Source organism: Lepisma saccharinum, chromosome 17 (assembly GCF_977018435.1).
Source record: "Lepisma saccharinum chromosome 17, izLepSacc3.1, whole genome shotgun sequence".
In the NCBI taxonomy this organism is placed as follows: Eukaryota; Metazoa; Arthropoda; class Insecta; order Zygentoma; family Lepismatidae; genus Lepisma; species Lepisma saccharinum.
In genome coordinates this window covers 39,150,969-39,223,057 of record NC_139245.1, presented here as the reverse complement: position 1 = coordinate 39,223,057, position 72,089 = coordinate 39,150,969, and the positions used below count along the sequence as shown (strand labels likewise).

Genomic DNA, 72,089 nt, shown 5'->3' with positions numbered 1-72,089 from the left:
ACTTTAGTGTTTTTAATATGGAAACAAGGCTTAATTATACAGGGGTATTACAAATGATTGGAGCGGTTTCATGACTTTGCTGTAGCTATAATATTTGACATATTGCCATGGAATTTTACAGTAATGTAGAAAAACAACAAATTTTCTTCTCTTGCAGGCGTGTTTCGGATTTCTGTCTGGAGAGAGCAGCACTGAGCAGTGAGTAAAGATGGCGACAGGCTCTGAGAAAGCTTATGCTGTGCTGGAGTTTCATGAATATCAGTCGGTCAAAATAGGGCAACGACACTTTAGAGAAAGTTGTAGAAAGATGCACCGAGTGCCAACTCCATTCGGCGATAGTATGCACAGTTGACAACTACCGAATGCCTCTGTAAGGGTCAACATCTAGTGAGTGAAGAAACTGTTGAGCGCGTGCGAGCGAGTTACGCACGTAGCAAGCAAAGAGCTGAACATTCCACACCCAACAGTTTAGAAGATCCTACGAACGATTGCAACAGAAGCCTTACCGCTTACAAATGGTACAAGCCCTCACGCCCCATGATGAAGTGGTTCGCAAAGGAGTTTGCTACACGCATGCAACAACTGATGAAAGAGGATGTTTTTTGTGAAAAACTTGTTTATAGTGATGATGCACTCGGTGCATCTTTCTTGAACTTTGTTCTAAAGTGTCGTTGCACTGTTTTGACCGACTGATATGCATGAAATTCCAGCACAGCATAAGCTTTCTCAGCGCCTGTCGCCAACTTTACTCACTGCTCAGTGCTGCGCTCTCCCGGCAGAAATCCGAAACACGCCTGCAAGGGAAGAAACTTTCATGACAATATGTCAAATATTATAGCTACAGCAAAGTCATGAAACCTCTCCAATCATTTGTAATAATCCTGTATCAAAAATGTAAATTGCTTGTAACAGGCAGTCCAGCAGTAAGAGTGTGTGAATTTCAACTCCTGGAAACGAAATGAAATGTACCAGGTGGTTATAATTAAAGTGACGGTGTTCAGAGTGGTACAGCACGGGCTGTAATGAGAGTAGCAGTTTGAAACTTCGTAGATATGATAATGAAGCAATGCGCTCGCGAATTATGCAAAAAAAAAAAAAAAAAAAAAAAAAATAGTTCCAATTCTCGCCACCAGGGTAAAAAATGGCGCTGTAAGCAGTCAAAACGTGGAATTTTCCGTAACTCTGACGTCAAAGTTGGTGACATTGCCTAACCATTGTGTGAGCTCCCTGGTTGTTGTTGGTGACGCTTGTTGCTTTTTTTTTCCTTTAGTGATGTGAATGTTCGCCGAACATTAAAAGTTTGATTTTTCCCGTGTATGTACATCTTGCAACATTGGCGCGGCCTTTTTCCCACACAAGAAGGAATAAGGGTTGTTTTTCTCCCTCATCCCGAGTCACGTGCGTTTTCAGAAATTTATTTCCTTTCATAGGCCAATAATGGATCATGGGTAAGTCGAAATTGTATATTCCGTGAATTATTTCAGTTGCATTGCTCATCCAAACTGAAATTTCAACAGTGTGACTCAAGAATGATGTAAATTTCTCTTTTCAGGTTGCAGTATTTTGTTGAAGCGGAGATGTATTTGCAAGTTACTGCTGCAAAGGTAATTTGTGTATTTATAAAATTTTGCTTCGAAAAATACATCTTTACGTTGTTCGAAATTATTTTTGTATTCTCAGTGTATGTAAACTAGTATAAACCAGTACTAAAGTAGGAACTGCTTGAATTACATGCAGTGATTGTGACGGGTACGTGCGATGAGAAATATCGTGCCTACAGTATGCCCCAAAAGTCTTTGAATAACGGCAGAGAAGGGGTGAAATCGAGTGGACAGCGAAGCAGTGCGTGCTGTTGGAAACGGCTGGTCTCTGCAACCGCGTTTCAATTCCATGTAGCCCCATTCCTCCTCACACGTTTATTGGTCGAACACTCTCGCGTCACTACTTGCGCGGAGGACTTATTTCCGTTCGTTTGCGTGAGAGAATTTTTGGACAGAGTCTAGCAGTTAGACACACTTAATCCTGCATGTCTAAATATCCCAAAATCGCTGTATCAAATGTCTTGTGGCTGAATTTTATAGGCGACACTACTTCTCACGCTTTTTCATTCCCTAAAGCGTACTTTAGTATTTTCTCTTATTGCAGTGAAAACCCGAATGAAATGCCTTCGTTCCATGTGGTTACCAGCTTTGGCTTCACCATTTCACCCTTCCGTCTCTGACTCGCGAACGACCCGACGTTAAAACTTCAAATTATGAAGCAACCAACCCCTCGGATTGACTGTTTGATTCATCGCCACCACTGGAGCGAAAGCCCGAACGAAAGGCCACCCAGTGGTTACCAACTTAACAATATTGGTTGGAGCCATAGTCTCACCTCTTTCCTTCTCGCCCTTTCAGCATTGCGTTTGAAGGAAGATAAAATGCTTCAAAGTGTAAATTTGAATCATATTATATATCTATACTGTACAGAGACACATACGTATGCATATATACGAATAAACTTATGACAAAATTCTCAGCCACCATTTTTTAAGATGGCGGATTTTCCAAAAACATTTCTCTGGAGGATTTTTAATATACAGCGTGTCCACAAATACATTCCGTGATTATAAACGACCCCAAAATTTTAATTATGTATATTAGGAAATTTATATCGAAACCATTCGAAAGAACAGCTCAAAGAATTTTAGCGGATATTAATTGTTGGCAGTAGTATAAATTTGTGACTCCCACCCCAACTCTGATTTCTTGACCAAACGACCACAAAAAGTTAAAAAACTCACTTTCTCTCCCCGTTCCGCGCCTCATTTATTACGCTGACGATGTTTCACGGGGGCAAAAAGGCAGTGATGAGTGAAAGATGAGCTCTCATCCTCTCATCCTCTCATCTTCTCATCTTCTTATTCTCTCATTCTCTCATCTTCTCATCTTCTCATCTTCTCATCCTCTAAAATGTTTGTAGATCGTGACCTTTGTAAACCTCTCTCTCGGGAACGACGTGGGACACACACACACACACACACACACACACACACACACACACACACATACACACATACTCCTCTCATCTTCTTATTTTCTCATTCTCTCATTCTCTCATTCTCTCATCTTCTCATCTTCTCATCTTCTCATCCTCTAAAATGTTTGTAGATCGTGACCTTTGTAAACCTCTCTCTCGGGAACGACGTGGGACACACACACATACATACACACACACATACACACACACACACACATACACTCCTCTCATCTTCTTATTTTCTCATTCTCTCATTCTCTCATTCTCTCATCTTCTCATCTTCTCATCTTCTCATCCTCTAAAATGTTTGTAGATCGTGACCTTTGTAAACCTCTCTCTCGAGAACGATGTGCCACACACACATACACACACACACATACACATACATACATACACTCATTTTCTCTCCACGTTCCGTGCCTCATTTATTACGCTGGCAATGTTTCAGGGCGCAGAAAAGCAGTGATGAGTGAAAGATGAGCTCTCATCTTCTTATTCTCTTATTCTCTTATTTTTGAAGGACCAAATGTTTGTAGATCGTGACCTTTGTAAACCTCTCTCTCGGGAACGATGTGGCACACATATACACACGCGTGCGCGTGTATCATTTTCTCTTTCTGTTCTGTGCCTCATTATTGCGCTGACGATGTTTCACGGGCGCAGAAAAGCAGTGATGAGTGAAAGATGAGCTCTCATCCTCTCATCCTCTCATCTTCTCATTTTCTCATTTTCTCATCTTCTCATCTTCTCATCTTCTCATCCTCCAAAATGTTTGTAGATCGTGACCTTTGTAAACCTCTCTCGGGGGAACGATGTGTTACACACACACACACACATACACACACACACACACACACACACACACACGCGCGCGCGCGCGTATGTATTGTAACACAAACAAACAAACAAAATATTAATAATTGTTGTTTTTAGGATTCCTGGCTCTCTGGCGTGGTGCCCAACCAAAAAAGTAAAGGTTTTCCCGTACGGCCTTCGAACGTAAAATTGATTGACGTGCAGGCGAATCTCTTCCGGAATGTTTTTCAATTCGTACATCTGACCATACATGCTATTCATCATCAATTTAGCTGTGTTCTGTTTGGCGTCTATTTCGAGCAGTTTGCCCGGCGGTAAAGTCTTATTGTTTTTAAATTTTTTGATTTTTTACGCAAGGCCATGATCTTGCGTATGCACGTGGCGTTTAGCGTGTCTCGTGAAAAATACACGTGAAGATCAGCTTCCGTACAACCGGCTGGATTTGTAACGCTGCGATAAACATCAACTTCCGTGCCGGGCAGAACGCCTGTTCCGGCGTGGAATTTGCGCCACTCCCAAGTTCACGTTGAAAGGGGAGAGGCCAGCTGCTACTTTGGCCATGCACATGCCCCCTTAACTTGCCCCGTAGGACATGTTCTGTTCTCTTACGAGAATTAATATAGTTTGTCATAGAATCCTCCAATTCATGACTTAGCAAAAAATCTGTTTGCGGATTCATCACGTACACCTATATGTGAGAAAAAGTATGAATAGAACCTATGCTCGGAAATCCAAAATGGCGACCAGAAGTGGGGTTATCTTGGAAACAGTAAGACTTAGCAAGAATCTGTTTGCGGATTCGTCACGTACGCCTATACGTGAGAAAAAGTATGAATAGAACCTATGTTCGGAAATCCAAAATGGCGACCGGAAGTGGCGTTATCTTGGAAACGGTAAGACTTAGGAAAAATCTGTTTGGAGATTCATCATGTACACCTATATGTGAGAAAAAGTATGAATAGAACCTATGTTCGGAAATCCAAAATGGCGACCGGAAGTGGCGTTATCTTGGAAACGGTAAGACTTAGGAGAAATCTGTTTGCGGATTCATCACGTACGCCTATATGTGAGAAAAAGTATGAATAGAACCTATGTTCGGAAATCCAAAATGACGACCGGAAGTGGCGTTATCTTGGAAACGGTAAGACTTAGGAGAAATCTGTTTGCGGATTCATCACGTACGCCTATATGTGAGAAAAAGTATGAATAGAACCTATGTTCGGAAATCCAAAATGGCGACCGGAAGTGGGGTTATCTAGGAAACAGTAAAACTTAGGAAAAATCTGTTTGCGGATTCATCACGTACACCTATACGTGAGAAAAAGTATGAATAGAACCTATGTTCGGAAATCCAAAATGGCGACCGGAAGTGGGGTTATCTAGGAAACAGTAAAACTTAGGAGAAATCTGTTTGCGGATTCATCACGTACACCTATGCATGAGTAAAAGTATGAATAGAATCTATGTTCGGAAATCGAAAATGGCGACCGGAAGTGGGATTATCTTGGAAACGGTAAGACTTAGGAAAATTCTGTTTGCGGATTCATCACGTACACCTATACGTGAGAAAAAATATGAATAGAACCTATGTTCGGAAATCGAAAATAGCGATCGGAAGTGGGGTTATCTTGAAAACGGCAAGACTTAGGAAAAATCTGTTTGGTGATTCGTCACGTACGCCTATACGTGAGTAAAAATATAAATAGAACCTATGCTCGGAAATCGAAAATGGCGAGCGGAAATAAGGTTATTTTGGAAACGGCAAGACTTAGAAAAAATATGTTTGCTGATTCATCATGTACGTCTATACGTGAGTAAAAATATGAATAGAACCTATGTTCGGAAATTTGAACGAAGCGAACAGAGAGATCGAATACGACGTGGACGTAGGGGACGGGTTCGTTCATCCTCACAGAGCGGACCTCTACCTTGAATTCGACGTGGTGAAGAAGAAAAGCGGAGACGCGTTTCCCGCAGCAGCAAACTTGATACTCGTGGACAACTTCGTGCCTCACCTGTTCTCGCAGGTGGAGGCGAGGAAACACAACACCGTCATCGACAGAATAGATTATCCAGGCATCACGTCGACGGCAGTAGGAACTTTGAAATTATCCAAAACAGACGCAGCGTACTATCAGGTAGGAGGATTTGAAGCAGAAACCAAAATATCGAGGAGAAGTCACACGGTGCTCTTTCCCACGCGTTTGCTTCCGGGATTCTTCTCGGACTACAAGGAGATTATGTGGAAGGGAGGACTGCGCGTTACGTTTCGAAGAGCTGCCAACAACAACGACGCACTGATGCACTGATGCGACGCAGTTCAACAACATACAGTTCGACATGCCAGATTTCATCGTAGTGCTTTTTCAGACCGGGAGGGACAAAAATCAGGAAAAAGATTCCAGCAAGTTTGACGACTGCAAGATCAAGAATGTTTATCTGAAGAACAGTAGAAACGAAGTGTTTCCGCACGAGAATTACAACCTCGACGTGACCAAAAACGATTACCTCAAACTTTACGAAGCGTTCTCGGCTTACAAACGCGTGACCGAGGGAAGCGTGGACATGTACTACACACCCAGCGAATTCAAAGCACGGAGACCCATGACCGTCATCAACACATCTAAGAGAAAGAAGGTTGTGGTTAACGATCGAACCAACATCAAGATCGTCTGCGAGTTTCACGATGCCTTGCCCGAGGATATCCTATGTAGTGGAACGTGGAGAGAAACCTTGGTGATTTTTTCGAGTAAGATGTTGGCAACACTGCGAGAAAATAAGGCTTATGCCTTACAAGAGCAAACTATTAAGGCGAGCCTCACCGAGCCTCATTTTCGGTCGCAGAATTCTCCATTTGGGTCTACTAATGTTGCCAACTCACTAGGCCGTATCAATATTGCGCGCTCAAGCATGATTTAATTTTATTATATTTTCAGATTCACCACAAAACAAGGTGTTGACAGGCAGTGCGTATATATATATTGTAAGAAGATGTTTTATTATCAACCTCTACTTCTTGCAGTACATCCTGGACACAGCGTTGCAGGTTAACAAAGGATTTTTGGTTAGTATATATTTTTTTTCTTAAAACTGTTCGGTTACTCGCTCGTTCCTGGCATCATACACAAAAGTTTTCTCCGCGATGAGGATGACGCTACACAGAGTGTCGGCAGGCAAGGCATCGTGGAACTCGCACACAATCTTGATGTTGGTGCGATCGTTAACAACCACCTGCTTTCTTTTAGATGTGTTGATGAGGAACATGGGTCTGCGAGCTATGAACTCGTTTGGATTGTAGTACACGTCCACGTTACCGGAAGTCACTCGTTTGTAAGCTGTGTACGCCTCGTACAGTTTCAGGTAGTCCTCTTCTGCGATGTTTAGGTTGTAGTTCTCACGTGGGAAAACTTCGTTCCTGCCATTTTTGAGGTAAATGTTCTTAATCTTGCAGTTGTCGAACTGGCTTGAATTTTTCTCCTGATTGTTACCTCTTCCTGTCTGGAAGAGTACGACTGCAAACTCGGGCATGTCGTACCGAATGTTGTTGAATTGCGTGGTTACGTCAAATTCGAAATGATTGCCGGAAGCAGGTTTTTGCACACACTGGTAGCCATAAAACTGAATGGACACTTGAGGATTCTTCAGGATGTCGGCTTTGTACTTGAGAGCATAGTTTGATTCGTATTCTACCACTGGCACGCGCAGCTCCATGGATCTTACAATACACTTGGCAGCGTCGGGTAGTGTGTTGGGAAGCAAGGTAGTCCCGTCCGGGCCCAAAGTGCTGTTTCGCATCAGTGCGTCGTTGTCGTTGGCAGCTCTGCGAAAAGTAACACGCAAACCACCCTTCCACATGATCTCCTTGTAGTCCGAGAAGAATCCGGGCAGCAGACGCATGGGAAACAGTACTGTGTGACTTTGAGTTTTGATTTTTGTGCCTGCTTCGAATCCCCCTGCCTGGTAGTATGCTGCATCGGTCTTGGAGAGTTTCAGTGTTCCCACGGCAGTCGAGGTAATCCCGGGGTAGTCAACCCTATCGATGACGGTGCCGTGCTTTCTAACTTCCACCTGCGAGAATAGGTACGGCACAAAATTATCTACGAGTCTTAGGTTTGCGTTGGCAAGAAATGCTTCGCCGTTGTCTCTCTTCACTACATCAAACTTGACGTACAAATCAGCTCTGTGAGGGTGAATGAATCCATCCCCGACGTCCACATCGTATTCTATCTCTCGATTCGCCTCGTTAAGGTTGGCAAACGTGCGACGGTTGGGAGGGAAGGACTGCAACTCGTAACTTTCGATTTGTTCCATGATGGCTATTTATTATATGTTAATCTCCACGACGGCAGTGGTCGCGGCTCCTGCAAAATCAACCACCTCCCTCTTTTTGTTTGTCACTGCTAATTCTATGTTGTCTATGCGATTACGATATACAGGAAAGTATATCGGTGGGGAGGGTGTGTAGATAATTGGCTCCATGAACTCAGAGTTTGGTTTGAACGTAACGATAATACCTGTCTGCTTGTGACTCCCTGGGATGCCGTCAGAGGATTTGGTGATCATATCTTGATTATTTTTTACAGAGCAGTTCGGGTAGGTTGTTATTTATAGACCCCACCCCAATTTTTTTTTTTGTTTTGTGTTCATGGCGATGGTCGTACCTAATGCGGCGACCCGTTCGCCCAGCGAGACGTCTCTGCTGGCGAGTCTCCCGAAAGCTGCGTGCTCTAACTTTCTGTCAGAATCATGACGTACATCGAGATCGGTATTGGTATTGTAGGCAATATCGTGATTCTTGCATGCAGCATCCAGGGGATTCACACCCTTGTCGCCTCTCTTTAGTCGCTGTTTGAGTTTGGTACCGGGACCGCGGTACTGGTAACCTGGCAAGTGCATCTTGAAGGGTAGCTTGTTGATGATGTCGTTCACGAGACCTCGACCTTCGGCCACGTTCCAAAATTTCGGAGGTAGGGTGTTGATGATTTTGATGAGGTACCCTATGCTTTTGTCGTCATTCACAATGAAGTTGGCAAGCTTGGAGCTAACCATGTCCACAATTCCTACCTTCTCGTTGCGAAAGTTGCTGTTGCCTGCATTCTCCTCCTGCAATAACCAACAACCTGTCTATGAGCTTGCGCACGTCGTCAACCCACACAAACTCTTTGGGCAGGTTGTTGTAGAGTTTGACGCCGCTGTCTGTTTTGACCTGGTTCCATATCGGCTTGATGAGGTTCTTGTATTTTTCGCTGCTGCTAGATTTGACGCGATTCTGCGTAGCGTCGTTGTTTTGGTACAAGGCATCCGTCATGATCAAAATTTTCTTGTAACTTTGGTAATCTTCGTCTGTGTAATCTCTTGGCTGCTTTTTTGGTGATGAGTTCCCACAGTCCAACCGTGCCGGGATACCTGTTCCAGCTGTTTTTCTCATCCAAATTGACTTTCATGTTGTCACCCTCGAACGTGACTTTCGATTTTTCGATTTTCCAAACCACGTCCTCGTTGAGTTCCATGGTTGGGTACAATCCGAAAACCTCGTTTTTTTCGAACTAAACTCAACGGCCTGTTGATCAATCAATTTTCGGAACGTTGCTTTTCTTGTTGGAACAGTGACGATTTCGGATTCGCGACGATCGACATGACGAGGAAACCCAACGACGGAAAATACAAAAACAAAATTAACGACTTTCTAAACGTTGCAACGTTGTGAGAAACGTTTCTCACAACGTTGCAACGTTTAGAAAGTCGTTAATTTTGTTTTTGTATTTTCCGTCGTTGGGTTTCCTCGTCATGTCGATCGTCGCGAATCCGAAATCGTCACTGTTCCAACAAGAAAAGCAACGTTCCGAAAATTGATTGATCAACAGGCCGTTGAGTTTAGTTCGAAAAAAACGAGGTTTTCGGATTGTACCCAACCATGGAACTCAACGAGGACGTGGTTTGGAAAATCGAAAAATCGAAAGTCACGTTCGAGGGTGACAACATGAAAGTCAATTTGGATGAGAAAAACAGCTGGAACAGGTATCCCGGCACGGTTGGACTGTGGGAACTCATCACCAAAAAAGCAGCCAAGAGATTACACAGACGAAGATTACCAAAGTTACAAGAAAATTTTGATCATGACGGATGCCTTGTACCAAAACAACGACGCTACGCAGAATCGCGTCAAATCTAGCAGCAGCGAAAAATACAAGAACCTCATCAAGCCGATATGGAACCAGGTCAAAACAGACAGCGGCGTCAAACTCTACAACAACCTGCCCAAAGAGTTTGTGTGGGTTGACGACGTGCGCAAGCTCATAGACAGGTTGTTGGTTATTGCAGGAGGAGAATGCAGGCAACAGCAACTTTCGCAACGAGAAGGTAGGAATTGTGGACATGGTTAGCTCCAAGCTTGCCAACTTCATTGTGAATGACGACAAAAGCATAGGGTACCTCATCAAAATCATCAACACCCTACCTCCGAAATTTTGGAACGTGGCCGAAGGTCGAGGTCTCGTGAACGACATCATCAACAAGCTACCCTTCAAGATGCACTTGCCAGGTTACCAGTACCGCGGTCCCGGTACCAAACTCAAACAGCGACTAAAGAGAGGCGACAAGGGTGTGAATCCCCTGGATGCTGCATGCAAGAATCACGATATTGCCTACAATACCAATACCGATCTCGATGTACGTCATGATGCTGACAGAAAGTTAGAGCACGCAGCTTTCGGGAGACTCGCCAGCAGAGACGTCTCGCTGGGCGAACGGGTCGCCGCATTAGGTACGACCATCGCCATGAACACAAAACAAAAAAAAAATTGGGGTGGGGTCTATAAATAACAACCTACCCGAACTGCTCTGTAAAAAATAATCAAGATATGATCACCAAATCCTCTGACGGCATCCCAGGGAGTCACAAGCAGACAGGTATTATCGTTACGTTCAAACCAAACTCTGAGTTCATGGAGCCAATTATCTACACACCCTCCCCACCGATATACTTTCCTGTATATCGTAATCGCATAGACAACATAGAATTAGCAGTGACAAACAAAAAGAGGGAGGTGGTTGATTTTGCAGGAGCCGCGACCACTGCCGTCGTGGAGATTAACATATAATAAATAGCCATCATGGAACAAATCGAAAGTTACGAGTTGCAGTCCTTCCCTCCCAACCGTCGCACGTTTGCCAACCTTAACGAGGCGAATCGAGAGATAGAATACGATGTGGACGTCGGGGATGGATTCATTCACCCTCACAGAGCTGATTTGTACGTCAAGTTTGATGTAGTGAAGAGAGACAACGGCGAAGCATTTCTTGCCAACGCAAACCTAAGACTCGTAGATAATTTTGTGCCGTACCTATTCTCGCAGGTGGAAGTTAGAAAGCACGGCACCGTCATCGATAGGGTTGACTACCCCGGGATTACCTCGACTGCCGTGGGAACACTGAAACTCTCCAAGACCGATGCAGCATACTACCAGGCAGGGGGATTCGAAGCAGGCACAAAAATCAAAACTCAAAGTCACACAGTACTGTTTCCCATGCGTCTGCTGCCCGGATTCTTCTCGGACTACAAGGAGATCATGTGGAAGGGTGGTTTGCGTGTTACTTTTCGCAGAGCTGCCAACGACAACGACGCACTGATGCGAAACAGCACTTTGGGCCCGGACGGGACTACCTTGCTTCCCAACACACTACCCGACGCTGCCAAGTGTATTGTAAGATCCATGGAGCTGCGCGTGCCAGTGGTAGAATACGAATCAAACTATGCTCTCAAGTACAAAGCCGACATCCTGAAGAATCCTCAAGTGTCCATTCAGTTTTATGGCTACCAGTGTGTGCAAAAACCTGCTTCCGGCAATCATTTCGAATTTGACGTAACCACGCAATTCAACAACATTCGGTACGACATGCCCGAGTTTGCAGTCGTACTCTTCCAGACAGGAAGAGGTAACAATCAGGAGAAAAATTCAAGCCAGTTCGACAACTGCAAGATTAAGAACATTTACCTCAAAAATGGCAGGAACGAAGTTTTCCCACGTGAGAACTACAACCTAAACATCGCAGAAGAGGACTACCTGAAACTGTACGAGGCGTACACAGCTTACAAACGAGTGACTTCCGGTAACGTGGACGTGTACTACAATCCAAACGAGTTCATAGCTCGCAGACCCATGTTCCTCATCAACACATCTAAAAGAAAGCAGGTGGTTGTTAACGATCGCACCAACATCAAGATTGTGTGCGAGTTCCACGATGCCTTGCCTGCCGACACTCTGTGTAGCGTCATCCTCATCGCGGAGAAAACTTTTGTGTATGATGCCAGGAACGAGCGAGTAACCGAACAGTTTTAAGAAAAAAAATATATACTAACCAAAAATCCTTTGTTAACCTGCAACGCTGTGTCCAGGATGTACTGCAAGAAGTAGAGGTTGATAATAAAACATCTTCTTACAATATATATATACGCACTGCCTGTCAACACCTTGTTTTGTGGTGAATCTGAAAATATAATAAAATTAAATCATGCTTGAGCGCGCAATATTGATACGGCCTAGTGAGTTGGCAACATTAGTAGACCCAAATGGAGAATTCTGCGACCGAAAATGAGGCTCGGTGAGGCTCGCCTTAATAGTTTGCTCTTGTAAGGCATAAGCCTTATTTTCTCGCAGTGTTGCCAACATCTTACTCGAAAAAATCACCAAGGTTTCTCTCCACGTTCCACTACATAGGATATCCTCGGGCAAGGCATCGTGAAACTCGCAGACGATCTTGATGTTGGTTCGATCGTTAACCACAACCTTCTTTCTCTTAGATGTGTTGATGACGGTCATGGGTCTCCGTGCTTTGAATTCGCTGGGTGTGTAGTACATGTCCACGCTTCCCTCGGTCACGCGTTTGTAAGCCGAGAACGCTTCGTAAAGTTTGAGGTAATCGTTTTTGGTCACGTCGAGGTTGTAATTCTCGTGCGGAAACACTTCGTTTCTACTGTTCTTCAGATAAACATTCTTGATCTTGCAGTCGTCAAACTTGCTGGAATCTTTTTCCTGATTTTTGTCCCTCCCGGTCTGAAAAAGCACTACGATGAAATCTGGCATGTCGAACTGTATGTTGTTGAACTGCGTCGCATCAGTGCATCAGTGCGTCGTTGTTGTTGGCAGCTCTTCGAAACGTAACGCGCAGTCCTCCCTTCCACATAATCTCCTTGTAGTCCGAGAAGAATCCCGGAAGCAAACGCGTGGGAAAGAGCACCGTGTGACTTCTCCTCGATATTTTGGTTTCTGCTTCAAATCCTCCTACCTGATAGTACGCTGCGTCTGTTTTGGATAATTTCAAAGTTCCTACTGCCGTCGACGTGATGCCTGGATAATCTATTCTGTCGATGACGGTGTTGTGTTTCCTCGCCTCCACCTGCGAGAACAGGTGAGGCACGAAGTTGTCCACGAGTATCAAGTTTGCTGCTGCGGGAAACGCGTCTCCGCTTTTCTTCTTCACCACGTCGAATTCAAGGTAGAGGTCCGCTCTGTGAGGATGAACGAACCCGTCCCCTACGTCCACGTCGTATTCGATCTCTCTGTTCGCTTCGTTCAAATTTCCGAACATAGGTTCTATTCATATTTTTACTCACGTATAGACGTACATGATGAATCAGCAAACATATTTTTTCTAAGTCTTGCCGTTTCCAAAATAACCTTATTTCCGCTCGCCATTTTCGATTTCCGAGCATAGGTTCTATTTATATTTTTACTCACGTATAGGCGTACGTGACGAATCACCAAACAGATTTTTCCTAAGTCTTGCCGTTTTCAAGATAACCCCACTTCCGATCGCTATTTTCGATTTCCGAACATAGGTTCTATTCATATTTTTTCTCACGTATAGGTGTACGTGATGAATCCGCAAACAGAATTTTCCTAAGTCTTACCGTTTCCAAGATAATCCCACTTCCGGTCGCCATTTTCGATTTCCGAACATAGATTCTATTCATACTTTTACTCATGCATAGGTGTACGTGATGAATCCGCAAACAGATTTCTCCTAAGTTTTACTGTTTCCTAGATAACCCCACTTCCGGTCGCCATTTTGGATTTCCGAACATAGGTTCTATTCATACTTTTTCTCACGTATAGGTGTACGTGATGAATCCGCAAACAGATTTTTCCTAAGTTTTACTGTTTCCTAGATAACCCCACTTCCGGTCGCCATTTTGGATTTCCGAACATAGGTTCTATTCATACTTTTTCTCACATATAGGCGTACGTGATGAATCCGCAAACAGATTTCTCCTAAGTCTTACCGTTTCCATGATAACGCCACTTCCGGTCGTCATTTTGGATTTCCGAACATAGGTTCTATTCATACTTTTTCTCACATATAGGCGTACGTGATGAATCCGCAAACAGATTTCTCCTAAGTCTTACCGTTTCCAAGATAACGCCACTTCCGGTCGCCATTTTGGATTTCCGAACATAGGTTCTATTCATACTTTTTCTCACATATAGGTGTACATGATGAATCTCCAAACAGATTTTTCCTAAGTCTTACCGTTTCCAAGATAACGCCACTTCCGGTCGCCATTTTGGATTTCCGAACATAGGTTCTATTCATACTTTTTCTCACGTATAGGCGTACGTGACGAATCCGCAAACAGATTCTTGCTAAGTCTTACTGTTTCCAAGATAACCCCACTTCTGGTCGCCATTTTGGATTTCCGAGCATAGGTTCTATTCATACTTTTTCTCACATATAGGTGTACGTGATGAATCCGCAAACAGATTTTTTGCTAAGTCATGAATTGGAGGGTTCTATGACAAACTATATTAATTCTCGTAAGAGAACAGAACATGTCCTACGGGGCAAGTTAAGGGGGCATGTGCATGGCCAAAGTAGCAGCTGGCCTCTCCCCTTTCAACGTGAACTTGGGAGTGGCGCAAATTCCACGCCGGAACAGGCGTTCTGCCCGGCACGGAAGTTGATGTTTATCGCAGCGTTACAAATCCAGCCGGTTGTACGGAAGCTGATCTTCACGTGTATTTTTCACGAGACACGCTAAACGCCACGTGCATACGCAAGATCATGGCCTTGCGTAAAAAATCAAAAAATTTAAAAACAATAAGACTTTACCGCCGGGCAAACTGCTCGAAATAGACGCCAAACAGAACACAGCTAAATTGATGATGAATAGCATGTATGGTCAGATGTACGAATTGAAAAACATTCCGGAAGAGATTCGCCTGCACGTCAATCAATTTTACGTTCGAAGGCCGTACGGGAAAACCTTTACTTTTTTGGTTGGGCACCACGCCAGAGAGCCAGGAATCCTAAAAACAACAATTATTAATATTTTGTTTGTTTGTTTGTGTTACAATACATACGCGCGCGCGCGCGCGTGTGTGTGTGTGTGTGTGTGTGTGTGTATGTGTGTGTGTGTGTGTAACACATCGTTCCCCCGAGAGAGGTTTACAAAGGTCACGATCTACAAACATTTTGGAGGATGAGAAGATGAGAAGATGAGAAGATGAGAAAATGAGAAAATGAGAAGATGAGAGGATGAGAGGATGAGAGCTCATCTTTCACTCATCACTGCTTTTCTGCGCCCGTGAAACATCGTCAGCGCAATAATGAGGCACAGAACAGAAAGAGAAAATGATACACGCGCACGCGTGTGTATATGTGTGCCACATCGTTCCCGAGAGAGAGGTTTACAAAGGTCACGATCTACAAACATTTGGTCCTTCAAAAATAAGAGAATAAGAGAATAAGAAGATGAGAGCTCATCTTTCACTCATCACTGCTTTTCTGCGCCCTGAAACATTGCCAGCGTAATAAATGAGGCACGGAACGTGGAGAGAAAATGAGTGTATGTATGTATGTGTATGTGTGTGTGTGTATGTGTGTGTGGCACATCGTTCTCGAGAGAGAGGTTTACAAAGGTCACGATCTACAAACATTTTAGAGGATGAGAAGATGAGAAGATGAGAAGATGAGAGAATGAGAGAATGAGAAAATAAGAAGATGAGAGGAGTGTATGTGTGTGTGTGTGTGTATGTGTGTGTGTATGTATGTGTGTGTGTCCCACGTCGTTCCCGAGAGAGAGGTTTACAAAGGTCACGATCTACAAACATTTTAGAGGATGAGAAGATGAGAAGATGAGAAGATGAGAGAATGAGAGAATGAGAGAATGAGAAAATAAGAAGATGAGAGGAGTATGTGTGTATGTGTGTGTGTGTGTGTGTGTGTGTGTGTGTGTGTGTGTGTGTCCCACGTCGTTCCCGAGAGAGAGGTTTACAAAGGTCACGATCTACAAACATTTTAGAGGATGAGAAGATGAGAAGATGAGAAGATGAGAGAATGAGAGAATAAGAAGATGAGAAGATGAGAGGATGAGAGGATGAGAGCTCATCTTTCACTCATCACTGCCTTTTTGCCCCCGTGAAACATCGTCAGCGTAATAAATGAGGCGTGGAACGGGGAGAGAAAGTGAGTTTTTTAACTTTTTGTGGTCGTTTGGTCAAGAAATCAGAGTTGGGGTGGGAGTCACAAATTTATACTAATACTGTTGGCTTTAACTACAACAATAGATGGCATAACAATAATATAAATAAAAAAATGAAAAAAATATTTCGAATGTTAATGTGTTATTGTAAGTGGCATTGTTGTTAGAAGTGTTAATAAATGTTCACAGAAAGCAAGTCGTTTTTCTCTGTCACCAGGTTTCAACTTTTGCAGTGACTGCAGTTAGTAGGGATGAAACTTCAAACGAGTACGTAGGATTTTGGACACGGAGGAATTAGGGATGTTTAACTTTACGCACAGACTTCATAGGACTACGTACAAATGTCTCTCGCACCTGTTCCACAATTTCCACATTGCCAGATGGTCTTCCTGAATGGCCTTTCCTACAAGTTGTATGATCACATATGCATCCTCTCTCTACAAAATCTCTGTACCATCTCAGAATCGTCTTGTCAGTAGGTACCGCATGTCTGAAGGCACGCTGAACTGTCACTACACTCCGTGTGTTATGATATTCCAGTTCGCCATGAATCTCTAAACGCTACAGAATTCACACTGAACTGAAATGCAAACCTAAACATCAAGTAAACATCAACAGTAACACACTTTGCTTCTAACAACAATGCCATTTACATTTTTCATTCTTTTATTGTTATGCCATCTATTGTTGTAGTTGACGCCAACAATTACACATTCGTTTTGAGCTGTTCTTTCGAATGGTATCGGTATATATTTCGTAATATACATAATTAATATTTTGTGGTCGTTTATAATCACGGAATGTTTTTGTGGACACGCTGTATTATTCTTTGTAGCATTCTGCACAATCGAATACAAATTGTGTTGCAATCATTTTCATGATAAACCATTATTTTCCTAGCGTTGCCTGTACTAGTATTGAAAGTTTCGCAAAACACGCGACGGAACTTACACGAGAAAAAAAAAATGAAGCCTCTCCGAGTGTTGTGCCTACAACTCCTCACACGTCGGTGCGCCTACGCGAATTTAGACCTGAGTAAAATCTCTCGGCTTGAAATTACTTCTGATTAATTTTGAAAGGTCCCAGCTCGTCTTGGGTCTACTCTAAGGCCAGCTGTACACCGGATCCGACAGGTTACGACGCGACGCAACGCAACGCAACACGACGCAACACAACACGACAATTCAGAAAGCGACAAGACACGAGTCATTCTGTTTGTTAGCTAAAATGTGATTGCAAATTTCGCCCATGTACGCAATAGGTCTAGGGTTTCTTTTATAATTTGGGAAGCGGGTGACGATGCACCAGTATCAATGTATCAATTTATATGTTTTGAATTGAATCTATATAATACGGCTACTGCCCTTGCACTAAGGCGATGTTTATTGCAGTGGCCACAGGAGCTATTTATATAGGATTTTTTTTGCCCCCGTTTCCGGTCTGTAATCTGTGGCTAGAGCGAATGGACTCGCGCATGCGCAGATCGTTTTATTGCAAGCTGCTCCACGCGATACCAAATTCCACGGACCTTCCTTCTTTTTTTTGTCGCAAACCGTCGCAACGTGCGGCCGATCATGAAAGACAAATACTAAACCTTCCCTGAGATGGTTTGCAACAAAAATGACTCGTCGCGTCACGTCCTGTCGGATCCGGTGTGCGGCTGGCCTAATACCAAGACCAATTCTTCTCGCATATTGGGCAGTTCTACTCCATCCGTGTTGAAAAGGAACGCATCATATTTGCAACCCCGTCGCCATATGAAGAGAATTCCATTTACTGGTTAATGGAGCGGCCCACTTGATCAGGGCCCCAGAATTCTCCAGAGGGGCCTAGGAACCATAAGTGCCTTAGTCTGGAAACTTAAGCGAGAATTCCTCGGCCACTCAGCATAAATTTCCCGCGAGATCCAACTTTCCTTCTTCCCTTGGTGGCGAGGTATTCTGCAGGACCGTGGGATGCCAACTTCCATTGTAAACCAGGCGGTTTACGAACTTTGACTTGAAGTGGAAGTACAAGGGTCGTTCAAGGTTGACCAAGACTTTTATTTCTAGACAGGAAATACACATATATAGAAGCACCAAACTATGTCAGTTTTTCAAAGTATTCCTCCTGAACATCCAGACACCGTTGCCATCGTTGTGGAAGTTCCTTGATGCCTTTGGCGTAGAAAGAAGTAGGTTGGTGTCGTAACCACTGCAGGACAGCATTCTTGAGTTCCTCATCTGTCTGGCAGTGCGTCAAGCCCAAATGTTCTTTAAGAGCCACAAACAAGTGGAATCATTGGGGGCTAGGGAAGTTTACTTTCCTTTGGTAATTAAGGCTTAGCATACTGTGAGGGCAAAAGTGGTAAAAAGTGGGGGGGGGGTAAGTGTTTACATTTGTGTTTTCTCTAGCGGTTTTGCTACATTATCTTGGGAACTATTGGGGTTGCAGTGATTATATTATAACATTTTATAGCTCTCGTTCTGATGTAAAAATGAGACTATAGGATTTTATGTAGCTGCTCAAGAAGAGTGAAAATCATTTATTTTCCTGTCCATTTTTCTTAACAAAACATGAAAGAAAAGGAAGGAAAAATGTGCTGAAACATCAAAGAGGGTGTAAAAAGGGAATAAATGTGCTAATCTCACAAAAAGATGCAACGAAGTGTGTTCATTTTACTTGATTTCATGTCCTAACATACCGGGTGTTTCAACAGAAATGCCGTGATTTCAAATGGCATTTTAAAATATTTATTATAACTACTCAAAAAAATTAATTACATTATCTGATAGAGAAAACGCAAAAGTTTAATGGAAAACATGTTCGAAATGTCCACCTTGACGATTTATCACTTCTTGCACCTGGTTGCACATGTTGTCAAATACCTGAGGGTTCCACGACTAACTTGTGCAGTACACTGTTCAATGTTTCCTTTCAAATCATCTAGTAATCGCAGTCCTCGTTTGAAAACTCCCTGCTTTAGGAAACCCCACAAGAAATAGTCTCACGGGTTTAAATCAGGACTAGTTGCAGGCCACTCTAAACCATTTTGAAATAAATGTGTGTAGCGATTGTCAGGGCAGGTTTAGTTGTATGCGGCCTAGCTCTGTATTGCTGGAACAATTGCTGACGAATTGGACAACGTTTTCGTCGAAGACCAGGAATGAAGTATTCCTGCAGCATTTGCAAATAATTTTCTGATGTGACATAGCCATCAAAAAAGAAATGTCCAATCAAACCACGTTTCGATACAACACCATACCAAAAACTTTTGTGCGTACAGAGGTGTCTCCTTCGTTTCATGTGGATTATAGGTTGCCAATAATTAAATTTTAGACTTTTGTCAATCATAACATATACAAATTATTTCTGTGAATATACTAAATATTTTTTTTAGGGTAATTTGAAATCACGGCGTTTCTGTTGAAACACCCGGTACATATCTCAAACGATCGGTATGAAAACATATTTTTGGAAAGGTGCTGCACATTAAATTACGTTCCCTATTTATAAGTACTCGTATGTAGTATAAACTTCACGTAGTGTAAATGCCAAGAAAGACATTAGCCTAGAGGTTAGCATAGCGTGCTACGACGCCAGGAATCCCGACCTGGGCATGGGTGTTCTCTGTGAGTGTCCCTTCATCAATTTCATCATATCGTCACTCACTCTAATCGTCGCGATTAGCCAAAAGTGACAGAAACACGAAGCAAAATAAATCAAATCAGTCAACCGAGAAATGTATTGTACTATACACATTTTGGGAACTGTGTTTGGAATGGGGTTAAACACCTATTTCTCAAGCTACTTTTAAACGAAACTCGGTTCTGACTTAAGGAAGTATAGGCAAGTTGAAGAACATGATTCGGAATTCACCTGTATTGTGCCAAGAGTTCCGTGAGACCTTAACTTGCTTATGGATAACATTCGGGTGAACTTGCCAGTCCTGAAAGTACGAGATAGGCGTAATTCAATTGTCTTTTCAAGTTCTCTCTGCACTATCAAGGAAGTATCTCGGCTTGAGAGGATTTATTCACCGGAAAACATTCACATCTCCCACCTAACACCGCTAAACTACTTCTACTAGGGTTTAACTGGGAGTTGGATGTACGATAGAAACTTAGGGAAGGTTCCTGTTGTGACTAATTGTAGCGGTTGGCAACATTGTGTTCGCCATCTGATGAAACGTCAGTTGTAGAAAACTAGAGTGCACGAACAGACTCTTCAACGATTCTAAAAACAGACATTCTAGCTGCAATCATATTACTTACGTGTTAGTGTAGTTTGACTTGCTATGTTTTACTTTGCCTTTTGTGCCACTTTTGGGTAATTTGCGAAGATGAGGATGAGTGATGAAATGATGAAATTGATGAATGGACACTCACAAATGCCCAGGCCAGGATTCGAACCAGGGACCCCTGGCGTCGTAGCGCGATGTGCTAACCCCTCCGCCACTGGGGCCGGCTTACGTGTTAGTGTATTTTTCGTTTCAAAACAATACATCATGTGGAAAGTCAAGTGCGTTATTTTATTTCAATTACAAAACGACAGTTATCATACGTGTCTTGCATTCCAGCGATTAAACCAGTTCAAATATCAGAGTTTTAGCTAAAACAAGAACATGGTCCTTAAGTGTTCGATAAAAAATGACCACAATATCCACATAAAACAGTTCCTTTCGTGGGATATATTACACACATGGGCGACAATAAGGACGGTTCGCTCTACTTCAGTTTCAGTTGAAATCGGGAAATTTGTGCGGCCTTCATTTCAACTTAAATATACCTTTTATTTCGATTTCAACGCCTGTACTTTACTTACTCAATTTATTTCCTTTATCACGTTATTCCTTTCTCCTTTTTTAAACTTGTATCCATATTTTACATTTTCCATTTTTTGTGTATCATTAGCTTGCGGCCCCTTTTTTATACAGTTTCCTTGTATGCTGGAAAGGGCAGTAGGCGCGCGGGCGAGTCAACTGGAGGACGTTTACTCGTCGGGTGTCTTCACTTATCCCGGGAATCCATGGAACAAGACCGCGCATAGAGAAAGGGAGAAACCAGTCGCTTTTCCCCCTCCACGCAATCCCATTTCCTCTCATGCGTTGGTCGAGCCCTTTCGGGTCACTACTTGCACAGAGACTTTCTTTCGTTCGCTCGCTCCAGAGACTCCCGGACAGAGTAGAGTGAAATATTGAGAAAATGGAAGAAAGAGAGAGGGAGGGAGAGATTGAGGGAGAGGGAGAGAGAGAGAGAAAGAGAAATGGGAAGAGAGTGATTGAGCGAGTGGGAGCGAGTTAAGGATAGAGAAAAGAGAAAGGACAGAGAAATATAGAGAGAGAGATTGAGTGAATGAGAGAGAGAGAGAGAGTGAGTGAATGAGAAAGAGCGAGAGAAGGATAGGCAGAAGAGAAAGGGGAACAAAGAGTGTGAGAGTGAGATATAGAAAATGAGGGAAAGAAAGAGAGATGGTGATAGGTACAGGTAATTTGGAGAGATAAAGATAACGGGAATTTGACAATGCGAGAAGAAAGGAGGAGAGAGAGAGAGAGAGAGAGAGAGAGAGAAAGAGAGAGAGAGAGAAAGAGAGAGAAAGAGAGATAGAGAGAGAGGGGGGGACAAAGAGTATGAGAGTGAGATATAGAAAATGAGGGAAAGAAAGAGAGATGGTGATAGGTACAGGTAATTTGGAGAGATAAAGATAACGGGAATTTGACAATGCGAGAAGAAAGGAGGACAGAGAGAGAGAGAGAGAGAGAGAGGGGGGACAAAGAGTATGAGCGTGAGATATAGAAAATGAGGGAAAGAAAGAAAGATGGTGTTAGGTACAGGTAATTTGGAGAGATAAAGATAACTGGAATTTGACAATGCGAGAAGAAAGGAGGACAGAGAGAGAGAGAGATAGAGAGAGAGAGATAGAGAGAGAGAGAGATAGGGAGAGAGATAGTGGGAGAGAGAGAGGGGGGGACAAAGAGTATGAGAGTGAGATATAGAAAATGAGGGAAAGAAAGAGAGATGGTGATAGGTACAGGTAATTTGGAGAGATAAAGATAACGGGAATTTGACAATGCGAGAAGAAAGGAGAGAGAGAGAGAAAGAGAGAGAGAGAGAGAGAGAGAGATAGAGAGATAGTGAGAGAGAGAGAGAGAGGGGGGGACAAAGAGTATGAGAGTGAGATATAGAAAATGAGGGAAAGAAAGAGAGATGGTGATAGGTACAGGTAATTTGGAGAGATAAAGATAACGGGAATTTGACAATGCGAGAAGAAAGGAGAGAGAGAGAGAAAGAGAGAGAGAGAGAGATAGAGAGAGATAGAGAGAGAGAGAGGGGGGACAAAGAGTATGAGAGTGAGATATAGAAAATGAGGGAAAGAAAGAGAGATGGTGATAGGTACAGGTAATTTGGAGAGATAAAGATAACGGGAATTTGACAATGCGAGAAGAAAGGAGGAGAGAGAGAGAGAGAGAGAGAGAGAGAGAGAGAGAGAGAGAAGATGAAGAAGAAGGAAAGACAAAAGGAAAACTACAAACAACGATTCTTCTCTCAATGTCTTAAGGGCTTGTCTCCCCTTCTCCTTGCAGTTCCCAGGCAGGTAGCTCTCCAGAGTTAATTCGAGATTGTTTTCCGCAGCCTCTTGAAAGTCTGAATCCCCTCCCCCCTCTCCCCTCTCTCTCTTGGCAGGCCTTTTCCTTCCACCTCCCCTGATGCGTGGCTTGAGGCGATGATGAAATATAATCCTACCAAGCAGAAAAGAAACAGGAGCCGGAAGGAAGGAGAGCCATCTTGTTAAAAGTGAAACATCTTGCTACCGACTTCTCTGCAGAGTGTTTGTTCTCCATCATTCCACTTTGCAGTCCTTTCGGCTACTTGGCCCAGAACCGGTTCCAGGTCTCATTAAAACGAGAGGAGCGTTTTCTTCTTGAGAGGAGGAGAAGAGTGAAGTGTATGGGATCATCCTGAATTGGTAAATGCGAAATACGGGAAATTGAAATCATAACAGAAGTATGCAAATCTCGCAGATTCCACCACTTGAATGCACATCTCCAGGAAAATCCTAAAACAAATTATAACTCCATTAAGCCTTGTTTCCATGATTATAAAAAACTAAATATGCTGACCAAGGCAGTAATTTATTTTATTAAAAACATAAACTAACGTAACGTTTCAACCTTCTAACAAGACCTTGTTAGAAGGTTGAAACGTTACGTTAGTTTATGTTTTTAATAAAATAAATTACTGCCTTGGTCAGCATATTTAGTTTTTTTTTTTTTTCCTAAAACAAAGTTGATCCTTAGTTTAGTTAAATTTTAATCGGCCATTATGTACAGTCACCGGTAATGAAATGGGACACCTAGATCCTGAAATACTCGCTTTCTTCAACTTGTTATGCGCGTTGCCTAACTCAGCGGCAATAACTGGATTTTAATGACAAACTTTCAATGGCAACTTCTACCACACACATAACGCATTGTAGGTATTACAGGTTCTAGGTGTCTCATTTTTATTGCCGGCGACTGTACCTGAAGTGAGTTTAACTTTGATTTAGTCAAAATTATAATGATTATAATCATTAGGGCTCGGTGCTAAAAATCAGAAAAATATTTATTTTTTATGTGCTCAAAATATGGAAAATATTTACATTTTATGTAGTTAAACATAGAAAATTTGCATTTTTATGTGCTAAAAATGACAATTTCTGCTTAAAACAACTCTACTCATCAGATGAAATTAGCATGCTTTGGTGAATAATGGTGAATTACAATACACCACAACTGTCATCATTAAATTGTCCATCACAAAGGACTGACGCTTGTCCTGAAACAGTGCATTACACTGCGAAAATGTTCGTTCCATGTCACAAGAAGTCAACCTCACATACTAAAATTGGTAAACGCTGTAAGTGCCACAATAATTCAAACACCGTTTTCCACGTTGCTGTGAAATGTGCCATGCTTTATAATGTGCTAAACGTAAAATGTGGCTGGTAGCCCTCTAAGTAGTTCAAAGGGCGTGCAAAGAGGTCACTAATGTGCACGTTCTTACGGGCTGATGTGCAGAACGATGCTATTTCCCAACACTTTCGCTTTTGGCACTTACAACGTTTACCACTTTTAGTCCTCATTTCACTCACACTTAATAAATATGCAATATTTTCTTCCTGTACACCGTCCAATACATTTGAAATATTACACATCATGTTAAAGCCAGAATATTTTTGCCATGACATGCTGGAATTTTCTAATTCCTTTGGTGCATTAAGTTTACAGAAATTTTTCCCTCTGTAAGATGCGAAAATAAGTATAGCGACTACGAAAAAAAATGACTTTTGATTTCTTTCCGGGAAATCTTTAAAAAAAATAAGAACATATGAGTAGATATGAAATTTTATGTGGAATTTCTGTGACAAAACAGGCATTTTATGCATTAATGAGCGAATATTAAGAAATATGTATTTACATAAAAAAAATAGAAAATATGTGTTTTTATGTGAAATAAAATTTGGTATATAGGCTTCAGTTACCTTGATCGGAATTTGTAACTCACTTACGAGGTCATATCTACTCGCAGAAAAATATTTATTTACCTAAAAATCCGAGCCCTAATAATCATTACAAACCCCAACATTTTAATTTACATACATATATAAATGGATGTATGTGGGTGGGTGGGTGGGTGTGTATGTTTGTTTGTTCCGGTATAACTCTCGAACGCTTGGAACAATTTCAACCAAACTTGGTACACGTATCACTTGCAATCTGGAAAGAATACTTTTGGGGTAAGACACCCCTGGCACCCCTGGTGGTGGGTTGGGGAGGGGTGACATGTAAAAATAATCCAAAACGACCAATATTAAATTCAGCACAGACAGACATCCGTGACTCTATGCAATCCCGCACAACGATCGTGTTTCTCGGGTTGTCTAACATTCAGGCTGTGTTAGGAAAACAACCGATATTAGTGTGGAATCCATTGTTTTCGGGACGCCCCCAATGCGGTTCAACTTCAAGTTCAGCACCTATCGGCGTGAGGGGAGAGGAGAGAGGGGGTGAAAAATGAAATGCCACAAATGACCTAAATTAGTGCCGAATCCATAGTTTTCAGAGTTGCTAAGTTAATTGGTGACATTCACGATCACATCTAAAATTAGTTACATTTTACACTATAGTTAGAATTCATTATTTTCCTGTCTAATACAAGATTGAGATAAATAAATACCCGGGCAACGCTGGGTAACCAGCTAGTTAATTAAATAATTCCCTGACATGGTGACCCCGCTGGTGAAGAGTGGAACTCTTACTATGGCAACTTGTCATAATTTTTATTATGTCGTTAGTAATATTTCTTACAATTCGTCAAAAACACTAGTTTTGCCAAAAACGGTACTAACAGTGTTTTTTCTTTGTATGGTGCAATGTTTATAAAATTGTATTGCTGCCCGTCTAGCAATTGTGTACGCTGTATTCTAAGAGAAGATTGGATAAACTTCTGTTTTAATATAGTACACTGATTTTGGAATCTTTGAGTTTTAGAAGACGAGCCTATATTCTTGATATTTTTGTCAGTGAATTAGATTTTGCTGCTTGATTTGAGAAGCCTCGATAGTTGAGTAGTCTTTGTGGGTGTTAATTGATACTATATAATACGCATTCATATTCATTGCCGTGATTAGCCCAAGACTGCCAGAAAATTGATTGAAATGCTATGAATTGATCATCTCTTTATGCACAGGCACGCTAATTGGGATCAGAACCACAATATGCCTGCACCTGCTATCGAACCTGAAACCCCTTGATAACAAGGCGACGACAAAGGGCTCCCGCAGGGCTCCCCCCTGAGATTTCTGGAAATAGTTAATGTAATTCGAAGGGTGAAATTGTTGTGATATTTTACAACAAAGAATATTGTTTTCTGTGACTTACAGGCCGTAAGTTACAGCAACAGTTATTATTATTATTATTATTGAAGTAGGGTTACATTTAAGCTTTCAGTCTAATATCTAACTATAAACTGAAGCTTTTAGACCTTCATGATTTAATATGTTAAGTATACAGTTATGCAAATATGTATGGATATACAGAATATGAAAATTATAAATGTATGTATTTTTTTAAATTAATATATATAGTAGTAGCAGCAGAAATAATAATAAAAATAATAATAATAATAATATAATAAAAGTTTCTATGACTTTTTTTGCATGATTTTAAAGTGTTTATTTACTGTGATAATATGGCTGTAGTTCATTGTGTTCAACGCAAGGTATGCCATATCACTGACCTTCTGTATTTGGGGCAAGTGACGTTAAAACATTGTACCTTTTGCTGTACTTTTGTATACTCGGAATATAATAAAGCAGATGCGGCCAGTCGCCGCCATCTCATTTGGAGACCGCAGCCAATGGCGGGCGGCGTCCTGGTCACGTGAGTGTTCCCAGGAGCACTTACGTGCCGTGGACGCCGCCAGTCGAGCTTTCCACTACACCATCAGGGAGGCTTTCAGCTCTTAGCGAGAGTTATTACTTAAATTTATTATTGATTCTCCTGATTATTTTTTTACGGGTTTCTAACCGCCGGAACTAGTTAGTAAATTTTTCTGTTTATTCCGCGAATAGATTATTCGTTTTGGTTACTGGTGGAAGCACAGTCATTGCCGCTAAATATTTTATAAATTTCTCGCCATTTTTCTCATGAAAAAAAAAACTTTTTTGGTTTAATCAAGATAAGTAAAAGAAAAAGAGAACCGAATTGTCAAGTAGCGAAGTTGGTAACTTGATAAACACACAACCATTCTTGCCATCATTAAGATATTTAACAAGATTTCCAAGCATGGCAGTAGTTTACGTTGCCTTTTCTGCCTTCTTTACCACGGCGGCACTTCCCTGTCTATTACGTTAAACGAAGGAAGTTACACGGAAGCTGGATCTGACGAGGGTTCCCACGGGAGCAAAAGTTTTGCTTCGAACTCTCGAGGGCTTCTGGAGCGTGATGAAACTTCTAGTGAGAAAATTTCCTACCTCCGTAAACTACAGAACAAGAGACATTACGCCAAGTTATATTTTTTTGCTCATTTGCATTCAGCGTATTGTTCTCTCCTTGAGCTTCCATTGTTTGCAATCCAAGTTCCTCGACATTAAGATTTTTCTCGGACGATATACGAAAATTTTAACCACAGTGTGGTTGATTCGATTTTTCAATCGTTTTTATCAACGATATTCGTTTACACTTAATTCACCAGGGCTACAATCTGTCTTGGAAATTTGTGGAACAAGCCTGCACGTAAATGCAGAGAAGGGGAGCAAATCAGTGCACGCTGCTGCAAACGGCTGTTAGCTTCCCCTCTCACTCGTTCATTGGTCGAGTCTTTTCTTGTCACTACTTGCGCAGACATTTCTTTTCGTTTCCTTGCTCCAAAGATTCTCGGGACGGAGTGTAGACACACTGGGTGGAGATCAATGTCCCGTTGCAGTGTGGGAATTAAACTTAGTCTGTGTGTGTGTGTGTTAGTGTGTGTGTTAGTGTGTGTGTGTGTGTGTGTGAAGGGGGGAGGGTGCCATCCATTGCTGTATCTACCTTTTGTTTTTGTTTTAAGTCCACTTTCTTATGTACAGATCGGCTACTTGGGAATGGACCTACAGTTTAAAGTGGGATTCAAACCATCGTGAGCCTCCACCGTGTATCGAACCCTAGACACCTTGATTACAAGTCGACGAGGTTACCGCTACGCCACCGGGGAGGCTATCTAAGTGTTCATACATGAGATGCGCTGACACTTTCATTAACAAAAACAGAAGAAAGCATTAGCCAACCTACGTGGCGGAGAGATTAGCACAACGCGCTACGACATCCGGGTTCCTGTGTTCAAATCCCGGCCTGGACATAGGTGTTCATTGTAAGTATCCCTTCATCACTTTCATAACATCATCACTCATCACCCGCCCTCGTGGCGGTGTGGTTAGCACATCGCGCTACAACGCCAGGGATCCCGAGTTCGAATCCCGGCCTGTTCTTTGTGAGTGTCCCTTCATCATGTCATCACTCATCCCCATCTTCGTAAATTAGCCAAAAGTGGCACAAAAAGCGAAGTAAGATAAAGCAAATCAATCAATCAATCATCGTAGCGATTAGCCGAAGTTAGAAGAAAATCGACGTAAAATAACGTAATTTAACCAATCAGAAGAAAACATTGAAATTACATGAAAATTACATACATTCATTTTCTCTCCGAAATTTCCTTCCCGAAGAAAACTGTTCCATTGTTGGCATTACTGATTTTTCATCAGTTTAAACGACCACTTCAAATTATAAAATGTTTTCGCAAGTAATGCAATTTTTATGATTATATTTTGTCTTAAATTGAAAATTGAATAATGTTTACATATCTATGATACATTTATCTTACATGATTAGAAAAGGTTTTTCTGTGGAGGACAGGATTTTCTGGCATTTGGGAGAACTACCAGATAGTCAGTCCGTCGTTACTGGGCTTTTGGGTTGGTTGTTTATCTAATTATACAACTGGAACAAAACAAGGAAGTTAAATGAGGAAAAACTTTTTCCCCAGGTGAATTTAGAGTCATCCATTGTTAATCGGATGAACTGGTGACCGCAGACAAACGGTTTCCTGGATTAAAACCTGTCTGCAATTCTGTTTTCCTTGTGAGGAAGTCTACCGAACTTCGTTGATTGTCCGTTGCGGTTTACCACCACAGTGGTTGTCGTAACCCTTCTGTTCAGGTAGTCTAGGAGCCATCAGAAAGAAAGAAAGAGAGATATGGAGAGAAGGAAGGAAAGAAGAATGAAAAAGAAAGAGAGAAAGAAAGAACGAAGGAAATAAAGAAAAAGGAAGGAAGGAGAGAAGGAATGAAAGATAGAAGGAAGGAAAGAAGGAGAGAAGGAAAGAAAAAATGAAGGAGAAAAGAAAGGGAAGAGAAAAAGAAAGAATGAAGGAAAAAAGAAAGGAGAAAGAGAAAGAAAGAAAGAACGAAAAAGAGAAAGAAAGAAAGACAGAAAGAAGGCTGGATGGGAAGAAAGAACGAAAGAAGGAACGAAAGAACGAAGGAAAGAAAGAAAGAAAGAGAGAAGAAAAGAAAGAATGAAAGAAAAAGAAAGATGGAAGGATAGAAAGAGAATAAAAAAGAAAGAATGAAGGAAAGAAAGAACGAAAAGGAGAAGGAGAGAAAGAAAGAACATAAAAATTAAGAAGGAGCGAACGAAAGAGAGAGAAATAAAGATGGAAAGAAAAAAATAAGAAGGAACTCAGTGACGTATTTGTCATTTCATTTCGAGATGTAAGTTTTTTGGGTATGCCAAATAGTTAGTATAGTAACCTATTACCTTTCTGTCCTAAATACCTTAAAACCTTTGAACATTGATTCTAACCTAAGTCATAAAATCTTATGATAACATTTAAACAAAATTTAGGAACACTTAGTACATATACGCGTATTTACATTCTAAGAACACCCGAACTCATACAAAGGAAGAGCTATCGAACTAGTGACACTGAAAACTTGATCTCATTTTTATTGGGAAATTCAAACTAAATGTTAACCTCACCTACATACAAGTTTCTTGTGAACACTCCAATACATGTAAAGTATCAGCACTATGCCATGAAAACTGAAGTGGAAAACAGTTTGCTGTTGTCTCGGCTCGGTGAATTGTTCAGCTGCAGAATGTTGTTTTATGTTGTGTTGTGTGTGTCTACGAACTATGTTTTTTAAATTTATTTTTCATTTTACATTGTATTGGTAAATTAAAATAATGAATGCTGGAATTAATGGTTAAGTGGAAGAGAAAACATAGGGCCTTAACTTTGTCATGTGAAAAAAATCGTAAATAAAAAAAATAAATAAATTACCCTCAACTGGAGCAGAATTGTTGTGTGCTCTAATGAAAAAAATCTTATCTTTAATGGCAATTAAGTAATTAGAATATATTAATAATTCGAGAGTCAAAACTTATGGAAGAAAGTAAGTGAAACCTAATTGCACTATAAGTGACGGGGAAAATGTACATTACACATCCCCCCCGCTCTAGTTTTTTGCGAATCACTATGTTGATTGATATAGTTCTTTATTTTCTCACTAATTTTATTATTATTCATTTGGAACTGTCACCAGGATAAGACATTGCGAACGGGTGAGTGAGTTCACAGGTGCTGGTATGACATATTTTAATACTCTATAATTCTCTCGAAACATATTTTAGTCCCAATAGCAACAACAGCAAATTCAATTCTTGATAGGAAATTTCTATAACTCACGCTTTATCCAGAAATCAATTTTGTATCGTGTATTGCCTCTTGATTTGTATCATTACCTGGCTTGTCTACCGAAAAGGTATATAAATTAATGCACGAGGCCTAGCATGGTCTTTTTTTTTTTCTCGCTTTGGTTTTGAGTAATTAATGTAAGCTACTATCCTTAATACTCTCAACTGGTTTCATTTTCATTGTGATCGTAAATCCCTTCCTATAGGTTTTCATTAGTAAGTTAGGCCATTTAGGTTTGGTGTTGTTATCATCCAGGTGTTTAGAGTGGGTTATGCTAGTTAACTTTGGTGTATTCGTATTTATACACTTTCGTTCTTCACCTGAACGTGTGTGTATTTAAAGGTTTTAATGCGTAATGATTTTTCAAACAACTGTGCAGTCAATTAGGCTGAACAAGTTAAGATTGAATTGTACATTCATCAATATTATTAACGTATTCTCTAATGTTACAATAAGTACTCCATATATATCAATTTTTCAGATTAAACAAACCAAATAGGACGTTCATAAATGTCACGCATTCTCTCTCTCTTTTTTTAAAAAACAAAAGATTAGTGTATGTTTTCATCTTACGTAAGTTATTTAAACACATAGAAGCTGGGATATAACAATATGGATTTCAGATAGAAAATTAACTAAACTTCACGGAGCAAGGGCTCTCTCACTGCCACCATTTGTGGCATGTGGTCACCGTATCTTACCTGATGGTAAGATACCTATAAGAAGGCCATGACGAAGATGGAGGGACAACGTTGAGATGGACCTAAAGGAAATCGGTAGAGATGAAAAAGAGTATATAGATCTTGCTCAAGATAGGGACAGGTGGAAGGCCTGTGTTGCTGCAGCCATGAACCTTCGGGTTTAAGAAGGCTAGAGAGTTAGTTAGTTAGTTAGTGGTCACCGTATCGAGTCTTATCCCCGCTGTGTTTTCGCTTTCGGTGACTAATTTATATTTCTTTGACCAAGCAAATTGTTGTGATTTTATTGTGTTTTAGATACCGTGCGTTCATTTCGATCTTCAGCCGAGAGATCGGGAGAAGCGTGGCGGGCGGCGCTGACGGAGAAGCCGACATTTGCGGCCTGTAATGCCCGCTTATTTATATGGACATATGAAGACATTTATATAAATATTGCAAAATGAGCACTAACCTATGTTATAACACGCAAAAGTTTTTCTGTAATTCAACCAAGTTCTGCCCTTATATACACAAATAAATACGCTTTAGAAACGATGTTAAGAGCCACAGATAATAAAGCATTTTAATCATAGTTTTGACCAGTAACGTCCTGCTTAAGTTTATATCCATGAAAGAGTTTTGTTTCGATGGGGATCGTTTGGAGGTTTCGAATGTGCAACACTGTATCAAGATTACGCTGCAGACGAAACCGTTAAAAGTCAATGGTTTTCGTGATGTTCCTTGCAATCCGAAATCTCCGAGCTCGAGTTTCTTGTTCATTCGCGACTAGATGAAGACAAGAGCTGTGAATATAGTGGGGAGCAGATGTAAACCAAGAGCGTGTTAATTTCGTACTATGCGCAAGAGTGTTATTCTTGGTTACTTGCCGTTGTTTGTGTTATTGCATAGTGTATGTGTGTTGTGTCAGTGAGACGATTGAAATGCCAGCCGCAAGGTTTACGTTAGAACAAAGAATTTTTATGTATGACACTTGCGTGAAAACAGACTCGTGTCGAGACGTGTGTAGACAATTTGTACAGAAATTCCCAGGCGTTTCACCTCCACATAGAGATACGGTTAGACATCTTGTCCTTAAATTACGATTTACGAGAAACTGGATCGTTAAATTTTAAAACACCTAAGCAAATACGACGGATTCTAACCGAAGCAAAACTCGATAAAAATTGGTGCAGCGTTAGAACGTTCTCCAAACAAACCTCTACGCCGAGTTTCACAGGTGATGGGTGTGTCAAAATCATCAGCACATACAACCACTAAGCTACTAAAAATAAAACCGGACTCTTATAACACAGGTTAGTGCTCGTTTTGCAATATTTATATAAATATCTGCATATGTCCATAAAAATAAGCGGGCATTACACGCCGCAAATGTCGACATCTCCGTCAGCGCCGCCCGCCACGCTTCTCCCGATCTCGCGGCTGAAGATCGAAATGAACGCACGGTATTTTGTGCCACCTTTCTACTTTCCTGATAACCGCAACGAAGATAATAACTGATAAATACACAAGATGATGAGAAAACAAAAATATTTCTCGCTATAGAATCAAATTTGGAGATAATGTTTTCAGCTTTGGCGCCTAAATGTTGCACATTACTCGTCAAGGGGTGTCGAAGTCAAGATTCGTATCGAAATACAAGTACCTATAGTATGTATATGTGTTGATTAGTTTGGTTTATTTTATGCCACTTTTGGCTAATGGCGAAGATGAGGATGAGTGATGACATGATGAAATTGATAAGACAGGGTGTCGGCTAGTCAAGAAAGTCAAGAAAAGTAAAGAAATCAATAAGTAGGTCAAGAAGTCAATACAAAGTCAAGAAAATACACTCTGTAAAGAAAAAATAGCGACACTTGCTCGGATATGGTTTTCACAAGATTATTAAGTGAATTAAAACAGAAAGAAAAGCAGGATTTGTCCACCAGCCGTGATTGTGAAGGAGCGTTCTCGAATGCATTAGTAAACTGTAGAACGAGCAGGGGTGCTGAAGCGTTGGAAGGGAGCGGATAGGAGGGAGTGAGAGAGGAAGGAGGCATCGTCGGTCGTGTTCGTTCGATGGAAAACCTCTCGTCATGTGATGCCTCTCTCACTCCCTCCTATCATCGTGGAAAAACGGGAGGTGGTTTTGCAAAAACGACGACATTTATCCAACATCCCCAGTTCTTTTCTATTTTAATTTATTTTTTTATGTATCAATGCTTTTGAGGTGCATTGTGCAAGCGGGAAGTTCGTATCGCACGAAGCACTCATCGGCCTCCATGCAACAGAGTAGCACCAGAGGGAGCGTCTTGCATTAAAACATAAAAAAAATAAAATGAAAATAAAATAGAACTGGGGGTTAATGAATTTTGTGAAAACCATATCCGAGCAAGTGTCGCTATTTTTTCTTTACAGAGTGTATACTTGTGGTCAAGAATTTTAGCTATCACAATGACTGATTGGTTGATTTAGATTATTTTACTTCACTTTTCTGTCCCTTTGGATAATTGCAAAGATGAGGATGAATGAATCCCACAGAGGATTACACTGGCCTTGAGGAGTCCAGATACCAGAGCCTCGCTAATTATCCAAATGTAGTCATTAATAGATAAAGCAAGTACAATTGTCTTGTTAAATACAGCTTCAGTTTTCATCTTAACTGGCCTTTTGGAAGTTGTTTTTTTAATTTAATAAATATTTACTTTCTTAATCGCTAGTTTACAGCTTTACGTACCTAAGTAGGGGTCGAATAAATAAAGGATAAGAAAAACAAAAAAAGAAAGTAATGAAAAAGTTAGAATTGTGGATTTGTTGTTTTGGTAGTGTGGCAACACTAACAAAGAACACCTATTCCTACACCGGGATTCGAACTCGGGACCCCTGTGCGAACCACCCTTTCATGGAGGTCGCAAATTATCGAGATGTTTTGAGCATCACCGATACAACCACACTTGCAGAAGTTTTTCTTTTGGAAAAGCCTTTCGGTTTTCATTTTACAAAAACGGAGGCCGTTCCGAGCTCAGTGCATAGAAACGTAACGCCTTTGTAGCAGTTCTCCGCTACACGACAGAGGAACTAGGGACCAACAAAAATATTTCGTGTAGAAAGAGCACCGAGAGTTATTTTACCTTAAAAGGAACATCAATAAGAGGATGAAGCTCAGATTTGCAAATTTCCCTCCGTTTCCCTTTTATTCTTGACAGAGGGGCTCCCTTTTTGAACAGCTTTCTCCAGACTCGTCTAATAACCTTAGCGTTTTAATTCCGAAGACAAAGAACGGAACGGCGGAGGGAGTAGTGGGAGGGGATGAAAAATACGCAAAGAGGATTAGTAGAATTTATTTTCCTTGTTGGAAACCTTGCAAGTGTTACTAGTTTGTTCCTCTGTGCCATGCTCTTCGTTCTAATGCCGGAGGAATGTTATCTGGGAAGACCAGGAATGGAATTAATTCATATTTTAATGAGAATCAAAAGCGAGTGTGTAAGGCGACCGGCCGTCGCTGGCTAGATTAAAATTATGCAAAATGTGAAAGGAAAAATGCAGTTATATATAGGCTATATATACGTATATTTAGGTTACGTTCTCTCTTTTTCTCTACACACAGAAGATGGAATGAATGGAGAGTAGGGTTTGCATTCTCTTATTATTTCTGTCTACAACATCTGTGTCTCTCGATATATACATATACACACACATTCCTCGTATTAGGTTCTGGATGGAGAATTCTCAAACGTTTGCGTAAGCACTTGACATAAACATTTAATTTTCTCTCCTGACACTTAGTATTCAATGAAATTTTGACAGAGGCAATAAAACATTGAAAAATTATTAGTAATATACACTGTTAGACGTTACCATAATATTTACAATATTCTTTCGTTAAAATTTAAAAGTCGCAAGTGTTTTGTTATGTTAATTTATATCATATTCTGCATAAATATAGATAATGATTATAAATTACAGTTGCGTCCACCATATAAAATATTTTTAGAAACGGAATCATTAAAATTACATTCATTAGTTAAACTATGCAACGATATTAACTATGTCCCGGGTATCGAACCTGGAACCACTTGAATACAAGCCGACTACGCTACGCAATCCTCACATGTTAAGGGAATTTTTTATGTCTAGAAACATAGAGTTTTAGGGAATCATTTTCTCTACGGTGAAAAGAGATTGTGTTGAGAATCCACGCCTCGACTCCTCATATGTCATTAATTCATGGAAAATAATCAAGCGAAATTAGATTATTCAAATATCATAACGTGTAAAAGAAGATTGTCTAATAAGGAATAAGGGTTACCATAGCACGCCAGAATCCTTCCAGTCTCGGCACCCGACCAGTTCGCATGTCATTGCAAGAACTTACAATTTCTGCCGCTACTCACCAAATGGCGTTGATGTCCGACCGGTCTGCGTACACCGAGATGCTTCTAAAGATAGTGAACTTTACGATTGAGAACCTTGCGATTTAAGTAAAATGAATATCGGAGTTTTAAACTTGTATATTTTCTATGCTATACACATTACAAATATGAACCATATATGAAATGAAAGAGTAACTCACCAAGTTTCGATTCTAAGCATGCGCAAAATTTGTTTCCTAACTCTGCTGCTTGGCGGAGCCATTCATAAAGATGGCGACTCCAGAGCGTAAGTCTTTTTGTGTGTTGAAACTCGCGAGGTCTAATTCAGTTGTTACAGTTCAACGGGCATATCGGCGAAGATTTTGACGTGACCCCCCGTCTGTGTGTTATGTGTGTTCCCTTTTCCGCTTAGATGAAATGTGGATTCATCGCTGAAAATCACACGACTAAGAAAATCGTCATCTTCTCGATTAAGAATTTGTGTGCAGAAGTTCCTACGAGCCAAATGATCTGCAGGCTTTAGGGCCTGTAACAGCTGCAGACTGTACGGTCTCATTTGGGGTATTTTCCTGACACTTTCCACACTGTCATTGTTGACATTGCTAGTTCTTGACTTGCCCGCTGCACTAATTTTCTAGGACTGCGACTGAAAGCCGTTCTGACACTTTCCACCTTCTCGCCTGATACACGCTGCCATCCGGAACTTTTACTTTTACACAAGCATCCTGTCGTCTTAAACTGGTTATACCACCTACGAATGTTGTTGTCAGACAGGGGGTCACTTCCAAATATTTACCAATATACCCGTTGAACTGTAACAACTGAATTAGACCTTGCGAGTTCCAACACACAAAAAGACTTACCCTCGGGAGTCGGCATCTTTACGAATGGCTCCGCCAAGCGGCAGAGTTAGGAAACAAATTTTGCGCATGCGTAGAATCGAAACTTGGTGAGTTACTCTTTCATTTCATATATGGTTCATATTTGTAATGTGTATAGCATAGAAATTAATACAAGTTTAAAACTCCGATATTCATATTTAGATCTTTCAAACATTTCTGTCGTTGATGAAGCAATGCGTTTCAACACAATTGGAATGAAGAATCTGCAGATAGGTTCACTTACCCTACGTCTTCAGAGTGCAGTAACAGAACAATATATTTTGCTATGTGTCAATCCAGTAGTATGCTATGCTTAGGGAGACAAATTTATGATAAATAAAAACTGAGGAGAGCGGTAAATAAAATGTTAGATCAGCGGTATATACCAGCGGTAAAAAAAAAATTGGCACACACTTTTTCATCATGAGAGGAAACAACATACAAAAGAGCTATAAATTGATAAACTACTTCATTTGTATATACTGTACACATACACAAGTATGAAAAACTAAATATGCTGACCAAGGCAGTAATTTATTTTATTAAAAACATAAACTAAACGTAACGTTTCAACCTTCTACCAAGGTCTTCTCCAGACTCTGTATCAAGTAAAAAGTAACAAAATACAAAAACAGGGCATGATATATACACAAACATTACTCCCTCCAGACTATTTAGAAAGTTGTTTGGAACTTTCTAGCAGGTGGCTTTCAATTGCGATAGGTTTGGAAGTTAACAAAGAGAAAACTAAATATATGCTTACAGGCCGAAACCAAGTGTTAGGTAATAATCAAAATCTAATAATTGATAACATCTCGTTTGAACCAGTTTCCAAATTCAAATACTTAGGAGTAATATTAACGTGTGAAAATTATATTAAAGATGAAATAAAAAGCAGGCTTAATTCAGGAAATGCGTATTACTTTTCACTTCATAAACTTTTATCTTCTCGTTTAATATCTAAGAAACTAAAAGTTAAAATATACAAAACAGTAATTTTGCCTTTAGTATTATATGGGTGTGAATCTTGGTCCCTTACATTGAAAGAGGAACATAAATTGAGAGTATTTGAAAATAAGATCCTTAGGAAAATATTTGGACCTAAAAGGGATGAGGAAACAGATGAGTAGAGAAGGTTACATAATTTAGAACTACATAATTTGTATTGATGTCCAGATATTATTATCAATCGCCGTGGCTGAATTTCCAGATATTTCCTCAGGAGAAATAACATTTTTCTAATGACCGTGTGAATGGTTCTAAGAGATAGTCCATTAAAGGTTTCGATTCTGTGGTGTCACAGTAATTAGACCAAATAGTGCCTTGTCTGATAATTGACCTGCCATTACTATCCACAGCCTTCTTCTTGGATCAAGAGAGGAACAGAAAGAACTAGACGAAAACCATGTTCAGCCGATGTTTATGCAACTGAAAGAACATTCAGAGAACACCTACAGTATATTATGGATTAGTACAGGTAACAGAAAGACCCTACAGTCGCTTGAACCAATGCTCACATGACGTACGTCACTATAGAGCAATATGTGTATCAATAGATCAGTCAGAAACGGACAGGGTCACAGCAGTAACTCAGCCCTAGTATGGTGTGTGATCTCGAATGGACAACACCGCTGCACATCTATGTGGTAAAATTCGATGAGGTGATCGATGAGAGCTTGGGGGATTCCTCACCATTCTTCACTTTGGACAATTTCAGCTCTGGAAGAGTTGAACGAGGTGCCATCCTAACTACGAGGCGTCTGCCAAATGCATCCCAGACATTCTCTACGGGATTTAAGTCCAGTAATTACGCTGGCCACTCCATACTCTCTATTACCTCGTCCTCCGGCACGTTATGCACTGACAGAACTCTGCGAGGACGAGCATTATCGCCAATGAAAAGGAAACGATCACCTATTGCATCTGCGCACGGCATGGCAAGAGGTCTGAGGTTCTCGTTCCCATATCTAAGGGCCTTCAAACTGCCATTTTGGATGACGTGGAGGTCCGTACGTCCCACAATTTTGATTCCATCCCATACCATCAGGCCACCGCCTACATTTTAGAATGTTTCTTGCACAAAAGCAGGGTCATAGTTTGTTCCACATTCCCTCCAGATTAGGCACGTCTATTGTAAGGCTGGGGGCTGAATCACGACGCATCGAAGAATACTGCTCAACCCCATTCGTTGTGGCCCCAATTGGGATGTTCCTCAGCCAAGTTTCTACGGACTCAAGCTGTACGGTGATGGAACACACACCATGAGTCTATATACATAGAGGCCATCTTTAAGAAGGCGATTGGAGACAGTTTGAGATGACATCTGCGTCCTATTTCTGTGAAAATGGCATGTTACGTTGCATTCTGTGGTCTGTTCCAATCGGTTGTTAACAAGAGGTACCTGTTGTTTCTTGCTGTTGTTGCTCGCGGACGGCCTTGACCTTGCCTTTATCGCACATTTACCGTAGTTTGGAACCTAATATACAGCCGAGAAATGGCATTTTGAGACTCCAAGGGCTACAGATACCTCTCGCTGTCTGTCCAGCTTCCTTCCTTCCTATGGCTCTCCACGCCATGGATTCAGATAAATCGCACTTTAGAGGCATTGTGAGAATTGCCCACGTTCCTCAATGAACTCTTGGACTGCTACTGTTTTTCTCACAGCTGTGCACTTCAGTTGACAATTTCGACATATCGGCATTAATGATGGGCAAATAGCGAATTGAATCGAGTAATGGTGTTAAAGACCATCCAACTTGTCAATTAAATTGTTAAAATATTCACATATTTTAATTAGTGTTATTGTTATAATCTTAATTATTATCATCATTATTATTAATTTACAACAGAATTACTGTAATTGTAATTTCTAATAGTAAACCTCAAAATATTAAAAATTATCATTTTACGATTTTCTGTGCTGTCTGAAACTCCACCTTTCTATTGTTACAAAGTGAAAAAGTCGAACCTCTCTTAACACAAGCTAAAACAAAAAGAGACGTAAAAGGCAAGCTACTTAGAAACAGTAGAATCGTGCAAGAACATGTAGAGCATAGCTAGGAACATTGAATTTTCGCGATGCCCGAAATCGCGAAATGTGGAAAAAAGATGCAATTTTGAACATTCTGCACGTAACTACACCCCCAATGATGAAATATGCATGAGTTTTATTCGCGAAGCAATGCGAAATGTGTGCTTTTCCACGAAATGGACGCTTTTTCGCTAAATAACCGTGAAATATCATCAAAATAAGTAGAAAACACGCAAAAAACGGCAATCGAGGTTTTGCGCGCAAACTGTCGATTTGTAACGAAACGTTTGCCTAAAGTTTCCTACCACTTGCAGCTGAAGAACGTTTTATCTTCGATCACATCAGGAAGACGCTGCAAATTGGGATTTTCCATGCACATAATCTTAGTTCGAACTTCTCCCTGTCAAGCTGCATTCCTTTCTTCCCCCGAATGTCTACTCAACTTCCAGTTTCATTGAACTTGCTAGCTGTAGCAGCAATAAGATTAGTCTGTTCTTGCACATCAAGGGAAACAATGGTGTCATTTGTGTTCAGTCATGAATGAATTTTGTTTATCATCATGTGATTTTCAACATGTGTTTGTGTATGTGCAGTAGTAATTATTTTATTTGTTGGACAGCAAGGATATCCTTTAAATACATACAATGAATAAATCACTTGAGATATGCAATTTAGAAATGAAGTGATTTTGAGTTGATGTTTTATTTATTTATTTATTATGATGATGAATGTAAATAAGAAAATTTTGTTTATGTTAAATTATAACATACATGCATATTTAAGATTTAGCCACTATTATTATTGAAAATTGTAAGTAAAACTTATGCATTTAATCTATGTCAGTATATAAGCAATATAATAAAGTTTTATTATTATTATAAGAATTATATTAATATTATTACACTTAATAGTTATAATTATTATAAAATAATATTGAATTTAATAAGTGTGATGAAATTAAATTTATTTATGCCGATATTGTGATCAATTTATATGATTTTTATAAGAAAAATGAAAAAAACATTATTTTTCGGCTATGGTTACTAATTCAATAATATTATATAAAACGCAAAGAGTTATGAGATGCTATCACATGTTTTCCAGTTCCAGGCATCCACACCTTGAAAAAAAAATCATATGAGAATCCATCCGCCCGAGTGATACCGATGGCCTAAATTTGAGGTCCTGGCTCATGAACTAGCTTTGGTAAGAATAAACTAACGACAGGGTTGTTTTGAACACGCACTTAGGTAACGTGTAGTGCTTTCAAGTAGATTCTACAGTTTCAGAAATAGTGTTTATATTAAAATATGTACATTTTTCGTTCTGTTTTGTCCCGTTTTACTTTCAGGAAAATATGAAAAATGTTCGGTTTTGTTGCAGACATAGCGACTGAAAAATATTAAGATTTTGACAACTTCCACCATCATGAATAATAACCCGTGGCCCATTGAGGGCTCGGGCCTACCCATCGATTGCCGGATTCACTTCAATATTATCCTACTCACTCACTCACCTGAGGTGGGAGATCATGCACTCAGTTACGGGGTGACGTGTGGGCAGCACGACGAACCCCCAGTCGTTGTTGTAGGTTTTCATGACCGGGTTACGATACTCATTCGTAGCTCCGGAATCTCCTCACGATGGTGGGTGGCCACCGGTCCCATACACGGGCCGAAATCTCAGGAGAAGTTGTTACGCTTCCCTCAGGAGGCTCGAACCTGCGTGCGTCCCGTAGGTGAGGGACTCCACCATCATTAAATCTTCTATTGTCATAAAGAGTTACTTAGGAGTAATATTAACAAGTGAAAATTATATTAAAGAGGAAATATAAAGTAGGTTTAATTCAGGTAGTGCATGTTACTTCTCTCTTCATAAACTTTTGTCTTCTCGTTTAATATCTAAGAAACTAAAAGTTAAAATATACAAAACAGTAATTTCGCCTGTGGTATTATATGGGTGTGAAACTTGGTCCCTTACATTGAAAGAGGAACATAAATTGAGAGTATTTGAAAATAAGATGCTTAGGAAAATATTTGGATCTAAAAGGGATGAGGAGACAGGTGAGTGGAGAAGGTTACATAATTTGTATTCATGTCCAGGTATTATTAGAATGATTAAATCAAGAAGACTTAGGTGGGCAGGCCATGTGGTACGGATAGGAGAGGAAAGAGGAGTTTACAGGATTCTTGTTGGGAAACCTGATGGTAAGAGACCTGTAGGAAGACCAAGACGAAGATGGAGGGCCAACGTTGAGATGGACCTAAAGGAAATCGGTAGGGATGGAAAAGAGTATATAGATCTTGCTCAAGATAGGGACAGATGGAAGGCCTGTGTTGCTACAGCCACGAATCTTCGTGTTTAAGAAGGCTAGAGAGTTAGTTAGTTAGTTAGTATTATCAGGAAGAATTGTAGAAAGTGTTGCAGGAGCTGGGTGAACCGTACATCCGCCATTATCGGCAGGAATTGCACACGCTGGAGCGTCTGCAGACTTATCAATTTTTTCTACATTTAGCAGGAGTATCATCTATTCTGTTTTAAAAATCTGATCACCTTACCTGTGAAGATCATTGCGATCATCCTATGATCGCATTGAAAACAATTATGAGTTTGCAACATTGTCCTTTGCATACAGCTACTTGCATACGACCCCATATATGTCAGATATTACTTCGATAGTGCTAACATGACGTCACGCCTAAGGGATCCCATTCGTTAACTGGTGCGGGCATGTTTTCATGCTTTCATACACGAGCTTCATCCGAGTTCTACTGCAGTGTAACCAAGAGTACGAAAATGTTACTGCTTATCAGGCAACGTCCCGCCGAGAACCTTGGGACTCACGTTTTGTTAGTTGTGTTTTAGGATCGAGGGAGAGAACTGCTTAATGTTTTGTTGATGTTGCTGTGCTTTGAGTTAATCTAAAGTTCACTCAAAACTACATGTTCGTTAAAGTGAATGGAGACAACGGTTCATCCATGTGAAAACACAGAGAATGAGACATGTGACTTTGAGTCTGGCACTACGCAAAGTTTCGTGCTTAAGAGATTATCACACAAAAAAATATGAAATTTGTGCGTATTGTTATTTAGTTACAATTTGTACATATTTACTTAATTATATTTATGGCTACTCAACTTTAATTTTGTTCTAAATTATTTTCACGAAGTCTCTGATATATATTTAACACTGAACTCATATGATAGGCCTAGGTGCAACTTATTTTATCTGGAGATAATATTTTTTTCCGATCTATGTCATAAATCATGAGCTTGCTGGCTTAAATTCTTTATTTATAACATATTTAATATCAGGAGAAAAATATTTTTGTCATATTTTCGGGTTTTAGGTCATTTTTGGAAGTTTTTTAATGTCAAAAATGCATTTTACGACATTTTTTGGGGTAATTTATTGGCCAACAAAGTTCTAGCCGCCGACCTCTGTGGCATAGCGCGCTATTACGCGAGGGGTACCGGGTTGGAATCCCGGCCTGAGCATGGGTATTCTTTGTGAGTGTCCCTTCATCAATTTCATCATATAATTCATTACTCATCTTCATCTTCGCGATTAGCCAAAACTGGCATAAAAGCGAAGTATAAAAACCCAACCAAAATCCCAGCCTTAGTAATAACAAACCCATTAAATATTCTTAAGTACGAGGGTAAGTCAGTAAGTAGGTCACAAATGTTTATTAAAAATATACTACGTGAGATACTGATTTGAAAACCATTTATATTTTACAACATAATCTTCACCGATATTGATATACTTATTCCATCACTTGATCAGTTCCCTAAAACCCGCTGCATGACAGCAGTCTTTAGGCTGCTGTCTCAGCCACAGTCGCACCTCACGTTCAACATCTTCATCATCCGAAAAACATTTGACCGTCGTTGCAAGAATTTATGGACCAGTTGTGCACCGCATTACGCGACAAACACTTCTCACCGCAAACAGGAAACATTTTCTTATGAATAAGAATGTACAGGGTGGCGCACGATATGATCCACCATTTGTTTTGTGTTTTTTTTCAGATCTGAGATGAGGAATGACGTCATGTGTGCCAACAGCAGTTGCAGTATTCATTGGAAATATCGTGTGATGAAAACTGAAGCGTAGTGCATCCACCTGTCACCAGGGGGCTAGAGTGTACAACATGGCGGACAAAGAAAGACTTACGACGGAACAGCGATCAGCAACTGCGATATTTTTCGCCGAAACAAAGAGCATTGTGGGGACTCAGAGGCAGGCGCTTTCGTGTACATTTCCAAACTCGGTGGGCCCCCTCGAGTAAAACGATACACAAACTGCATGAAAAGTTTCTAGTGGAAGGAACAGTACTGAAATCAAAGCGTGATCGTCGTAAACCTGTGCGTTCGCCTGAGAATATTGAAGCCGTCCGCGTCGCTGTGCAGAGAAGTCCTGGTAAATCGACCAGAAAAGCAGCAACACAACTTGGGATATCAAGACGTACTGTGGTTTTCTGACGAGGCGCACTTCCATTTGGATGGTGAAGTTAACAAACAAAATTTGCGCTTTTGGGCAGCTGAGAATCTACGAATGCTTCATGAAAACGTTAGCCATGCACCGAAGGTTACGGTCTGGGCCGCTATCTCCAGTCATGGTCTGATCGGACCCTTTTTCTTTGAGGAGACAGTAAACAGTGAACGTTACTTGACCATGCTCCGCAATAGTTTTATTCCACAGCTTCTTGCCACAGCTTTACCGTTCAATACGCAGTGGTTTATGCAAGACGGTGCAAGGCCACACACAGCAAATATTGTGCTGGATTTTTTGCACGACATTTTCAATCTTCGTGTAATTTCAAACAGATTTCCTGATAGTTTCGCTGGTGGACAATCCTGGCCCGCATATAGCCCAGATCTCAACCCCTGTGATTATTTTCTTTGGGGTTTTTTGAAGGACAAGATTTTCGGAAAAAAAACCTCAAGATTTAATGGAACTGCGAAGACTTATTGTTCAGGCTTGCAGTGAAATTACGGAACTCATGTGTCGTAGGGTAATTGGAAATATTAGTTTTCGCTTGACTGAGGTTAAAAGTCAAAACGGTGGCCATATTGAGCATGTATTTCAGTATTTCGTTTTTCCAAAGTGTAACCTTTGTGTCATTTATGTTTCATTGAGATATTCTTTATAATATACTCCCTCTGTCCCATAATTATAATCCGGTATGCCAAAATGGTGGTACAGAAATGACAGACGAAGAGGCAGATGGAAAGCACAATTTGTACTGATCCTTGAGTAGTAAAGTTGAATGACTCATTCATTCCCTTGTTTCATGTTCTTCTTCTGTTAACACCAATGTCACAGTTTGAATAGCGGTCAATTATTATGAGACAACAACCAAAGGTGTACGGACAATAATTATGGGACAAAGGGAGTAGTTTTTATTCAACAACAAAATGGTGGATCATTTCGTGCCCCACCCTGTACTTTTGCCCATAAATAACGGGCAACAGGTCACTGCTCCTCTAACGTGCACTCCTCGAGCACGACCGCCATATTTAAACTGAGCTGCCCATGCGTGCATCTGGTATCTATAGACTGCTAATTGAATATCATTAAGCTGCATGGTGCTGCCACCTAATGACACCTTTAGGAACTACTCACTACCATTTTCAGCTTTCTCACATCAGTTTGTGATCTATTTACTAACTTCTCCTCGTAGTTCTTGATGATTACGTGTTTACTGACAGTTACAAATTTGTCATTTGTGATAGTTTAAAGCTCAAAACATTACTTACTTACAACTTTACATTTATGAAATGTCTATGCGTTGCAGATGTGAATATTATGTTGTTAATGAGAGAGGGCTGAATTCACCCTTGGCAGGAATGAACATTTATCTTTGTTGTGAGGAGAGGTATCCCTGGCAACCACACCAGTTAATTTGCACTCTGCATTTACATCAATTAATGAGATGTTCCAAGTGAATGTCTTTATTGGAGTTTTGTGTTTACAGAAACAGAAATTCATAACGATATTTCAGTTGTAATATTCCTCTTCAGGCATCGTTTACTGAAGCGACGCAAAGACAAGAAAGATTTGGACCCAAGAACAATCTCATAAAAAGAGCAATTAAAATGACGTAGGGGCTATCAGCATAATTGTGAGATTTGGAAAAAGAGAAAAACTGTGCCGTTAGTTTCTGCGCAGTTCCAATGTGCGACCCATTACTCCCAATGGGATACCATTCTCCAGCCGTTTTTTCAATTCCCCTTAAAATTCCGCAAACGTAAGAATGATTTAATTCTCTCCGAAACGCGGGTTAATTAGAAGAATTGCCGAAGGGAGGGAACCAACAAAGGATCCTCCTTGAGTTGAGAAGTAACTCGCGAGTGTCAGAATAGGAATTAGTGAGTGATGGAGGACTCTCGAAGCCATTAATTCTCTTCAAGTGGGCGATAAAACCGGTGAGGTCGCTCTCATAAACTTCGCGAACGAAAATAGTGCAAACGCGACGCTGTAGCTGTTTTCCTCTTCCGGGCGAATAATGCAATCGGATGCATTGGTGTTGCGAAACAAGTTGGAGCTTTGGTTGCGACACCAAACGGCGTTCTGGCTCGCAGGGCAAGGGAACCCCACCCAGCGATAAAACGTTCGGTCTTCCTGAACTTGATTCTACAGTGCCTTTCACGTTCCGAGGTGGCCGTTGAGCAGCTGCTTGCGCTTATTTTTTTAAAAATTGGCCGCCACTATGGCCGGCTTCCACAATAGACGTAAATGAATGGAAAATTTTGTATGTAGCAGCTGTACTACATTACTACAACCATGCAAGATTAAAAAGAATTATAACAATGCAGCGTTGCCTGCTTGCGGAACAATTTCCGGAATTTCGCTCCTACGGTCTGCCCTATAGACGTTGGTTGGATCAGATTTGGAGCAAAGCACGACAGAAGATTGATTATTTGAGATGGTGTTTTAAGTCCACTTTATGCACAGAAAGGTTAATCGAGATTGAACCTGTAGTTTAAAGTGGGATCCGAACTACTATGTGCCTCTACCGGATATCGAACCTGGGACTCGTTGATTACAAGGCGACAACGCTACCACTGAGACATCGGGGAGGCCCACAAAGCACGACAAAATACAAGTTTTTTGACGATATATAATACCCGTGACCCAACCTTTAAGGAAAAAAGAGAATTACGGCGTTCGAAAATTTTGCGTTATTTCGGAAATTGTCGAACTTTGGGGCATTTAGATTTTTCCACATGTGGGAGGAGAGTACTTTTCACAATGTATTTTCTCGAGAGGACCCTAAAAATAGCGAAAAACATATGTTTCCTTCCACGTTTCCGGTGCCTAGTAAAGCAAAAAAGCCTTGTTGGGTACAAAAAAATGAAAGTACGAACATTGCACTGAGGACAAGAAAATTGCACTGGAATTCTGTACCCTTCAATGAAATAAAAAATGTTAAATTCGAACCAGGAAAGAGCAAGCAAATTCTCTTTGGTACATTTCCAAAGGGATCCCGAAGTCAATAAATACAGATCAATTGGCAGCTCCCAATCTAAAGTTGGAGCTGGAGAATGGAATCAACGTTATTTCGACTATTTCCGCCTTCAGGCTACATCCGCCCACACAAGCAGACCAAAATTCCAACCTTTTGAGGTACCAGTTATTAATTGTCCGCTGGGATTCTAGCATATATTAAGATTATATTGATAGTATCCGGATATCTGCCGTTATTGCACTAATTTGTTATGACTAGCCCCTGATTTTGCCTCATCAACTATTCTCCTACGCCTGAATGTCACCAGAAGTTATAACAAGATACAATGCCGTTGATGTAAAGTGAAGTAGTAGAAATAACAATAATCAAATACAATTTATTAATAATACATTATAATTATTACTGTGAATTCATTGTTATTACATCTGCTCGATTCAACAGATGAGTGAGGGCTCCCAGGTGTCATAGTAGTAATGTTGTTACCTTGTAATCAAGGAGACTCGTATTCGATACCCGGTTGAAGCACATACCGATTCTGATTCCACTTTAATAAACTTGAGTTTGAGTTTTTGTTTTAAGTTCACTTTATGCACAGATAGGCTAATTGGGACTGGACCTACGGTTTAGAGCGGGATCCAAACCACCGTGTATCTCCACCAGGTATCGAACCCGTGACTACTTGATTACACGGCGACGACGTTAACACCACGTCATCGGAAAGGCACTTAAACGAACTTAACAGATGAGTAATTTGTGTCGCCCCAGTCAACAGCAGCTTTTTCAAGCACAATCTGTGTTGTAATAATCTGTGTTGTACAAATTAGTGTTGAAATATTTTCTTTAAAAAAGTTAATTTCTTTCTATAAAAAGGTGTTATTGTTAATATCTCAATAGGTAAAGGATTGTTTAACTTAATTCTTGCAGAGATGCTGAAACTATGAATGTATAAATAACTATGGAGATTTCTTGGTAAAAAGTAAACTAATTTTTTGTATAAAAGGGCAATATTCTTGTAAGGCCGTGGGACATTCTCCTGGTTGCTGAAAGGCTGATGATTCAGGGGACGTTGGGGAAATATCTTGCCTCGTTCTTCGGTTCGGCTGGTGTACTTGTACTCCATCTGCGGATATTTCACTACCAAACTTTGAATAAGGTGTTCTCCTGCATCACCAAAAGACCAGGGTTATAAACTTCGGTACAACTAATAGGTTTAGGCCTACGAGTTGTATCGATCGGGTGGACTGTCTGTTTAAAAGTGTTTGTATATCATCGGAAGTTCAAATAAATCTCCGAGTAAAATATCTTAATGATCTTTTATTTGAAACCTATATAGGTAATAATTAAAAATAAATCCTGCACCACAGACCACGCAAGGGCTTGGTCCTACTAATCCTAAGAAGCCTTTGAGAGTCCGATAAAAGGGTTGTAACCAGACTAACATAAAAGCTCTAAAGGCAGAAGGTGCGTGTCAAATTATGCAACACAACAATTTCTTTTTTACTTTTTTCCCACCTTAATATGCTGGCATTTATTTATTTATTTATTCGTTTACCTTCAACAGAGACAATCTCCAATTACAGGAGTTAGTATTATAATATTACATTTACATTCATAGCCATTCTATTTGTTATTAACTTTTATTCACCTCGCTGAAGAAAATTCCTTGAAAGTTGAGAGATAAATTTTAGTGTTAAGTTTAACTTGTGTGTCTTTTCACATAAGTATCTCATTTTTTAAAAAAATTTGAAGACCAATGGAATCATTTATTCTATTAATTAAGTGGAAGAATGTGAAAACGTAAAGTTTCGACCTGTTTCCTGTATTTATACTCAGTTACACAATGAAAGGGATTTTTTATTTTCTAATTTGAAACTAACGAAGTCAATTTCCAAATAGTTGATCCTCCTGTAATCTACGACAGGATTCCTAGTCAGCGACGTCATCAATTGTAGGTACGTGTTTTCACGGAGTATCGATTGGCATGGTGCGCTACAAAATTTTCGTTGTGATTTGAAGCTCGGTCAAGTATAGGATTTTGTGTTCGTTCTTTCATACATTCACCATTCATTTCTGTAAGTTTCGTTAACCTAGCTACATACATTTTTCTAGTTTAAGCAACAAATAACAAGTCCACTCACTGCCCGTTTTGAGTTCGAGTCTTGGCCTAATTCTCCGCTCATCATTTTCATCTTATTGCCATTCTTTTTTTATAGTCGCCATTACCCAAAAGCTAAATAACAAAAATACAAAACAAGACCAGGAATATAATAACTAGTACTACCATGGTCGTCTGCACAAAAAGGATCCCTTCACCAAATTATGTCCACCCTCCATAGGGAGAGGGGGACGGGGTCTCGACAGGCCCGTCGAATTTACCTGCAAATTTGCGCATAAAAAGAACAGAAAGCTTTATTGTTAATAACGGATATAAAGTTCAGTTAGTTAATATTGGAACAGAATAGGGAAGTAAAAATGCTTTTCTGGCCGTTCAAGGTGAATAGCTTGTTGCTGGAACTTACACAACTGGTTTTAATTTTCGGGCAAGCATTCCTGCCGTTTCGCTCATATGCGAGCTAAAGGAAAGTGTATAGAACATAACCGTGCTCCGATTGTCTACATCCTGTTTGATTTATTTTAAATCAGCGTGACAGTACCGCTCTGCGCTCTGCCGAATCGTACCGTGCCGACCGTTCATAGTGGCTTTCCTCCTCAAGACGCTGGTTTCTCTGTGAACTATATGTTCATTACATACGTTGATAATGTACGTATACTCATACAGGGTGTCTACTCCCTAATTGCAATTGGTATTAAGGGAACTTGAACCTTCACTGAACCAAAAGTAGAGTATCTAGGTCTAGGTGCCCCAATAATAAAGAAACAGTTGAATTACTCATCCGTATTTCTCGGAAACAGAAAAGAGTCTCCAAGACTTTGATCGAGGGTGGCTGCACAAAGTAAATGAGCGATACGTCTGCGTACTTCTATCTTTGCTTTCCTTCTTCTACTATATTGAATTTCTCTGCATTGGCCACCTTGTTATACCAAGTACCTCTTATCAAACAGAAACAATACAACCTATGCTGCAAGAGGACCCCTTCAGTTTCAGTGCCTTTGCAAGAACATGAAAACCAAAGGGATATTGTCTTTCTCATCGAAATGATCATTTCATGGAACTTTCAACCAGTTCCAATATATACAGTTCCATGCTTTTATCCAGCAGAAAAGAGTTTCGATAAATTTCAGTTTTTAATTTCGTTTTGGTATCGTCTTTTATTAGCTTCTTTCACTCTCGAGTGCAAGGCAAAACTCTAATAATAGAGCTTTACAAAAGATGTTAACGGGTCAAGAGCAGTTTGCAGAACGGATCGCTGAGCCCCATTTTCGACAAGGGAAACGAGAAGCTCATAAAATGTTTCCAGGAAAAAATAGGAGGAAATTGAAACTAATTCATTTATTGGGGAAGTAGCATAGAGAGCAACTGGATCAGAAATTGAAAATCTCAACATAACAGGAGAATATATATACACAGTAGAACCTTGATAACTCGAACCTCAACAACTCGAATAAAACCTTCATAAGACGAATTTTTGTACAGTTTATGGGATCCCGTTCGAGCTCAATAACTCGAAGGTAGACTATGGAAAACCTCTATGAGTCGAAGTTAAATTCTAATCACCTCTATAAATCGAAGTTTTTGTCCCACGGACCTCAATAAGTGGAAGTGAAGTAAACTTTAGACCTCTATAACTCGAAGTCGGCGATTTTGTCCCTCCATAACTCGAACCTTGGTAAGTCGAAATCCTTGATACCTCGAATTATTTCCCCCCCTCAAGTTCGAGTTATTAAGGTTTCACTGTATAATACACACACACCCCCCCCCACACACACACTCACACACACACACACTTGAATTTTATCATAGTTTGGAATACATAACAATCTTTCACCTGTTTTCCACAGTCAAACTCCCCCTTTCGCCTCTAAGGATCCATCATCTTATGTGCTGAAAATGATCTTTCAACAGAAACCTAGTCAGTGGTGCAAATTTGAATGCTCAAACATTGCTTCTCAATGTGTGTTGGTTGGTTGGTTGATTTAGTGTTTTAAGTCCACTTTATGCACAGTAAGGCTAATCGGGACTGGGCCTACAGTTTAAAGTGGAATCCGAACCACCATGTGCCTCCACTGGGTATCGAACTCTGGACCCCTTGATTACAAGGCGACGACGCTACCACTGCGCCATCGGGGAGCTTCTCAATGTGTGTGTGTGTGTGTGTGTGTGTGTGTATACACACAAGTATATGTATATATAAACTTCTCTTCATAATTCCACGGGTGGAGATATGAACTTGTGTGTGTGTGGTTACATAAGTACACACACACACACACACACACACACACAAACACCCCCCCCACACACACACTAACCCACACACACACACACACTCAAAATTTCTTACGTCCACTTTATGAACAGGTAGGATAATTTAGAGTGTCGGAACCACCGTGGGCCTCCAACAGAGATCAAACCCAGGATCCCTTAATTACAATGCGACATCGTTACCAATACGCCGCCCGGGAGGCCACATACATACAGTGTGCTATGAAAATTTACCTGTGGGGAAAATTGAAGTAACATCTTTCGAAGCCTTTAAGTTTATGTAATACATTCCCTCTTATAACCCGTAGCGTAACAGCCTGTGAGGACCAGTGCCTATGTACTGCCTACCTGGCTCACTTCCACCAGAAGTGAGAGACCATCCAACGAGTTACGGGGTGACGTTTGGTCATCACGACGAACCCCCAGTCGTTGTTGTAGGTTTCCACGATCGGGTTACGCTACTCATTCGCAGCTCCCCAATTTCCTCACGATGGTGGTTGGCCACCGGTCCCATACACAGGCCGAAATCTAAGGAGAAAAGTCGTTACGGCTTCCCCGTGAGACTCGAACCTGTGTGCGTCCCGTAGCCGGAACCATCGTGTGCCTCCACCGGATATTGCAGCCGGAACCTCTTGATTACAAGGTAATGACGTTACCACTAGGTCACCAGTGAGGCTTGTTGCGTTTGTGTGCAAGATCATTTTTATTTTTATCTCTATTTGTTGTATTTGAAAACAGCTGCAGAGTCGCTAACATGAATGTTTCATTCACACTATTGACATTGCAATTTTATTTACTAACTCTCTTAAAGAAACTCGCAACCCTTCTGTTTGCCAATCAGAGATGCAGAAGGACAAAACGTTTTGTCCTTTCCAGTTGACAACTAAACTAGAACACGCACCGTCCTTCTAGTGTTTACACACTGTTGGACATTATGCCTAATTGTTCGTTTGATAACCGTGCGGCTTGTTTACACAGAGCTCCATGTCTAACATGTTCTCCTGCCATTTGAACGTTCTGTTATGGTAGTGGCAGGTTTATAGGAATTGAAGTTGCAGCACCAAAATCATGTTTGAGTGGTGAGTATCCACAGAAGACAAACAGCCTATGTCTATACGTAGGCATTTTGATGTAAAGCGTATTCTATCAATAGGAAGGTAAAGAAAGATATTCTTCAGCGATCCATTAATTAACATATCCCGCAGAAAGAGAAATAACGAACTTGTCGTGTGGACATTGATTATTTTCTTAGAAACAGCATTAATTAATATTATTAGCAGTGCCTGATTAATACGTAGTAATTATGGCCCGGAGAATTATGTACTAGATATAGCAAAATGTGTATATACACTCTGAAAATATTCAACTAAGTTTCCACCAGAAGTGGTGGCAACGGGACACTCCTTTTGGTGTTAATGAGTAATTGGTGTCGTTTATTGCCATATTTGGTGTCTTGTTACACCATCTGCTGCCAAACTACATTAAGTATGCAGGCCTTTAAGTATGTGTGTTACACCAATAAGAATGTTACCTACTTTTGAGGCATATTTTTTGAGGGTATATATGTATTAAAAAAACATTGAAAAAGGAAGAATTATGTAAAATCAAAAGCATCACATTAGCAGCTTTCCCGTACCTTTGTCTTTGAACAAATTGCTCAAATCAGACTAAGTAACAAAGGCATAGTAGCTACCAGGGTGGATAAGAACCATGATTTTTATTAAAAAAATATATTTTGTAGATTTTTTATTTAAATCGATTTTTTATTAAAATCTATAGCGTGCAGGGTTTTGGCACCATGCACATAGATATATGTTTTTATAGAAAGGCTTTTTCTAGTAAACGACATTGTAAAATATTTGAACAGTTTGATTAAAGCAAATAAATAATATACGTAAATATACATTTTTCTGTTTCTGATACTGTGACTGTTATGAAAATGTTTGTTGAGTTTGTTAATTAAACTAATAACAATTTCGGTAACTTTTCTTCCAGTGAAAATAAAACATTCTGGATGCACTCTATAATTGTAACTTAAAATATTAACTTAAATATTTTTATAGTCCTTATAGCTGAAATTTGGAGATTTTTTAATAATTTGAAAAATATCAGCTGCCATGCTTATTTCCAGTTTAATGATATTAACACTCTTTATGGTTTAACAACAAAAAATTTGCTATTTTTGCCCTTACAATTATTGAATTTAAAATCAAGAGAAATCCCTTGTTTACATTTCCTTTCATATGAGCTACACATCATCAGTACATATATTTTATTTTATTTATTTTCCTATCTTAGAACCTAATAATCACGATTAAATTATTACGAGAGTAATGTACTTTCACCAAAATTCTTTATGATATCTAGAAAATCCTTGGACATTATTCTAAAAAATATTTATTTAGAGTGATTTAAATCAGTGATCTAAAAAAACCCACTTGATTTAAATTAATCCACTCTGGTAGCTCCATGCTATTACATACTCATATTTTTCCATGACGATAATGAACAAAAGTATGTTTCAAATTTTCAAATAACAATCTTCATCCGTTGTAGCGTACTAGGGTTAAATGATCACTAAATGATCTTTGCACTTTGCACCAAGTCAGATCTTCTGCGTACTCAAATTCCAAGGATACGAAAAAATGTCAGGATATACAATACTAAATTTACGTTACAAATATTCGTGATTAACTTTGCATTTGTTAGTATTTTTTGCAGATACAACACTTGTAATGGCCATTTTACACTGAAACTGTAACAGATTAACGAAAACAAGTCAAGATGGTTTTAGGTAAAAGCAAGAAAGGTAAATATATACATGAGGAAACATGAACAAGGAAACAAACAAAAGATCTACAGAAGTATTGTTAGTGATGATTGGAAAGCACTTTCTGGGGGAAAAGGTCAATGTTTGTGGGCAGTTTATTATAGAACTGGGGCAGCCTGTTGAACAGAGAGCGTTGTATAAGAGAAATCCCAGTGGTAGAGTTGTGAAACAGTTGAGCGTTTCGGGTTGATTGAGGGCACTCTGAAGTTGAATTTTGTAAGTAGAAATTCGAACGAAAGAAACGAACACTATATATATAAAAAAGTTCGATCACAAAGAAAAGAACCTTCCGTCAAAAGCGTTCGCGCATCTTCCCTGCCGTTGACGTTGCTCGGGGCAGTGTTGGCAGGTCAGACTTGAAAAAATCAGGAGATTGTTCCTTGAGAAACCAGAAGATCTGCTACAAAATCCAATGATCTAATAGTAGCGGATAAACGACGTTTTTTTGGGGGGGTGGCATAGGCGTGCGCACTTGAGGACAAGGGAACGTCCTCAGATTTTTTTCCAGCGAGGGGGAAACAATGTTGTTGTTTTTTATCAGGGGGGTAAACTAGGCATATTAACCCGTAATAGCGTTGTCTTCTCAGAAAACACCACTTGAGTTTGAAATTATCACGTTCCTATTATAATAATAGTTGTAAATTACTGTGACTGAAATTGACTCATAGGTCTGAAATAATAGGTACTTTTATGTCAACATTCATAGGAATGTTGATCCAATAATAACATGTAGTCCGTGAAATCCTGTTGCTATAAAGAATGTCGATCCATATACTGCATCAGCAATAGTAAACGGGGACTCATAGTATTCATATGCTTGAAGAATAGTAAAATATACTCCTAATATTAGTGTTAATATAAGTGCTTGCATTGTATGTGAATGATTTTTTTCTAATAGTCTATGATGGGCTCACGTTACTGTTACTCCTGAGGCTAAGAGAATTGCTGTATTTAATAAAGGTACTTGTATTGGATTAAATGGAGTAATCCCCCTTGGAGGTCATATTATTCCTAGTTCAATTGTTGGAGACAAACTTCTATGGAAAAATGCTCAAAAAAATGATACGAAAAATAGTACTTCTGAAATAATAAATAAAATTATGCCCCATCGTAGTCCTATTATAACTTGATTTGTATGTAATCCTTGATATGTTCCTTCTCGTGAAATATCTCGTCATCATTGAATTATTGTAAGGAGTATTGTTGTTACCCCTATTAATAATAGTGTTATATTTTGTTGATGAAATCATCTAATTATTCCTGTTGTTAATATTATTGCTCTAAGGGCTCCTGTTGCTGGTCATGGACTTTGATCTACTAAGTGATATGGGTGATTTTGATTTGCTGACATTAGTTATTTTGATTCTCTAGAATAAATAGCAATTAATAAGGCAAATACGTAAGATTGAATAAATGCTACGGCTGTTTCTATAATAATTAATATAACTTGTGCTAAAATTAGTATTGAAATTCCAATAACTTCTAATATTGTTCCTGCATTTCCAATTATTGATATTATTAAATGGCCAACTATTATATTGGCTGCTAATCGTACTGATAGAGTTATTGGACGAATTAGGTTTCTAATCATTTCAATCCCTACTATAATTGGTATTAATAGTGCTGGTACACCTTCCGGCACTAGGTGTGCTAATATATGTTTTGTATTATTAATTCACCCGAATAATATAAATGATAGTCATATTGGTAGGGCTAGGGTTAGGGTAAAGACTAAGACTAGGCTTGATCTAGTAAATACATAGGGTAATAATCCTATTGAATTATTAAATAGAATTATTGAAAATATACTAATAAATATTAGAGTTCTTCCTTGGTGGCTAATTATTCCTAAAAATGTTTTAAATTCTTCATGTAATTTTACTATTATTATATTATATAATATAGAGGTTCGTGATTGTATCAACCAAAATGGGGCTGGAATTATTAATAATCCCAAGAATGTTCTTATTCAATTTAGTGATATATTTATAACTGATGATGTTGGGTCAAATGATGAGAATAATCTTGTTATCATTTTCAGTATTTAATTTTTGGTTTATTTTCTATCTTAAAATTATTATTTAATAATTTATTATAATTATAATAGTTGACAATTAAAAATAAAAAATAAATTAATATAAATATTGTGAATAAAATAATTCAGTTTAATGGATATACTTGTGGGATAAAAAAGTATCTACGAGGATAATTTAGGTTTGACATTCCTATGTTATTATATATTAACTAACTCTTTTCATTAGAAGTAGTTGTTATATTACTATTTTGTGGTTTAAGAGACCATTACTTACTTTTCAGTCATCTAATGATTCTTGTATAATTTTTATTAATCAACTAATAAAAGATTTGTGAGTTGTAGTTTCAACAATAATTGGTATAAATCTATGATTAGACCCACAAATTTCTGAACACTGTCCAAAAAAGAGACCAATTCGACTAATATTTACCCCTGCTTGGTTAAGCCGCCCTGGAGTGGCATCTATCTTAATTCCTATAGATGGTATGGCCCATGAATGTAGTACGTCTGCAGACGTAGTTAACACTCGGATATCTATATTAATTGGTAGTACTGTTCGGTTATCTACGTCTAATAATCGAAATGAGTCTAAAGATATTTCATTTGTTGGGGATATATATGAATCAAATTCTGCCTTTATAAAATCTGAATATTCATAACTTCAATATCATTGATGCCCAATAGTTTTAAGTGTTAATGAAGGTTGATTAATTTCATCTAATAAATATAATAAACGTAAAGAGGGTAGGGCAATAAAAATTAGGGTAATTGCTGGCATAATTGTTCATATTGTTTCTAATGTTTGTCCTTCTAAAAGTATTCGATTTGTTAATTTGTTATTAAATAATGATGCTATTAAATATCCTACTAATACTGTAATTATAATTAAAATTAATATTGTGTGGTCATGGAAAAATATTATTTGTTCTATTAATGGGGAGGATCTATCTTGTAGTCCTATTTGATTTCAGGTTGCCACTTTTAAGTAAGGGATATCCCTTATATTTGAAGCTTAAATTCAATGCACTTCTCTGCCACCTTAAATATTAGTTGTTAGTAAGGAGTATTGGAAGTTCTGAGTATGTATGTTCAGAAGGAGGTGACATTTGATATCACTCGATTGATGATGCTTGTTGTAGATTAAATAATGTTGGTCGGGCGCTTGTTATACCTTCTCAGGTAATAAAAATTATAATAATTACTGCTGTAAATGATAAGATTGATCCTAATCTTGAAACAATATTTCATATTATATATGCATCTGGATAATCTGAATATCGTCGTGGTATTCCTCTTAACCCTAGAAAATGTTGTGGAAAGAATGTTAGGTTGACTCCAATAAATATTGAGATGAATTGAATTTTTAATCAATCTGGATTTATTATTACTCCTGTAAATAGTGGGAATCAATGTACTAGTCCTGCTATAATAGCAAATACTGCTCCCATAGACAATACATAGTGAAAATGTGCTACAACATAGTATGTATCATGTAGTACAATATCTAGTGATGAATTTGCTAATACTACTCCTGTTAATCCTCCTATCGTAAATAAGAAAATAAATCCCAATGCTCATAATATTGATGGGGAGTAATTAATTTGTGTCCCATGTAATGTTGCAATTCATCTAAATACCTTAATTCCTGTTGGTACAGCAATGATTATTGTAGCTGCAGTAAAATATGCTCGTGTATCAACGTCTATTCCTACAGTAAATATATGATGTGCCCATACAATAAATCCTAGGAATCCAATTGCTATTATTGCATAAATTATTCCTAGAACCCCAAATGTTTCTTTTTTACCTCTTTCTTGAGTTACAATATGTGAAATTATTCCAAATCCTGGTAGAATTAGAATATATACTTCTGGGTGTCCAAAAAATCAGAATAGGTGTTGATATAAGATTGGATCTCCCCCACCAGATGGATCAAAAAATGAGGTATTTAAGTTTCGATCTGTTAATAATATGGTAATTGCTCCTGCTAGAACTGGTAGTGATAATAACAGTAGAACTGCAGTAATTACTACTGACCATACAAATAATGGTACTCGTTCTATAGATATTCCTATAGTTCGTATATTAATTACTGTTGTAATAAAGTTTACTGCCCCTAGAATAGAGGATACTCCTGCTAAGTGTAATGAAAAAATTGATAAATCAACAGAGGCTCCAGCATGTGCAATTCCTGCAGATAGGGGAGGATACACTGTTCAACCAGTTCCTGCACCACTTTCTACAATTCTTCCTGATAATAGTAGAGTTAATGATGGGGGTAGTAATCAAAATCTTATATTATTTAATCGTGGGAAGGCTATATCTGGGGCTCCAATTATTAAGGGTACTAATCAGTTTCCAAATCCTCCAATTATAATGGGTATTACTATGAAAAAAATTATAATAAATGCGTGTGCAGTTACAATTACATTGTAGATTTGATCATCTCCAATTAAACTTCCTGGTTGGCCTAATTCTATACGGATTAAGATTCTTAATGATGTTCCAACTATTCCTGATCATACCCCGAAAATTAAATATATTGTACCAATATCTTTATGGTTAGTAGAAAATAATCATCGTTGCAAGATGAGATGACTGAAGTTTTATAGGTGATAAACTGTAAATTTATTTATGAGTTTTAAGCTCTCTCATTAAATTTTGGCTTTATAGTTAAGAATAATAATTTTGAACTGCAATTTCAGGGTGATACATTATATGTATTAAGGCCTAAAGAATGCCCTTTATTTATGACTTTGAAGGTCATTAGTTTAAAATTAACTTAAGACCTTATAAGGATATATAAATTGGTTGAATTATAGGTAGTCCACATACTGCAAGAAAAATTGTAATTACCGATAATACTTGTTCTTTTAAATTTAAGGGCTTGTTGTTAGTAATATTTCATATATTAGTTTTATAATTTATTAAAATTGATGTAAGGGAGGTTCGTAAGTAATAGTATAGGGTTAATAGTGATATACTAATTAGAATTATAATTATAATTAATTGTTTAAGGTTGGTTGTTTGAATAATAACTAGTCATTTTGGTAAAAACCCTAGTAGGGGTGGTAGCCCACCAAGAGATAGTATTGATATAAATAAAGACATCTTTTTGATGGGGGGAAGTTTCAATATAAACAATTGATGGATGTAGTATGTTTTGTTTATTGAAAATAACATAATGGTAGAGGTAGTTATAAGAATGTATAGTAGTAAGTATGTTAATCAGGTGTTATCTTCTGATGCTATTCTTAGGATAATCCATGATATGTGGTTAATTGATGAAAAGGCTATAATTTTTCGTAATGAGGTTTGATTTAATCCTCCAATTGCCCCAATAATTGCTGATGTTCTAATTGTTAAAATTAGAATTATACTTAAATTGTCAATTACGTATCTAAGTAATGTTGATGGAGCAATTTTTTGAATAGTTGTTATTACTAAACAGTTAATTCATGTCATTCCTTCTATAACTTCTGGTATTCAAATGTGAAATGGAGCAGCTCCTATTTTTATTAATAAAGCTATAATTAGAAGTTGGGTTTGTATATTGAAGTTTACAGCATTAATCATAATTAATGCTGCGGCCAAAATTATTGATGATGCTAATGCTTGGATTAGAAAGTATTTAAGTGATGCTTCTGTATTTCGTTGATTATTTGGTGTGGAAATTAATGGAATAAAAGATATTAAATTAATTTCTAAGCCTATCCAGGCTCCGTATCATGAGGTGGAAGAAATAGAGAGGAGGGTTCCTATTGTGAGGGTCAATAGGAATATTATTTTTTTGGGGGTTGTGAGCATTAAAAAGGGAAGGATTAATTATAAACCTTCATATGTGGGGTATGAGCCCTCTAGCTTAATTAGCTTACCTTTTTATTATATTTTGGTGTATGATGCACTATGGGGTTTGATACCATTGGAGAAAGTTTAATCCTTTCAGTTATAAAAATTAATTTTTTATAAAAAATTAATTTAATAAGAACATGTTAAGTTTCATGTATACTTTACCCTATCATGGTAATTCTTTTTCAGACATCTTATTTATAATTAAATTATAATAGTGGGCTAATAATATTATTTATTAGATTTTTATTGTTATGATCAATAAGTAGAACCTATTTATTAAATAATATAAAATACTTCAGAATTAGTTTTAATTTTATCCAATATTTTTTTAAGTTTTTGTAGCCTAACTTAAAGTAATTGACTTAATTAACATGTCATTTTAACACTTATTGAGTTTAGAGAAAAAAGAAGTTAATATATCTATATAGAACACAATTTTGAGGGAAAAAAAAAATTGTGTTCTATATAGTACGGGAAAGTGAGTAAAAAAATATAAGGGGGGAAATTTTCGTGAGATAATTTCTAATTATAATTTAATTTAATATAATACATAATATGTAATAATAAAGAACCTCTCTTTATATTTTTAAGTTAAAGTTTTATTCTAGCTTGAATCTCCCTAGTTAAATTTTACATATGTATTTATTAAAGAGAGGAAAAACTTCCGTCAATTTTTTATGGGTTGAAACGGTGTATTTTGACTTAGTTCGCAGTGTGTGGGTTTGTTTAATTTTAGTGTAAATTAGATTACAGAATTTTGAATTTTAATATTTATTTTGTCCGGCTAAATTCGTGCCAGCTGCCGCGGTTAGACGTGGGGACATAAGTGGAGGATTGTTGACTTAATTGTAGTAATAATTGATTTTTGGTTGTTTATGTTTTATTTATTGGGTGAAATTTTTAATATAATTTGTTCTTTATTTTTATTAATTCTATAAAGGTGATATATTAAACTAGGATTAGATACCCTATTATTGTCATTGTGAATTTGGTTTGAGTAGTATTAGTTATGATCTTGAAACTCAAAGAATTTGGCGGTGCTTTATTCTATTTAGAGGAACCTGTCCCGTAATCGATATTCCGCGTTTTATTTGACCTATTATTGTAAAATATCAGTTTGTATACCGCCGTAGTTTGAATATTTAAATATATATGTTTTTTTTTCTATTGGAATATATTTCAGGTCAAGGTGCAGCTAATTAGTGGGTGGAGATGGGTTACATTATATTGATTTGGATAATGTGTTGTAATTATGTTTGAAATTGGATTTAATTGTAATTTTGTTTTAGAATAACATTTTGGTTTATTAGCTCTAGGGCATGCACACATCGCCCGTCACTCTCATTTATATAGGTGAGATAAGTCGTAACATAGTAGGCGTACCGGAAGGTGTGCCTAGTTTGAGTAGTATCAAAATATTTCTGTTAGTTAGAATATTCATTTACATTGAGTAGTTAGTCGTGCAATTCGACATATTTTGATAGAAATTTTATTACTATTTGAATTTTATTTATAAATTGTTTATATATGAAAAGGAATTTTATTGTGGTTGGTTATATGATTAGTACATATGAATTAGTTTGTTATAGATTATTAGTACAGTGTTGGACTTATTAAATATATGAAATATTAATTTTTATTATAGGAGATGTTAATAATCGTACCTTTTGTATCAGGGAGGATTAAATTTTAATTGAATATTCTGTTTTCTCGAAGGGTGGGGAGCTAGTAGAATTAATTTTAAGGTAAAAGTGTTATATTTTTCTGTTAAAATTGCTACTTGTAATAAAATGTTATTCGACTTACCTTATATCTAGTTATTAGGGAATTATATTTAATATAGCTTTACATTTTAATATTTTTTATATTGATATATACTATAATGTTAATGTTTAGTTATGACTAGGGGGATGTGCTTCTGGTTAATACGTTGGTTATAACTTTATAATAAACTATTATATTTATTGGTTTGGAGATTGCTAATTTTTGTAATTTTGTTATAATTTATTTGAAATTTTATTAAAAATTTAGTTTGGTTTTACTTTCTTACTTAATTATATGTTTTAATTGGTTTTATTTTGAAATTATGATTCTATTAGTATATTTATTTAATTAATTAAAGGAATTAGGCAAAATTTATTCTCGCCTGTTTATCAAAAACATCTTTTCATGATTTTTATATGAAGTATAACCTGCCCAATGACGCTTGTTTAATGGCCGCGGTATTTTGACCGTGCGAAGGTAGCATAATCATTAGTCTTTTAATTGGGGGCTAGAATGAATGGTTGGACGAGGAATAGACTGTCTTTAGTTAATTAATGTATAATTTTACTTTAAAGTGAAAAGGCTTTATTTTTTTAAGGGGACGATAAGACCCTATAGATCTTTATATTATTTTAATGATGTTTTGATTAGTAGTATAACTATATATATTATTAAATAATATTTCGTTGGGGTGATGGGAAGATAATAATTAGCTCTTTTTTATTTAATATTCAATAATTTTTATTATTTGGGATCCATTTTTAGTGATTTAAAGAATAAGTTACCTTAGGGATAACAGCGTAATCTTTCTTGAGAGATCTTATCGACAGGAGGGGTTGCGACCTCGATGTTGGATTAAGATATCATTTGGGTGTAGCATTTCAAATTTGACGGTCTGTTCGACCTTTAATTTCTTACATGATCTGAGTTCAAACCGGCGTGAGCCAGGTTGGTTTCTATCTCTTAATATTAAGAGTGTTTTAGTACGAAAGGACCAAATACTTATATTATATATGTAATATATTGATTAATAATAATTACTATTATGGCAGAGAAGTGCATTGAATTTAGAATTCAATAATGAAGATAAATTTCTTTTTATAGTGGATGATATTAGATTTATTTATTGGAATTATTTCTTTTATTATTTTAGTTGTGTGTGTTTTAATTAGAGTTGCTTTTTTTACTTTTTTTGAGCGTAGGGTGTTAGGTTATATTCAAATTCGTAGGGGACCTAATCGGGTTGGTATTTGTGGTATTTTTCAGCCCTTTGCTGATGCAGTTAAATTATTTACTAAGGAGCAAACATTACCTACTTTAAGAAATTATTATCCATATTATATATCTCCAGTTTTTAGTTTATTCTTATCTTTGGTTGTTTGGGTTATTTTTCCATATCATACCTTATTATTTAATTTTTATTTGGGGGTGTTTTTCTTTTTATGTTGTATAAGAATAGGAGTGTATAGAGTAATATCTGCTGGGTGATCATCTAATTCTAATTATGCATTACTTGGTGGGCTTCGAGCCGTTGCTCAAACTATTTCTTATGAGGTTAGATTAGTATTAATTTTATTGTCTTTTATTTTTTTAATTGGTGGTTATAATTTACTTTTATTCAATGTCTTTCAGGATTATTTATGGTTTATTTTTATTGCTATACCATTGGCGCTAGCCTGGTTGAGTTCTTGTTTAGCTGAAACTAATCGAACTCCTTTTGATTTTGCTGAGGGGGAGTCTGAACTTGTTTCTGGGTTTAATGTTGAGTATAGTGCTGGGGGGTTTGCTTTAATTTTTATATCTGAATATGCTAGCATTTTATTTATAAGTGTTTTATTTAGAATTTTATTATTGGGGGGATATCATTTTTCTTATCTTTTTTATTTAAGGGTTATTTTTTTAGGTTTTATTTATATTTGAATTCGAGGTACATTACCACGATTTCGTTATGATAAGCTTATATATTTAGCTTGAAGGAGTTTTCTTCCGGTTTCTTTGAATTATTTATTTTTTTTTGTTGGTTTTAGGGGCTTGATTGTATCAATTTATATTTAGTTGCATAATAATTAGAATGTGAAGACTTCTAGAATATTTACATTCTATTTTATGTTTTCAAGACATACACTTAAAATTTCAGTCAAGAAGTCATTTTTTTAAAATTTTATCTCATAATAGTAGGGTTGCCGGGGATATGATGAAGTATATAAAATATATAATTGTTAATACTTGCCCAGTAGTAATATATGGGGTTTCTACGGGTCGGGCCCCAATTCAGGTTAATAAAATAAAGGTTGCAAATATTAATCAAAATAATACTTGATTTAAGGGGTAAAATTGTAGGCCACGAAAATTTCTTTTATGGTGTATTGGTATAATAAATAAAATTATAATGGATAATACTAGTGTCACTACTCCCCCAAGCTTATTTGGAATTGATCGTAGAATGGCATATGCAAATAGAAAGTATCATTCTGGCTGAATATGTACAGGGGTTACTAGCGGATTTGCGGGGGTAAAATTTTCAGGATCTCCTAGGGTTGTTGGAAATATTAATGAGAGTTGTATTAATATTAAAATTATAAGTATAAAGCCTAATATGTCTTTTATGGAGAAGTATGGATGGAATGGAATTTTATCCATGTTGCTATTGATAGATAGTGGATTATTAGATCCGGTTTGATGCAAAAAAAGTAAATGAACTATGGATATTGCTATTAAAATAAATGGTAATAAGAAATGGAAGGCAAAAAATCGAGTTAGTGTGGCACTATCTACTGCAAATCCCCCCCAAATTCATTGAACTAATATAGTTCCTAAATATGGAATTGCCGAGAGTAAATTAGTAATTACTGTAGCACCTCAAAATGATATTTGACCTCATGGTAGTACATACCCAACAAATGCTGTTGCTATTGTTGCTAATATAATTATAACCCCAATAGATCATGTGTGAAAATATAAGTAGGATCCATAATATATTCCTCGTCCAACATGTATATATATACAAATAAAGAATATGGAGGCTCCATTAGCATGAATAGTTCGTAATATTCACCCATAGTTTACATCTCGGCAGATGTGTGTTACTCTAGAAAAGGCTAAATCTGTTCTTGAGATATAATGTATTGCTAAAAAAAGACCTGTTAAGACTTGGATTGAAAGACATATTCCTATAAGTGAGCCAAAATTTCATCAGTATGAAATATTTAGTGGGGCTGGTAAATCCACTAATGCATTATTTGCTAGTTTAAGTAGAGGGTGATAGATCCGTGCTGGCTTTGTCATTTGTAATTATTTAATTATTTTTAGTGGGCCGTGTGAAAGTCTAGTAATTTTTACAATTGCAATTAATGTAATAAATAAATATACTACTGTTATAGTAGTTATTATTATAATGGATTCATTATATAATTTTATTCCTGGTAGTGGGGGGATATTTCTTCAGGTTGTATAGGTATCTATATTTTGTAATATTGAGGGGGTTAATAATGGATCTATTATTATTAATATAAATAAACATAATAATATTAGGGTTATACCCAAGACCAATATTTTTATTCTTATTTTGAATATTTCATTTGGTGTAAGTCTTGTTGTATAAATAAATAGAACTAATATTCCTCCTAAAAATACTAGGAATAATACATAGGAAAGTCATGTGGATTTTAGAAATGTTGATATTGTTAGACATGCAGTAACAGTTTGTGTAATTAGTGTAATCCCCATAGATAGTGGATGTTTTATATATAATATTATTAGTGCTAATAATATTATAATGGTAATTAGTATTCATTGTATTTTAATATCAAGGAATAGTTTAATAAAAATATTGGCTTTGGGAGCTAATGATGATATAATTATATCTTCCTTGATGTTTTTAGAATTACTAATTCATTTATGATTTACAAGACCATTGTTTTTATTAAACTATAAAAACTTATGTTAAGCATATTACTTATATTAATTATTTTATTTATTAGATTTTTATGTTTTATTTCTCAACGTAGGCATTTATTAGTAACTCTATTAAGCCTTGAATTTATTGTATTATCCTTATATTTATATATAACTTATTATTTTATTAATAATCAGGAAGAAGCTTATTTTTGTTTATTATTTATTTCATTTTGTGTGTGTGAGGGGGCTCTTGGCCTTTCTGTTATAGTATCAGTTACACGCACTCATGGTAATGATTATTTTAATTCTTTTGTATTACTAAAATGTTAAAATATATTTTTTATTTTATATTTTTAATCCTTTTGAGATTTAATAGTTCTTTATGAATGGTGGTTCAAGTTTCTATTGTTTTTGGTTGTTTTTTGTTTTTATTAATAGTGTGATTTGGTATAGGAATATGGGGGGCTGGTTATTTTATTGGTCTAGATGTAATGTCCTATTCTTTAATTTTGCTTAGTATTTGAATTATCTTTTTAATAATAGTGGCTAGAAATAGTATTATGTCTATTTATTTTTACCCTTGTAGATTTATGTTTTTATTAATTATTTTATTATTATTATTAATATTAACTTTTATAAGAATAAATTTTTTTTTATTTTATTTGTTTTTTGAGGGATCATTAGTACCTACTTTATTTTTAATTTTAGGTTGAGGGTATCAACCAGAGCGAGTACAAGCGGGGGTATATTTACTTTTTTATACATTACTTGCTTCTTTGCCCCTTTTGGTTGGTATTTTTATGTTAAATTATAAGGTTGGTGGTTTATATATGTATATATTTAGATATATTAATGTTGATATAAATTATTTTGTTTGGTATATTAGAATGGTGTTTGCTTTTTTAGTAAAGATACCTATGTTTTTGGTTCATCTGTGATTGCCTAGGGCTCATGTTGAGGCTCCAGTTAGTGGGTCTATGATTTTGGCTGGAATTTTATTAAAGCTTGGGGGATATGGTATTTTGCGAATTATTTCTTGTATCGAGAGATTAGCTATTAAATATAATATTTTTTGATTTGGTATTAGAATTGTTGGAATTTGAATAATTAGTCTTGTTTGCATACGTCAAATTGATTTAAGGGCCTTGGTTGCGTATTCATCTGTAGCACACATAGGTCTTGTTTTAATAGGGATTATAACTATAGGAGCATGGGGGATAAATGGTGGTCTTACTTTAATAGTAGCACATGGACTTTGTTCTTCTGGGATATTTTGTCTGGTAAATATTACTTATGAACGATTAGGTAGTCGTAGTATATTAATTAATAGGGGAATAATTAATTATATTCCTAGATTATCTTTGTGATGATTTATATTAAGAATTACTAATATGGCTGCCCCGCCTTCTATTAACTTACTGGGTGAAATTAGTTTATTAAATAGAATTATTGGGTGATCTTATTTTAGTTTTGTGGGTGTTGCATTACTTTCTTTTTTAAGTGCTGGCTATACTTTATATTTATATTCTTATACTCAACATGGAATATATTATTCTGGTGTATTTTCTTGTTGAAGAAGTAATATTCGTGAATATTTATTATTATTTTGTCATTTATTTCCATTAAATTTTTTAATTATTTTTTGTTCTCCAATATTTCATTGAATTTAAAATATTTAAGTAGTTTAAATAGAATAGTAAGTTGTGGGCTTAGTGGTAACTAAAAGTTCTTAAATCAATGGTTTTAAATTTTTTTATTACAAGCATAGTATCTATTATTTTATTAATTAGTAGAATAATTTTATTGTTATTGGGGATAATATTTTTAATTAAGGATGTTACAATTTTTATTGAGTGAAATATTGTTAATTTAAATAGTTCTAGTATTATTATAACAATATTATTTGATTGAATATCTTTAATTTTTATAGGCTTAGTTATATATATCTCTTCTATGGTTATTAATTATAGAGGTTCTTATATGGAGGGAGACTATAATATAAATCGATTTATTATTTTAGTCTTATTATTTGTTGGATCTATAATGTTTTTAATTATTTCTCCTAATATTATTAGAATTATTTTAGGATGGGATGGTCTAGGATTAGTTTCTTACTGTCTAGTAATTTATTATCAGAATGTTCGTTCCTACTCTGCTGGGATATTAACTGCTCTGTCCAATCGAATTGGTGACGTGTTTATTTTGTTATCTATTGCTTGAATATTAAACTATGGTAGATGGAATTATATTTATTATTTATGATTAGTTTCTGATTTTGATATAATATTAACCCATTATGTACCAGCGTCCTATAAATAGGACAGTTGATTTCTTAATTTTTATTAAATGTAAAACTAAGTTGATGAAAAAACAATTGTTTTATTATTCAATAAAGCATATTAATAACTATGTTCATAAATAAAGATAACAATTTGGGTTGAGAACAGCGTAAGTAAAAGTACAGTTAATTAAAGCAATATTTAGTACTATGTCATGCTATCAGTTTCATTCATCTAGTTTGCAAACAATATTCAGTGGGCGTGTAAAAATGCTATATATAACTTTGAAAGGGTCTCCATACGATTTATATGAAGAATATCTCAAACCCACGAGGTTTTTGTCTTTGTGGAATGGTAATGAAGTTTGCTGTCCTATTTATAGGACGCTGGAACTTAAAGGTATCAATTTCATCTTTTTCCTCACAGATGTCTCTAGCTTCCTTGCAACAGAAGACAAACGAGTAGCTGCGTATGCAAAGCCATTGTGATTTTTGCGTGTCAGAAGGTAACAGCTTGCATGTTACAGTACCCGTTATTCATCATCTTACCTTTGTCGACATGTTTAGGAAGGGGCTTACAGCAAGTGAAATAAAGGATATTCTCCTTGATCCAGCCGTAGCTGACAACTCTGCAGAACTGAGTGTGGTGGTGGTTCTGCCTCCCGATAATGACATCCACAGCGATGAAGATATTTTTGAAGATGATCAAATAAATGATGTGGAAGTTGCAGATGTTCCTGGTGAGTTAGTTTTGCAAATTGTACCAAATGAAGAAAACACGGAGTCTTCTTCTTTGAATGTGGAAGAACCTGAAGAAATCCCTACATCTGGTTGCAGCAAAAGTAGAAAGTTACGAGGGGGATTAAAGAAGAGGCAGCTATCAACATATGATGTAAATTGGAGGAAATGTGACCCAGTGAACACCAAATTGCAAGTTGAAGGTCTTTGTGCAGAATCACAGGCAGCCGATATGGAAAGTACATTGGCAGGCAAATCTCCGCTTCAAGTTTTTGAAATGTTTTTCGATTGCGACGTTTTGAATTTGATTACTACACAGTCTGTGAAGTATGCAACAGAAATAAAAAACGAATTGCAGTTTTCTATCACTTTATGAGTTATACCGATTCTTAGGGATTCTGTTACTATCAGGCTATTACAAGGTGCCCAGTGAGAAGCACTTTTGGAGTAAAGATGATGATTTATGTGTAGATGTTGTGAGAAAGGCCATGCCAAGAAATAAGTATCTCAAAATTAAGAGTTTTATACACTTCAATGATAACAGCAAAGTGAACGAATTCAAACATGATCGAGGTTTCAAAATCCGTCGACTATTGACTGCTGTGAATGAGAAATTCCGAAGGTGGGGCATATTCGAGAAATATTTGTCAGTGGATGAAATGATATGAAATATTATGGCCGCCATGGACTGAAGCAATTCATTCGGGGATTTGGATATAAGATGTGGGCTTTGTGTGGTGAAAGTGGATACTGCTTTAATTTTGACCTATATTGTGGCAAAGACATAGCACACAATGAAAGAGAAGACTTAGTTTTGGGTTTCCGTGCTGTGCTCAATATGTTGAAACCAATTCAAGAGCCAAACAGCTACTGGATATTTTTTGATAATTTATTTACTAGCAGAGACTTACTTGTGCACTTGCGAGACAAAGGCATTAGAGCTACAGGTACGTTGAGACAGAATTGCCTTAGTAAGTGTCCCTTGAAGGATTCAAAAGAATTGAGTAAAGATGCAAGGGGAACATTTGACTACTATTTTGATGTGGAAGGAGAGATACTATTTGTCAAGTGGAATGATAATAAATGTATTGCTATTGGTACCAACTTTGACACTATTGAGCCATTGTGTTAAACATCACGATGGAGCAGAACAGCTAGAGAGAAAATTTCCATCCCTTGGCCACATATTGTAAAGACATATAATAAATACATGGGTGGCGTTGACCACCACGACTGGCTCATAAGCAAATACAATGCTTCTGTTCGAGGTAAAAAATGGTATAGGTGTCTGTTTACAAGAATGCTTGACATGGCAGTTGTAAATTCGTGGATTTTGTACAGAAAGGTATCACAATCAGGAATGGACTTGCTGGAATACAGAAGATCAATTACAGTGGCATATTTGAAGGCAGGACAAGGACGTCCATCTGCATTTGGAAAACCCACGAAAACATCACCACAATCCACATTTCAAGATGTGAGGTATGATGGCATTGGACATTATGTTGTGCGAAGAGATAAACAAAGAAGGTGCCAAGGACTGAACTGCAAATCTAAACCCTTAACATTTTGTGAGAAATGTCAGGTAACATTGTGCAAAGATTGTTTCACACCTTACCACACACAATAAGCAACCAGAGTTCCATATATGTATTGTTTCCTTTTCTTATTATTTGAAAATGTATGTGTATTATGTGTATCAAATGTAATAATCAATAAACAGAGAAGTAGCAATACAACTTTTAACCAAGCTATGAAAAATCTTATATCATCTTAGGTTCTGTCAGAAAGGTGCATATGTTGAGTATGATACCCTATTGTACCAGCGTCCTATTTTTAGGACAGTTATTTATATGAAACTGATAACAGGTAATGTTTTTATTGCTGCGTGGATCACTTTAAAACAACCCCCTTATCATATCCAATCAGAATTTAAGTCAATAAAATCAAAAGAAAAAGTGTGGTACTTAAAGGGTTAATTACTAGATTTATTATTATTGCTGGGATAACAAAGAGTGCACAAATTCCGTTTTCTGCGTGGTTGCCGGCAGCTATAGCTGCACCAACCCCAGTTTCTGCATTAGTTCACTCTTCTACCTTGGTTACTGCTGGGGTTTATTTATTAATTCGTTTTGGAGATATATTGATATATACTGTTTTTGGTAGGGTACTTTTATTATTATCTGGATTAACTATATTTATAGCTGGAGTTGGTGCTAATTTTGAATATGATTTAAGGAAAATTATTGCTTTGTCTACACTAAGACAACTTGGTTTAATAATATTAACATTATCTATGGGATTAAAGGAGTTATCATTTTTTCACTTGTTGACACATGCTATATTTAAGTCTTTACTGTTTTTATGTGCTGGTGTAGTAATTCATATTATAGGGGATGTTCAGGATATTCGTTGTATGGGGGGATTAATTAATAAAATACCAATAACTATTTCTTGTATAATAGTTTCTAGTCTTGCCCTATGTGGAATACCATTTTTGGCTGGATTTTATTCTAAGGATTTAATTTTGGAAATATTAAGTATATCTTCTTTTAATTTAGTAATATTTGGTTTATTATGAATTTCTACTGGTATGACCATAGCCTATAGTTTTCGATTAAATTATTATTTAGCTGGTAAGTCTTATAGAGGTGCATCATTTCAATTCTTTTCTGATGAGGGGGGATGAGGTATATTTAAAGGTATATTAGGCTTACTATTATTATCTGTTGTAGGGGGTTCTGGGTTAATATGATTAGTTTTTCCTTCTGTTTTTGTTGTTATTATCCCCCCTAATTTGAAAATAGGGGCAGTTATTTGTATTTTATTGGGGGGATGGATTGGGTATAATATTACATCTTTTTTGTTTAACACTTATCCGTTTTTTAATAATAAAATAATATACTATTTATTAGGAGGAATATGATTTTTACCTTATTTATCATCTGGTGGATTAATTGGTAGTTCATTTATTACTGGGGGCCTATATATTAAGACTATTGATTATGGATGAAGTGAACTTATTGGTGGGCAGGGAGTATATAAATATATAAGGAGTGGTTCTTTAAATATACAATTAATACATTCTAATTATTTTAATATTTATTTTATATTTTCATTTTTAATAGTAATTTTATTAATACTTTATGTGTGTTTATATAGCTTATAATAAAGCATAATATTGAAGTTATTAGGAAGAATAAAAAAATTCTGTAGACATTTCTTGAACTTATTTAAAGTTCAGCTTTATCATGAAAAGATAATGTAACTTTATACTAAAGAAATAATGTGAAGAGTATTAATGG

The 72,089-nt window shown here is 37.7% G+C and overlaps 5 pseudogenes; 3 read left to right on the top strand and 2 right to left on the bottom strand.

Moving 5' to 3' along the window:
• Nucleotides 1-54,920: 54,920 nt before the first annotated feature.
• Nucleotides 54,921-55,571, bottom strand: LOC146001276 (cytochrome c oxidase subunit 3 pseudogene; annotated as a pseudogene).
• Nucleotides 55,572-56,532: 961 nt separating this feature from the next.
• LOC146001383 (cytochrome c oxidase subunit 2 pseudogene) lies at nucleotides 56,533-57,714 on the bottom strand (annotated as a pseudogene).
• A 4,433-nt stretch (nucleotides 57,715-62,147) lies between these two features.
• On the top strand, nucleotides 62,148-63,926 carry LOC146001678 (NADH-ubiquinone oxidoreductase chain 1 pseudogene; annotated as a pseudogene).
• Nucleotides 63,927-66,154: 2,228 nt separating this feature from the next.
• On the top strand, nucleotides 66,155-71,480 carry LOC146001274 (NADH-ubiquinone oxidoreductase chain 5-like; annotated as a pseudogene).
• LOC146001275 (NADH-ubiquinone oxidoreductase chain 4 pseudogene) lies at nucleotides 66,245-67,342 on the top strand (annotated as a pseudogene).
• Nucleotides 71,481-72,089: the final 609 nt, after the last annotated feature.